General features: G+C 41.3%; 2 protein-coding genes and 1 pseudogene across 2 annotated transcripts; 2 read left to right on the top strand and 1 right to left on the bottom strand.

Moving 5' to 3' along the window:
• Nucleotides 1-1,616: 1,616 nt before the first annotated feature.
• LOC100728657 (probable G-protein coupled receptor 148) lies at nucleotides 1,617-3,628 on the bottom strand. Its single transcript, XM_003478636.2, has one exon. The coding sequence runs from the start codon at nucleotides 3,626-3,628 to the stop codon at nucleotides 2,381-2,383; it is 1,248 nt and encodes a 415-aa protein (XP_003478684.2). The 3' UTR covers nucleotides 1,617-2,380.
• Nucleotides 3,629-23,771: 20,143 nt separating this feature from the next.
• On the top strand, nucleotides 23,772-44,537 carry LOC100728931 (serine protease 40-like). The gene is made up of 5 exons (XM_063258724.1): nucleotides 23,772-23,895; nucleotides 24,485-24,647; nucleotides 25,388-25,662; nucleotides 27,457-27,629; nucleotides 44,086-44,537. Exons 1-5 carry the CDS (start codon nucleotides 23,772-23,774, stop codon nucleotides 44,371-44,373), a joined length of 1,023 nt encoding a protein of 340 aa, XP_063114794.1. The 3' UTR covers nucleotides 44,374-44,537.
• A 41-nt stretch (nucleotides 44,538-44,578) lies between these two features.
• LOC111754116 (receptor-binding cancer antigen expressed on SiSo cells-like) lies at nucleotides 44,579-56,771 on the top strand (annotated as a pseudogene).
• The last annotated feature ends 15,318 nt before the right edge of the window (nucleotides 56,772-72,089 follow it).

The raw sequence follows: 72,089 nt of genomic DNA, 5'->3' as shown, positions 1-72,089 counted from the left end.
GAAAGTATTCAAAGGGAAAGAACAACTGGGATAGGAAAAGAAGAGCAGCGAGAAGGAAGAAGAAAATATATATTATATATATGATAGATTTGGTAATTACACTACTGATCTCTATTGGTTCAACAGAAAGAATGGTTTGTGCTTATATTGTTTGATCATTTTTGCCTACCTGTATTTTATAATCTGAGCAACTATTTTGAAGATAAAATTATACAATATACTAAACTATTATTTTGAAATTCTGTATCATTGTTTTTATTGTTTTCTTTTTGAAATAAAAAAGATGTGTATTTTTAGGACATTTTATTTCATTTTTATGTTACATTGTAGCCTACCTTCTGAAAAGATAATTTCTTATACATAGAATTCTAGGTTGATGGCCATTTTTCTCTCAGCACATTGACACCATTATTACCACTGCTTTTGGTTGTCACAGATCTTGGGGAATTCAGCTACCTGTTAGGTGATGTCTCCTTGTCTTTGTCTCTGCCTACTTTAAATATATGCTGCTTGTGCCTGGCCTCTCAGGTGAATTCTTTGTTATCTTACTTGTAACTAGTTGGATTTGTAGATCTGATACGTTTTGCCAATTCTGAAAAAATTATCAACTGTAATCTCTTCCAGATAGTTGTCCTTCTGCATTTTCTCTGTTGAATTCTCAAATGAGAAGTCGTGTTAAGCCTTTCCCGCTTTTACTTCAGTGTCTCTGAATCCCTCTTTTGTATTGCTCATCTCTGGGCTGCATTGTCATAATTTATCTGGACTCGTTTCCCACTTTGTAAGTTCTCCCTCTTGTTTCTCATATGCTGTCGAATGTATATTAAGTGCAATTCACATTTTCCAATTCTAATTATTATGCATTTTATTCCTAGAAGTCCTATTTAATTCTTTTCCAAATCTGATTAGTTATTTAAAATCAGTTCTATTTATTTCTCAGATCTGCATATTTAAAATACACGTTGCTGTTTTGCTTTTCCTGATATTTTAGTGTAATTTTCATGTCTTATAACATATGAGCATTGGTGGAGGTGTGTTGATTGAGCCTTCACCTTTAGCACTGAGCTACATTCAGCCCTTTTTATTCTTTATTTTGAAACCTAGTCTCACTAAGTTGCCCAGGCTAGGCTTGAAGTTGCAGTCCTCCTATTTCAGCCAGCCAGAGTGCTGGGGTGACAGCTGGGCCACCACCCTGGCTTAGGTTCTGAAAATTCAAGGAGATATGGTGCAATGCTATAGTCTTAGTGCTTCTTCTTGCTGTTATTCACAGAAAATTATTTTCTTGAATGGTTTTGTGAGTTTTGACTATGTGCTATTGTTTGAAGGTTCTTTTATGGTGCAAATTCTCTGGGTTCTGAGTTGAAGCTCAGATCCTCTGGGAGACACATGCCAACCACAGAGAACAGTTTTTTGATCCCTGAAGTACACTAAGACCTTCCCTGACCTTGCTTGCAAGGTAGTTCTTATTTAAGAATTCTCAAAGATCTTCCTTCCTCTGCACAGAACCACTTATGCAGTCAAGCTCCCTTGCCGCTGCTCTCTATCAGGCTTGATGTCTGATAGAACTGGGGGGGGCGGGCAGCTGAAAAGATAAGAAGTATGAAATATAAATAACCTTTATTCTGGGAATGTGGGGAGAGATACCCCCAACACCCTGGGGCATGACATTTCCACCCGGAGCCTGCAATCTTTCCGTGGAACACGTGGAGTGAGGCACATAAGTAGCCTTGGCTTGGGTGGAACCTAAGGGGGCCATTAGGGATGCACAGGTAGCCCATTGGTCTTTGGCGCCAGGAGCAGATTCCTAAGGGAGGGGGAGAGAGGAGCTCTTTGGCTTTACAGGCTACAGTATCCTGCCTCGGCAAAAACCCTTTCAATGTCTTGTATCTTTGCTTGTGCTGAGGATAATACTTTGCAATTTCAGTTCTATAGTGGTGTCTCTGTGACACTTCCCACTTAAACAAGTCCTGCGCAGGTCCTCTTGGCACTCCCTTACCCTGAGCAGCTGTCTGAGCAGAGGCCTAAATCTCAGGAATCTACAGATCTACCTGAGACCTCTCCAGGTTTAGCTCACAGAATGTTCTGGCTTCTGTGTTTGTTAGCAGTGAAGCTCGTGAAGAAGCCACGCAGGGTCACCAGTCAAGGCCTTGCCCTCTTAGAACTGATCTTGCTGCTGCCCTCTATAAGGGATGATATCTATATCTTTATTTATATCTTCACTATCCAACGTACCTGGTTGGATAACCTTTACTTGCTTTTATTCTAAAGCTGAGTTTTTATTACAAGATAGCTTTCTCTGACTAACAACTACTGACATGTTAAAAATCATCCCTTGAGCTCCCCATAAAGAGTGGAATGTGCCTTTGACATATAATTTTTGACATCATCCTGCCAAACTGTAGGCTTGGTAGCCCTGGGAAATGGTGCAGATGTTCCCCTGCCTCCTGGATGAGAAGTGCCTCCGGATCACCCCTAGCAGTTGACTGTATCGGAGCATATACAGGTATGGGAGCATGGCACGGGGCAGCATCATGAATATCTCACTGTTGGCTGCCAGGAGCCATGTGTGAGTGCTGGCACTGAGGTGGTGGTACTTGGTCAGTATGACGTCCAGGGCGAACACCACACCTGCACCCACATAGAGTGTGATCAGCACCATGTGGATGAACAGGGTGCCCCTGGCTCGGGAGTAGCCTTGAGTGCAGACGCCTGAAGGCCTGGCCTCTACATAAATCCTCCAGAAGCAGTAGGTAATGACAGCTGCACAAAGAAAGAGGACACACAGGGTGCAGGTGTGGGTGACTGTGACCAGGGAGCCATGATTCTGCTTGATGTCCAGGTTCAGAGGCAGGGTGCACATGGACCCTTGTACCTCCAGATTGGCATCCTGCCGCTTGGCAAACCAAAGGAGAAATGTGGGGAAGAAACAGGCCACCAGCCAGATAAGGGCCACTGTCTTCCTTGTGACCCTTCCAGACAAAAAGGAGAGGTACTGCAGAGGATGAGTGACCGCCAGGTAGGCATGCAGCACAGTGGCTGTGAAGGACAGGATGGTGCTGAGATAGACGACGAAGACGCCATCCCTGAGAATGCCGCAGAGGATGCGGCCCAGCTCCCAGCCACCCAGCTTGCTGGAGGAGATGAGTGTGTGGAAGACAATGTAGGCGAGATCTGAAAGCAGGATATTGGCTAGCAGCAGGTAGTGGGGCTGATGCCGCAGCTGCTGGCTCCGCAGGATGGTCACTAGCAGCAGGGGACTCAGGGCCAGCGTGGCTGCAGCCAGGAGGCTTGAGGGAAGCAAGAGCCAGCGGAGCATCGAGATGGGTGCCCTCGTGTCCCTGAGGCCCTGGGATGTGTTGCTGGTTTCCTGGGACAGGAAAGATGTCTTGTTGAGAGACTGGAACGGAGTCAGCCAGGCTGTGGTACACTGGGAACACGTTACCAGCTTGCTCCCCATGATTCCAGCAGGGGTGCCAGGCTGCAGGTGGTCGGTTTTGTGCCTGTCTGGTGTGCTGACTTGTCCCTCAGGGGTCCTGGTGGTGCTCCTTTTCTGCAGAGATGCCAGGCTGGGCCTTAGGAAGGACTGCTTCAACAAAAATAAAAATAACAGTGTGAAATTGAGTTCCGACATGGCTGCTGTGTTCATACTTCTCTGCACCTGTGGCTGTGCACATACGAGCCGCATTACTCCTCAGGGACACTGAGCCCTGAGCTACCCACAGTGGTGAGACTGGCTTGCAGGCAGTGCACAATGAAGGCTCGTTCCATTAGTCTGGGTTCCAGGCTGCCGGCCAGATGGAAGCAGCAGCCACCAGTGAGCAAGGTTTGCTGGACCATGGACCCGCCAGGCTGCAGGCCTGCTGGGGTCTCAGAAAATGAGGCTGTTCTGAAAGAGCCTGGGCACATTCATTCCTCCTCACAGGCCCAAACCTGGCCACCCCTACTCTGTGTGTGTGTGTGTGTGTGCGCAGATGCTCACATGCCTGCATGTGTATATTCACATGTGTGTCCCACTCAGGGCTCCATGTGGGAGCTCTCTGCAGCCACAAACCATCAGCTGCCTTGTATGGGTTTCCTGTGTGGTGGGAATCACTCTGCCCCTGAGGAAGAGGAGGCATGGCAGGGGGATGCATAGGACCTGGTGGAGAGGAATGCAAGGGAAGAGGTAAGTGCACAACAGATTCCTAGGCACATGGGACAAGTTGATTGTGGGGTGATGTACTCTGGTGAGGCCCCCACCCCCACCCAGGTGGCTGATACCACCTTGGGTTTTGGCTCAATGGAGCACTCACCCTCTGTGGGAGACAACTCCAGTGACTCCCTCTGAATGCAAAACAATTACTGTGACTTTGATTATTTGGAGACTCATTTCCTTATACTGATATGTAAATAGCTGGCTAGGATATTTCCCCTCTCTCAGTTGGCATTAAGCATTGCAAATAAGGCTAGCCAAGGTGTAATATGTAATCTCTAAAGCCAACAGTCAGTCCTGTTTCCTCACATAATGTTCTCCATACAATACAGAATACGTACAGGATATGAGCACAGGGGAAGTTAGAGCCAATAGCTAGGGGAATGTCAGCTGGGTGGGAGCCTCAAGGTAAGAGGCTATGATTCCCCAGGACACAAGAGTTTGCATATTAGAAACCAAAGCAACAGTCTCCCAAAACAAGTCCACTGTTACCTTAATTGGATTATGTAAATTGACTCATCTGCATATCTTTATCTCTGCAATTTACAGAGAAGCCATTCTTGCACCTGGCCAGCCAGCTCAACTACTCCTATTATTCCCACCATCCTCACTGTCACTCATCCCTTAGCCACCCCCCTTCTTCACAAGATAATAAATTTTGGGAGAGGCCTAGGGTCCAGGCCTTTGTCTGCATATCCTCTTTGGGATTGGATTTGGGACCCCTTGGCTTCCCTTAACTTGAAACACATCTTAGTGTGTTTACTCTCACCTTGGGTTGCATTGGTGGTGGTAGATTGGAATTAACTTGTTAGGATTCCAATAACGTCTCAATGGGATTACAAATATAACTTTTTGGATTGTGAGGAAAACTAGAAAGAGGATTACAATACTTGGGTGCCTGAACTCGATATTTGGGTTTACAATAGCCCTCCACACCCCGCACTGTGCTGGCTTGGGGCCTTGGAAAGGCTTGTTCATTTCTCTGTGTTAGTTTCCTGATCTGGGAAAGATGATACTGTCCAAACTGACAGCAATGGAGACATGGCAAAAATTCAGGGATTTTTTATTAATCGAGTTTTAAAAATTGACATTAGTAGTTGAACAGATTTACAGGGTAAACTGTGACATTTCATGGATGCTGAGTAATCATCAGAGCAGAATACTTGGCATATGGATCACCTCATACATTTACCATTTCTTTGTGTTGGGAGCATTAGAAATCTTTTCAGTTAGCTAATTTGAAATATTCAATTAAATGCTGTCAACCATATTTACCTGATGGTACTACAGAACACTGGAAGCTATCCCTCCTGTCACAGTATTCCTCTATTTATTAACCATCCTCTCTCATTCTCCCCACTTCTAAGGCTCTGAGAATCCCTATTCTATTCTCTATTTTGTTTGGATCAACTTTAATGTGCACGTAACAAACTTAGTGGCACTGTAGAGCCCGAGGTACATGCCTAACAAATATTGTCCCTCTCCACATTTAGTCCCTCTGGGCCTCAGGTTCACCTGCTAACAGACCTCCTTGCCATCACTTTGAAACTGGCTGTGCCCACAAAGAATACTTCGGCCCATCAGCCACCTTCAGCCCTGATAGACTGACCACTCTATGGGGTAGTGATTTCAGGGTAAGCTTTCCGAGAATGAGCAGAAAATGCTTAGGGTCAGAAGGAGACAGGGATTTGAAACCCTAGGCCTTGACACATGAATGGATACTGCCTGGATCTTGTCAGGATATGAAATTCAGCACCAACCTGGTCCATTGGCAATGGGCTTCTGGACCACTTCCTGCCCACCTCCTTTGTCTCAATGCATGGTGGCATCGTCCTCCCTGGTCTTCAGAGGAAATATGGCTCTACCTCCTGTGTGTGGTCTTGACCAATTACTTAGCTCCTCTGGACCTCTGTGTCCCCTCCAAGGGCCTGTGGTGACCATAAACCTATCTGAGGAGGTAGAGTGGTCCCCCATGGTGACGGGAGCTCACCACAAGAAAGTCTTTTTCCTATGTGCTGCCTAGGCTGGCTCTGCCCTCAGAGCTCTGGAACACAGTAGGATGGATAAGGCATGAAAAAGTGGAGCCACCCTGAGCTCACTCACAGGGAAAATTAGCGGGGAGTTTGCCTGAGATGCCTTCTTCCCATCCATAAGCCCCTCCTGGAATGAGCTCTACCTTCTTTTCAGAGTTGTGGAAATAGCCCTGCTCTTCCAAGGATCCCCACACTCCTTGCCTTCTGATGTATGCTTCTGCCCTGTCCAGAGCTACCTAGCCTCATCTGGCGATGCATTACAGTGAAGTCCTGAAGAGTGGTTCTGAGGATGCTCATCTCCCTCTGGGCGAACCACTATGTCAGGCCACAGAATCTGCCTCCTGCTTTTGCTGCTCCACCCACACTCCTCAAGTATTCCCTAGTGCTTCTGTAAACTCCGATGCAAGTCTAACTGGCCCCAGGCCCACAAGAGGGCAGAGGCCTCCGCACAGACATGTTGGGTGGGGTCCTGGTGCCCTCCAGTGTCTAGCTCTGCAGAACAGTCCTGCAGACCCTTGTCTTTGAATGCAGACTCCCTGAGAAAAGGAAACCTGTTAATGAGAATCCATGAGTAAAATTGTGGCCAAGAGCTGAATCCTTCTGATAGTCTGCAACAGCAGTGACGAGCACAAGCTCCATGCGAAGTGGAGAGGCTTAACTCTGGGATGAATGACCTAAGTGCAATAAACAGCTTGCCTTCTGCTGAGAACCAGTTTATGACTGAAAAGTACATAAAGCAATCTCGGAGGGAACAGACCACTCTTTCCTGCCTGCCCTTCCTCACCTGCCCCAGATTGGCCTCCCTCCAGAATGAGCATGTGGTGTGCCCAGGGCCAGCCCAGAGTGGATAGGTTGCATTTGCAGGACATGGAGCAGCAGGGACACTGACTCTCCCCAGGGGGTCACGCTCAGCTGCTGATGACTGCTCATCCCCACTCTCACCCCCTCCCCCGAGTCCAGACAGCCATGTACTGTGTAGGTTCCAGCTTGACAGTGTACGGACTGACACAGGAGCCACACAGGGCGAATGCCCCTTTTGGAAATCTAATTTTGTTTTTCATGGCACCTTCACAGTCTCAAGATGCTGGAGCCTTCTAGGAAGCTGGATATAAACTGAAACTCTGTGTGTGTGTGTGTGTGTGTGTGTGTGTGTGTGTGTGTGTGTGTGTGTTATAAACGGGTTTAAACTGCAGAAGAACAAGCTCTCAGCCCTCCCCTGTCCCAGGGTAACAGCGACTATGATGTACTCATTGTGAAGGCACCAGGCTCAGTATCTCACAAAGCCCACACTGCTCTGCAGAGAGGGGACGAGGGAAGGAAGGTGGGAAACGGAGGCTGAAAGAGGTCAGGTGCCTTGACTAAGATGGCATTTCAAGGGGGCTTAGGGTCACTAAGAACCAGCTGTACCGTACATACAGTCCCTGTTGCTGTTCCTCCCAGATCAGTATTAGGACAAGATTTACTCACTGTGGCACCAGAAGGAGGCTCAGGGCTCAAAGAGTGGGCAGCAGGTGGTTGCGAGGTCACACATTCCCCCAGCAGGAGCTCCAATCACTCAGCTTCTCCCTCCAGCAGCCAACAGACATGACTACCAAGTCATCCAGGATGATAGAAGCAGCTCTGGGGATTCTGGCAGTGATACAGTGTCTCTCAGCAACTGGTCACATCACCTGACCAGGGCCAGGAGCGGAGCAGCAGGAGAAATCTCCACCCACAGCACACTCATCATTCACACCTGGATGCGTGCATACTTGGCAAGGATGAAGTGCGGAGAATGGACATAGTCACTCATTGGTGCAGAAACTTTTATGCACATTATTTGTTCTCAGAAACACTACAGAAGATGAAGAAATTGAAGTGAACATGAGATTAATTAATTTCCCCAGGCTACATAGCAAGAAATAGTAACACACAGCTATGTCACACTCCAAATCCTGTATTGCTTTCAGCCTCACACCTTTAGTTTCCTGGGTGGTCTTCCTCTTTCTGCCTCCACGAAGGCACTGCTAAGAGCCTCCTCCTCAAGACTATTCTCATCAGCATCTCAAGGAGCACATCATCCTTGCCATCATGATTACTGTGTTTTCATCCCCCCTTATCACTCTCATTCTTGTCTTATCGGTACCACCACCATCACCATCATCACTGTCACATCACTGTTGTAACCTATATATTAAAGAAAAACTCCCTCATAAGTCTCCCTGGAGGCTAGAGAAAAATCAAAGGTAACTCTAAGAGTAGAACAGGATGTCTTCCTAATCTAAACTTGCTTGTTTGCAGGATAACTTGCTTGTTTGCAGGATGTGCCTTCCCCAGAGGATGTTTGCCTAATCTAAACTTGCTTGTTAGCCCAACCCTTACTTGAACCTTGCTCTTCCCAAGAAATGTAGCCGCCATGTTCCTGTTCTGTAGTGCGCCACGAAAACACCCCCTGCATTTTGAGACCAGCAGATGTTTGCGGTTTTACAGGATAAAAACCCTGTCCTTTAGCTGTTAGGCGCGCAGCATTCCATATTGGCTACTGGAGGCTGCGTCGCCAGGCCTGTGCTTTAATAAATAATTTTTTTCCAAATTATTTTCTCTGGCTCCTTCATACCTCGGGAAGCGGACCGCCACAATCACCAGCATCACCATCATTACCATTGCATCGACAACATGTCGCTTCTATAAGAAACACTCTCCTTGGTCTCTCATTGCTTGAGATTGCTATGACTTGGGTCTGAAATGTCCCTTAAAGTCTCATGTGTTAAAGGCTTGGTCCTCAGCCCATGGCACAATCGAAGGGTGGTGGGACTTCTAAGAAGTGGGGTTGAGCTGTGTGAAGTTAGGTTGTGTGGAGCATACCAGCCCCTTTCTGTTTCTTTGCTCCCCAGCCACCATGTCGTGAGCAGACCTCCACCACACTTTTCTGTCATGGTGCACTGGGCCACCTCAGGCCCAAAACAACGGGGCCCAGTGACTATGGACTCAGCCTCTGAAACCATGATACAGTGAACCTTTTGCCTTAGTATGTCGATTATCTGAGGCAGTTTGTAACAATGATGGAAAGTTAACACAGTCTTTGTTCTAATGCACAAGACCTAGCACAGCCTATTGTCATCCATCCCTCCCTCTTTATTCCTCTGTGTCTATCCTCTTTTCCATTCCTTAAACTATGCATGAACTTGGTCACCTGGGGAGATTACATATGGTACTTCTGCTCAGTGCAATCTCAGTTCCCATGATAATGTTTCAGAAAATATCCCCCAACTCTTATGATGGACCTCAGCTCCCTTCTTTGGATTCATATACTGCCCATTGTTTCTTGAATGCCATTTTCCACAACTTGTCTTAGTGTCTGCTTGTGTGATCCATGCCTACTTCTGCTATCACAACCCACTTTGTGAAGCAAGCCTGAGTCAGTCCTGCCCACCAGCACAGCTCTCTCCCCCGTGGCTGACACAGAATGGCAGATGATCATTAGGATGGCTCCTTTTTAAGACCAGTGAATTTAGGCAAGAGCCAAAGATGACAGACAGTAAATCCCAAATATGAGGCTCAGAGCCTAGCCAGAGCTGTGCAGTCCTGGTTCTGCCTTGGTGTTCCACGTGGATTCCACAGGCTGTGACAAGGAGACCAGTAACCTAAACTGCAGAGTGACAGGACCAAACTGAGCACCAAAGGGACAAAGGGGCCCCTGTGGGGCCAAAAGGCTGGAAGTGGCCTAAACTCCTAAGGTGGTGCTTTATGATGGGCCAGAGGTAGGTGGTGAAGGTGGGTCCTGAACTAGTACCAGAGCTGTGACAAGATGCTTTTCTGGAGCTAATTCTGAGGTCCTAGAGAGTTTGGGCATCTTGAGACTTTTATAGTTAGCAGATTTTCAAGATAGGTGTGGTGGCAACACCTGTCATCCCAGCATGCTGTGAATCTGAAGCTGGAAGATCACAAATTCAAGCTCTTCCTGGAAAAATTAGTAGCTTAGTAAGACAATCTCAAGAAAAAATGTTTAAAAGTTTAAAAAAGGAATTCACAAATTTTAGTTCACATCGAAGAATGTTGTAACATTGACTACATCGTCTGTGATACTCAGATTTATTTTAAATTGAGTAATATTTATCGCTAAAGATAAAGTAATTCTGACAACTCTTATGGTCCTCATCAATCCTCTTTTCCTTTTTCTTCCTCTCTCCTTTGTCCATCACCCCTTTTTATTCAATCTGTGGCTGGTTCCTGACTCCAGAGACTGGTTTACTTGAGTGCAGGGCTGGGTCCTGTTGGTATTCATTCCCCATCCCCACTTCACAGAATTCTGTTAACTGAGCCTGGTGCTTGGGCAGCCCTGGGATGCCAAGTAAGTAACCCACTGGGTGTGGAGATTGTTGGTACCTAGCGGAGCAGACCACGTGTTCTCATTCTTTACACATACTCGCCATGTCCTTCTCTGAAGTGGCTAGCTTGTCTCCACTGCCAGCCCCTGGTGCTGTCACTGTCACCCTTTATCCATTCAGCAGCCAGGAAGACTGTTTATTCACTTACTTTTGGGTGAGGATGCAAGCTAGTGCCTCTGTGAAGCCTTTGGAGTTCCTGACCACATTTCTCTTCTGAGAGCAGTGTCTGTGCCCTCTGGAAGCCTCCCTGAAGTCCTCATGAACTGGAAATGGAAAAGTTTCCATCTGCTGCTGTAGTCTTCAGAGCCCCACAGCCAACCTCCCTGCAAGGCAGGGGCTCCTCCATCCACCCTAACATGTTCTGCCCAGGCCTAGGCCCCCTGGTGCTGGAGTGTGTGTGGTGCCCTCTGCCTGGAGTGCTCTCTTGTGGCGGAATCTTTCCCTTGCTCCTGCCCCAGCTTCAGAGGCCTCCACTTTCTCACCTTCCTGCCTCCCCCAAAGTCCTGGTTCTCTCTGCAGTTTGCAATAGTGCCATCCTGCTGCGTCCCTTGTTGGCTGGTCACCCAAGAATTTATTTTTTATTGATGTGATTTGGAAGGGCTGCTTATATATTTTACATAGCTAAATATATCACATACAGTTCATTTTTTGTTACTATCCTTCGGCCAATTCCAGTGATGGCAAACCTTTCAGAGCTTTCAATGACACAAATAGCCTGCTGTGGTGCAGAGCATGCACACCACAGCAGGCTATTTGTATCATGTAACACTGGGCTGTTCCTGTCTCTACTTCCCCAGAAGATTCTAACCTGATTTACTTCTATACCTCTTCCACTTATATTATGGAACGTCCACTGCAAATGTATGGCTCTCTACTACCTATATCACTGCTTTCTACATATGATGATGTTCCCAAATTAGGGAAAGACGGGTTTATTTAGCTTATAGTTTTTGGAGGTTTCAGCCCAAAGTCAGCTGGCTCCAAGGCAAGGTGGCATGACTGAGGGGTAGCTGTTCATGAGAGCTGCAAATGACAAGAGCAAAAAGACCAAAGAGGGAAAGTTCACCTCCCTCTCTCCCTTACATGGGATTCCAGTTATCTGCTTCTTGGCAGGCACATCACTCACACTGCCAATCCCAGTGCTGGACAATGAACCAATCACAATTTTTAGATTCAGCTACCTCTATCTATGGTTGCATGAGTCTTGGGGGGGAGAGGGGCTATCTGAACAAACCATAACAGAGCTGTGCTATCATTTCATTATGCTGCTTGCAATTTTTGTTCAGTATTCCACCTTCCAGGCCCATAGTTTTGTCAAACACAGGTCTATTTGATTGTATGAAAGTGCTCCACATTGTGCCCACCACCTTATCTTCCCTATGCTTCCTGAGAGCACTAGTTCATTGCGAGTAACACAAGCAGGGGAGTGATAAAGATGCTACTTGGGGTTTAGATCTGCATGCATGTGATGATTCTGCAGAAATCAATCAGCTCATCACTGGGAATCACATTGTCAGCTATGCAAAATGCACTGAGTGGCCCCACAAAGTATTCACCCTATGCTTGCCACGATGTGGCATGCCCAAGTGACCAGGGAATCATCAGGGGAAACCTGGTGCCAAGGAATGGGCTGGTCTACCACCTGCCTATGTAAGATTCACTCCATTCATTCAGGTACCAGTTTGGAGGTGGACTATACCTCAGAGAAGACTCCTCTGTGAGAAGATGCACCAAATGATGGGGTCAACAAGCAACTTCCTTCACCTGGATGAGCAGGGCATCTCAGTTGCCCTTCCCCACCAGGAGCAGTGGAGCCCTGTGTCACCAGTGTCTGGTGATACCAGTAGCAATGGCCCTCTTCTCTAGCCATACCTCCTATGTTGCTTGCTGTTCCACTAAGGCAAACATGGAAGGGCTTCCTCAAGTACAGCCAAGACAGGGGAGGAATCCTTTGTGTTCAGCCTCAGTGATCTGATCACCCTGGAGCTTTCCAGAGAACAAAGAGCATTTTCCTCTCAACACACCCTGCCCTTCCTATGCACACTGTCACATCTGATGGCTGCACAACTGCTGAATGCCCAGGACCAGAGAGAAGTTCCCTCACAAGGCCATGGACAGAGTGAGGTCCTCAGGCCTGCACTTTTCTTCTCCCATTGCTGCAGCTATGTGGCTTGGGGAGCTGCAGCAATCACAGAGTTCTCCAAACCAGCACTCCAGCTAGATGAGCCATCACTGGTGTAGTCCATTTCATAGCAGATCTGCAATGCAAGCCGGGTCCAACATAGGCTCTGCCTTGAGGAAGCTTGAAACTGGGAGAGGGAATGGTGTTTATAGTAAGCTTATAGTGCAAGAGGCTAAGTCTTCCTTCCTAAGTTCCTCAAAGCACCAAGTGGACTCCCAGAGAAAGTGAGCCTTTGCTTCCTTGTTAGAGGAGGATAAAGGAGGGTCCCGGGGTGATCTGGGAGAGTGCAGTTTGTGGGGAGAATGTAGAAGCCACAAGTAAGTAGAAACTGAAGATGAGGGGAAGAATAGTACTGGCCCAGGCTTTGGATTTGATGTTAGGTCCTCAGCATGGGGATGCAAGGTGGTCAAAGCAGGATCCATGGTTTGTGCTGCCCCCTTGTGACAAAGCTGAGGGCAATGCATTCTTGTCCTTGGCAGAAAAATGCAAGGAAAATGGAAGGTCTGGTCCTAGCAGTGGTTGGACTGTGAGCTCTCAGCCTGTGGGTCTTAGGCAGAGAGCCAAGAGGGCATCGGTTGCTGGCTTGGTTTAGGTGCCAGCTGGAATCAGTCTGGTCACATTGCTGGTCCTACAGTTGTCCTGCTTGTAGGCCACACTGCCTCTGGTGGTCCGATTCTTCATTTGTGAGGCCAGCCTGTCCCTGAGGCAACTGTGCATCTGGAGTATGCTGGCCACACTCTACACACACAGCCTGCCCAGTGCTCGGCTTCTGCCTGCAGTCCCATTCTCTCCTCTGTGTATTCCCCAGTCCCAAATCCAGGCCCAGCCCTCTGCTGGAAACAGCTTGGAGCCAGAGGGAGGTACAGAATGATGAGGGCTGTGACCCAGTGGAAGCAGGACATGATGGGTAAGCAGAAGACAGACCTGGGCCCATCCCTGTGCTGCTGTGCCAGGTTGGAGTCTCCTTGTTCAGGTTGCTCATCTCTGTGTGCTGACATGTGGAACAGCAGTGCTGGATTACCGTGTCGACCTGGGCATCCTCGGGAGCTGCCCAATAGGAGGGAAATGATCCCCACAGCCCAGCCTCTTGAAGTCCCCCCCTACAATTCCCCTTTAAGGTAATTTTCCTAAAGCACTGCCTAGGTCCTCGTGCCAGCTCTCAGCTTTGCCCTGGCCCTGTTCCGTGGTCACGTCCCATAGTCACATCTGTTTCTGTGCCTTTCATGCCCCAGCATTCAGTTCGTTGTCCTCCCCACCCTTTTTATTTCTTCCAGCCTTCCTACAGTACTCTCAGTCTTGTCATTTACATCTTGCATCATATGGGGGTGAGCATATCATTTCTTGCAGTTTTTAAGAATTGGGGTACAGTAGGCAGAACCTGAGTAAACACTTTGGCCATATTAAGCATACCCTCCAGGGGCTGGTGTTTGCTGACACTGCTGTGCAGTCCATACTACTGACCACCCAGAACTCCCTCTGTCTTTAGAACGAGGTCTTGCTGTGTTGTTCCAGCTGCTCGCCAGCTCCTGGGCTCAAGCATAGTGGCTCACCCATAGCTGGAACCCCTGCAGGTACCACCATGTTTCTCTGATGCCAGAACACTTTCTTCTTGGACTGAAATTCTATACCCTCTGCACCCGAACCCCCTTCTCTCTGCATCTGGCAACCAACATTCCACTTCCTGTCTCTAAAAGTCTGACTTCTTTAGGTGCAGTGCACTGTTTTGTCCTTTTGTGTCTGATTTATTTCAGTTTGCATAGTAGCATAGTGTCTTTAAAGTTCATCTTAATTCTCCTATCAGAATTCCACTCCTTTTCAAGGGTGAAAAATATTTCATTGTATGCAAATACCACATTTTTAAAAGTCATTTATCCATGGATATACACATGCATTCCTTCTACCTCTTTGGCTTTTGTGAATAATAGTGCTATGAATATAGGTGTACAAATATCTCTTCAAGACTCTGCTTGCAGTTCTAGGTACATATCCAGAAATAGATCTGCTGCATCACAAGGTCATTTTTATGTGTAGTATTTTGAGAAATGTTCTTTTTATGAATGCTATAACTCTACTTAATTTTTCTTTCTTCCTCCTCCCTCTCCCCCCTGACTTTTGTCTCCTCTTCCTCTTTGCTTCTCCCTCCTTCTCCTTCTCCTGTTTTTCTTCTCCATATTTTGCCTTTGTCCCCACTTTCTTCTTCCCCTCCTCTTTTCCCTCCCCTTTCCTCTTCTTCCTCTTAAGAAAAGCAACCACTTTCAGAAGCTGAACACAGAGGTTCCCCTCTCTGTGCATAATCACCAACACTTATTGCTGTCTGTTATGTATACCTCAAATAGCCCCATGGAAATTAAGGGGCATCATCTTACAGTTTTGATTTGGATTTCCTTTGATTAGTGATACTGAACATGTCTTCATGTGTTTGTTGGCCATTTGTATATTTTTCTTAGAGAAATGTTGATTCAATTCCTTTGCCCATGTTTAATTTGGGTTGTTTGATTTTTGTTGTCTAGTTGTAAAAATATTTTTAAAATTTATTCTATTTTTACCAGCTGTATGATTTACAAATATATTTTCCCTTTCAGTAGGTTTCCTTTGTACTCTGTTGATAGTATCCTTGATAGAGAAAATGTTAAAATTTGATAAATTTCAGTTTATTTACTTTCTTACCTATGCTTTTGGGGTCAAATGAGGGAAATCATGGTTAAAGTCAATGCCTTCTCCTTACTTCATTCTGAGTTTTAGTTCTAACTTAAGTGTCTTACATTTAATTACTTAAACCACTTTGAATTAATTTTGAATATGATATATGGTAAGATATATGTCTGTCTTAATTATTGTTCTTACTGCTGAGACAAAATATGCAACACCCAAAGTTAAAGGGGGAAAGATTTACTTAGCTCACAGTTTGTGCATATTTCAGTCCATAATCGGCTGGCTCCAAGGCAGGGTAACACCTGGCAGAGGGAAACAGTTCTTGGTAACAAAAGCCAACAAAAGCTATAAGGAGGAGGAGACAACAGCCTGTTTGTTGTATATGCAGGCTCCCTGCAGTAGGGTTCGTGTAGCACTCACACCCTTAATTCTAGCATAGCCCAAATTCTGCCAAAGGAATCAGTAGACTGATTTATCAAACACACATTCTTGGTTTTTTTTACTACATGTGTAAATATATTTTATTTCTACTGAATTTTCTCTTAAATTTGGTTGGTAGTAAATCAAAAATAAAAATATTGGCTTTCTCTTTGATGAAAACAGATTTTCTTCAAGGCCTGATGTGAATATAAAATTTGATAAATATATCTTGAAAATAGGAAGGTGACTATTTTTCATTCATGTTTTCTTTTTATTCAAAATATAAATTCCTGGGGCTGGGGATTTAGCTTAGCGGCATAAGCGCCTGCCTTGCAAGCAGGCAGTTGCGAGTTCGATCCCTGGTACCGATAAAAAAGAAAAAGACAAATAAATAAATAAATAAAATTTAAAAAACAAAATATAAATTCCTATATTCTTCACAGCTAGCTGTTTTCTAGCTCATCATTGGTAGGTAAAGGTTACATGTGCTACGAAATATTCTATAAGGTCAAACAAATGAAAACTTTGTGTATGGCACTGTTTCACTTACTCCTTTGAGCTCTGAGGTGCTCTGAATCTGTTTCTCAAGCATCAATTAAAAACAGAAAAATGTAGTGCCTTTTTGTAACTCAGGAGAAAAAAGTGGCTTCAACATTAGTTCTGAAATGCAGTTATTTTATTAACACTAGATTAAAACAATGAGAACTATCCATTTGTCTCCTTCTAGTCAACTTTTATTGTGCTCTTTTTTGGCCTTTGCCTCATTCAAAAGAGAGCCACTATATAGTAATGAAGCTTTTGTGTAATTTATTTCACTTAGCATTAAATTTTACAGATGCGTTTCAAATTTTTCTATAAATATCTCAAATTTGTCAGTCTTTATAGCTGAGTATTATATCATCATGTATAGATATCACATTGCATTTATCATTTGTCTGTTGATGGATATACAGACTGCTTCCAGGATTTACCTATTACAAATTGTGGTGCTAAACACATTGGTATGCATGTATCAGTGTGGTATGATGTCTTGAACTCTTTGTGGAATATACCCAGAAGAGTCAGGCCATATAGGATTTCTAATGTTAGTTCTTTAAAGAATCTCCATACTGGTTTTCATAATGACTGTACTAGTTTACATTCCTACCAACAATAAAGGAGAGTTCCTTTTTCACCTCAGCCATGCCAATATTTGTTATTTCTTCATTTCTTTTCTTTTTTTTTAATTTTATTTTGAAGGTAGTAAAAATGCAACAGCACAAGACAGAACAAAGCCAATCGAGACAATGCAGTGAAATTGGTACAGGATTTCACAGTAGGATGCTGGGATAGTAGTAATATGTCCTATGGTATATCTCTTTAACTTCACAATAGTTGTCCAGTCAGTTAGGTATAGCAAAATCAAACCAAAGCTAGAATATTATAAAACCAGTTGAGAATACTGAATAGAGCAAAAGTAACATAACAAAACAGTGAAAACAACCTATGCCTTCAAACAGAAGATAGAAGGAAATCTCCCGTATTTGCTATACTGCATATGGTCATCCTCCCAAGAGACGCTGAGACATCTATCCCCAGTAGCTATGGGGGGGGGGCTGGGGGGGCTGGGGGGGAAGGGTGCTTGATTTTCAGCCTGCCTGGCAGTAGGCTCACAGGTAATGGTTCTTCTCCTGGCCCATGCTGCAGGCACTTACCAAGAGGGCAGGTGAATAAGCTGCCTGAGTCCCACCATGGTCTTATCTCGGGAGTTCTGGTTCTCCTCCTGGCCCTCGCGTAGGCACTTACCAAACACACACTCTTAATCCCAGCACCACACACTGGAGATTCAGCCACTTCTGAAATAAGGTTTTAGGGGACATCCAGACACAAACTCTCACAGTTCAACTCCATTCTTTTGCACATGCATGTTTCAGTACTATTTGTTGAAAACTTACCGTTTTCCCATTTAATACTGTCCTAACACCCTTGTAGAAAATCATTGAACAGGAACTGATGGGGTAGCTCAGTGGTAGAATGTATGCTTAGCAAGTGGTGGGCCCTGTGTCCCTCCACAGTACCATCAAAAAAAATAAATTTAAAAAATAAATCCACTGGACATATATGTAAAGGTTCACTTCTAGGCTCTCACTGTGTTGTATTGGTCCATCTGTATCTTTATTTCAGTATTTTTCTTGGTTATTATAGCTTTGTGATACATGTTTAACCAAGAAAATGTGAGTCCTCCAAATTTGTTCTTTCTCAAGATTGTTTGACTCTGCTGGGTCCCTGATACCATATAAACTTTAGGTCTGAGTTTTCTGCTTTTTCAAGAAAAACTAGGAGAATTCAGATGAAGACGATATTGAATCTGTGGAATTGTTTTTGGAAGTATGGATATCTTAGCAATATTGTCTTAAAATCCATGAACATGAAATGTGTTTCTATTTAAGTCTGTCTTGTTTGATTTCTTTCAGCTGGGCTTTACAGTTTCAGTGTATACCTCTTTGGCTTCCTTTTGTATCAGTGGAGAGTTGGAGTTCTCTAGTGTATCATTTTTTGTTTATGTTTTGTTGTTGACTTTGTTCATACGTTCTTTTGTCATTTGCTGATTGTTGCTACTTAGTTGTCACAGTTAATAACTTCAAATTTGTCTTCTGGCATTTCTGTTGGTTATTTGAAAGACAGTTCTCCACTAAAATGAAAACTGGGAAATATTCTACTTAAATTGTTTATGAATTATTTAATTACATTTAACTCTATTTCTTCCTCTTCTCCTTTGTGTGTATATTCATGTGTTTGTGAGGCAAATGGGATTGAATTCAGGTATCTTGCATGCTACACACTGCTTCATGGAGATACCTTCCAATCCAACTCTGCTTCTCCTTAACAGGTGTGCTGTGTAAGATGAGGATTCCATGTAGATACACCTGCCTGTCCTCACTCATTCCAAATAAATTCCGTTGCACAACTAAAAGTGTCAGTTGGAGAGGATTATTTACCATGATAAAAATGTTAACAGTCTACGATATATAAAGAATTTGCACAAATCTATTTCATAGGGAAAGGGACATGAAACTACAAAGGAAAATGGACAAATTAGTCTTGTTGATTTGAAGAAGGGATTAACCAAATGATGAATTTATATCAGAAATATCAGAAATAGGGGCTGGGGATTTAGCTCAGAGGCATAAGCGCCTGCCTTGCAAGCAGGCAGTCGTGAGTTTGATCCCCGGTACCGATAAAAAGGAAAAAGACAGAAAAAAAGAAAGAAAGAAAGAAAGACCAGAAATAACCTTTAAGGATCATATGTCCAAGTCTAGACTGGGCAACACAGAAACTTAGCAACACCCTACATCAAAATAAAAAGGGACTGGTACTGTAGCTCAGTGTGAAGGCCCCAGGTCCAATCCCCACTACCCTAATCAATCAATCAATTAATAGATATTGCATATAAAAATTACAGTAGGAGTCTATCTTACTGTTATAATTCTGGTGGGCAAAAAATAGTATCACAACACTGAACAGCAGTGGTGGTGAGACTATAAGTGAGAACACTAGTCAGGAAAACAAGTTAAAACATGTGGAGACATGGTGATGTCAAGTGCACTATGGCAGTGTACTCCAAAGAGCAGCACAGAGCGAAACCTGTGAATACATTAAATGCGGGGATACAGGCAACAAGCTGGGATACTTGCATTATTGGAAGTACACATCTAAGTATTGCAATATTTATAGCCTTCCCAAAACAGGGTTGGTTGTAAAAAGAACCAGGGAATTTATACAAAAACAAGTTATATCAATGAAATTCTAATTTGTGGCTGTTTAGGCAATGGATTAATGAGATAAGAGATAAACCTGGTAAGTTTTGAAAATTTTCTGCTAAGGTAAAGAAAACATTAAAGGGCAAGAAAGAAGAAACAAGCAAAGATGGAAAGAAAACCAAAACAAAAAAATACTGCAGAGAATTATAATAGCCAAATATTTTTAAAGAGTAGTTAAGAGTAGTTAACCTATAACTATACAATACTCGTTGCCATTTGTATAACTTCAAGACTCCTGTACATATATTTATTACTTTTATTCATATTACCTTAAAACTGGTGAGCTATTTTCCTGTTTTGGGTTTTTTTGTTTGTTTTGTTTTGTTTTTGCTGGAAAGTGAACTTTTTGAATGAAAATCCTCTTTCTGATTTGCAATATTTGCCTGAAAGGAAACAGTGGTAGGCAGAATTCTAAGAAAAAGTGCTCTCAGGGAAAAAAAGTCAAAATGGAGTGGTATTGACTGAAGGCATTTAAAACAGAGTTGGAGGCTATTGTTAATCAGATTTCAGGCATATTCTCAACTAAATTTATCACACATAACTCCTTTGCCCGCCCCCTGTCGGGTTCTATTTCTTTTTGTCTCTTTGAGACAAAGTTTCACTATGAGTTCAGACTGGTCTTCAACTCAATTTGTAGCCCAGGATGGACTCAAACTCCCAGAGATCCTGTGTCTCAGCCTCAGAGGCTGAGATGTGCCACCACATCTGGCCATTTAACTCTTTTCTGGCAAGACAGTTTAATCTTCAACAGCACCAGTCAGAGTACAAGCATAGTGATGATGGTAATTGGGCTCTGACAAAGGGAAATTGTAAGATGTTTCTTTTAAGTAAAAAGGTGAAAGTATAAGATATTTTGGGAGAGAAAACATTTACAAATGTTTATTACAGGTGTGATTAAGACTGCTCCAGTTGGTGTCTTCCCAGATTGTAATCCTGTTTAGCTCCAAATACATACAAGTTTCCTCATTCTTGATTAGGTTGACATCTAAGGAAACAGCTCAGTGATCCTTGTAATTGTGCAGTTCTTGCCCATCAGGGTTTGAGGGACTGTGAATCTGATGAGCTATTTTTCCATGATTATACATCTAACACCACTTTAAGGAATGGAGACTACTGTTTAAAGAAGGGTGACTATCTTTGGTTGTCTTGACCTAATTGTGGGTGAATCTTTCAATCCATGGTTAGTTGACCCTGTCACTGTTGGGCCTATGGCAAGACAGCACAGCAAGGCGGCAGCACTTACCAAACCCTTAACCTCAGGGCTGGGAATTGAAAAGCAGAGAAAGAAGAGGTGGAGTCCCACTGTCCCCTCAAGGGCACACTTCCATTGGGCTCCACCTCTTAAAGTTCCACACCTCCCAGAAGCACAGAGCTGGTGAATGAGTCTTTCACACATGAGGCTGAAAGGGATTCCAGACCTAAATGATAGAGCTCACCCCTAAGATGCTCACTGCCACACTTTGAATCTGGAACTTCCCCCCAAAGGCCACTGCACTGCAGGTTTGGTCCCAGCTTGTGGTGCTGGAAGGAGATGGTGGAACATTTAGGAAGTAGGGCTACAGGACAGAAATTCAGATACTGTGAGTGTGGGACCCTGGCCTTTCTACTTTTTGTTCCTGACTGCTTTGAAGAGAGCAGCCAGCTTTTTCTGCCACACACTCCTGCCACGGTTCCCAAAAGCAACAGGATCAAGCAATCATGGTCTGAAACTGTGAGCCTAAATTAAAGTTTTCTTATAGTTTTATTATCTCATGAATTTTGTCACATCACTAGGTTTGTGATAATTAGTAACACAGTGCATTAGCTAGCTTTCCGTTGCCATACAGATCTGTAGTCACAGGAGTGATAGCTCATCATGTTCATAGTCTGTCAAACCCTGAAAGGGAAGAACTACAGAAGGATGTGGATCACTGAGAGGTTGCTTAGAATGAACTCAACCTAGTCAAGAACAAGGAAAATTGATATATTTAGAGCTCACCAGGATTAAAAACCAGGAAAACACCAGGTAACAAAAAGATAACAAAGTAATTAATAGAAATTTTCGTTAGATAAATGGCATGCTGCCATAACATATATAGGAGGCTCTTTGTTTCCACAGGTGTGTTCCAAGACTCCCAAGGAATGCCTAACACCGCAGACAGTACCAAATGTCACAGGTACTATTTTAGTCTATACATGCACATCTACAGTAAAGTTTAATGCATAAACTAGGCATGGAAGAGATTAGCAGCAACAGTAATAAAATAGAACAATCATACTACATCTGTAATAAACATCTGTAAATGTTTTCTCTCCCAAAATATCTTATACTTTCACCTTTTTACTTAAAAGAAACATCTTACAATTTCCCTTTGTCAGAGCCCAATTACCATCATCACTATGCTTGTACTTACGAGCCCTGGTTAAGTAAAGGTTTCTTGAACATACAACTCAGAATGTTTAGTGATTTAACATTTATGGATTGTTTCTTTCTAGAATTCTTCATGTAACTTGAATGCCTCCCAAAATCTTAAAAATACCTTACTTACGCCTGAGTTTTCAGCCTTAAAGATCACTATGATAGGCTGAGTAAATTTAGGGTTAATAAACCGTATATTACCCGTTTTCAGACAGACATTGCTTAAGTGATGAGCACACCTATCTGCAGAGCTGAGCAGGACTGGGACTCAGAGAAGTTTCAAGGCCACACACAAAAAAAGACAATCATAAAATGAAGGTAGAGATGTCAAGCTTTGTCCTACTTTTAATAACTCACTGGGGTTCTGCAGGTCCAGCATTGAGCTCCCTGTTATAGCACTAACATTCCACCTGTGTCTCTCTTCTTTCATAGGAGCTTGTCGAGACACCAATCATTGCATTTACAGCCAACCCTGACCCAGGGAGGCATCATCTTAACTTGATCCACAAAGATTCCATCTCCAAATCAAGTGATATTCACAGGTTCCTGGGATGAGGGCTTCAGCATATCTTCTGAATAATTCAGCATACCTTCTGGATAATTCAATTGACATCTCAGCCTTCTTCAAATAAGCCTGTGCTTTTCTTTCTTCTCTTTCTTTCTTTCTTTCTTTCTTTCTTTCTTTCTTTCTTTCTTTCTTTCATCTTCCTCTCTTTCTTTCTTTCTGTCTGTCTGCCTCTTTCTTTCTTTCTTATTTCTTCCTTTCAACTTTTACGGTGTGACTCTATACCAGGTTTCCTTCTATGACACCTACACCTCTGCCTTTTGTTTTTGTGGGCTTCTGATCTTATCTGCCTTTATTTCAAACGTACTGACTATACACTGGTGCAAATATCTAGCTACCTAGTTTCATTTTGCTGCTTAAAGCACAATGTGAGAGGAGAGTGATACACGGAGAGGAGACCTGTCTAGCTGTAAGATGCGGGAACCAGGTGATTTTGAATATTCTCAGCTTCTTCAGATGTCAAAAGACAGTTTCTGGCGGAGGGCTCAGAAAGAGATCCAGATATTCAAGTGCCGGACCCGTCAGGCCAGCAAGTGCTCCTCACAGGTCTCTATGGCAACCGAGGGCCTGCAGGACACAGAAGGGCACTATTGCTCTGGCATCTCTTTCCTCTTTTTTTATTTCAAAAGATCTGTGGTTGTGGCTTTGTTTGATTAAGAGAAATCTCAGGACTGCAAAGATCCTGAGACAGTTAAAGTAAACAGAAATAGTCACAGCAAGTAACCCCCACGCCACATACACACGCACACGCACGCACGCACATGCGCATGCACGCCTGCCTTAATTCTCACAAGAAGCAAGTTGATAAGCCTGCACAGATAAAAATGTGTGTTACCTTCCTTGAAAAAGGAAGGACAACCAGGGCTCCAAAGTGGAGCACTAAGGGTGTTCCTAGTTTTCTCCCATGCCTTGACACCTGGTGGAGCTCTGGGATGTGGTGAGAGCATTTTGCATAGTAAAGGACCATGAATCACTGGAGGCTTATGGTGAGGTGCTATGACACACCGCCTCTCCCGCCATCCCAGGGCTTCCTGGGGATGATGGACCCCTCAGAGCTGGGCATCTGCACAGTGCGGGCTGGGGGGGGGCATAGCCCCTGGACACGCCAGGATGACTCGCCGTTGGCAGCGCGTGCTCTGGCTGGGTCACAGATGCCGGTGGCGGGATGGGGAGCACCAGGGGTCAGCAGTCGGGGGTGGGTGGGTGTAGGCCCTGGAGCTCTGCAGTGCTTCTTCTCTGGCTGCACCTCCTGCCACCTGTGGCCAGTAACTCTACACCCTTGTCAGAGAGTAAGTCGGGCAAGGGGAGCCCCAGACAGGAAGCAGCCACCTGCCAGCCTCTCCTGTCCCCTCACTTCTCCGATCCCCGACATCAGTCAAGAGGAGCCCAGAGAAGCCAGTGTGGCTCTGAGGGCCTGGGAAGTGGGTTTCAGTTGGAGTGGGGAGGTAGGGGCTCGTGAAACAGTCCCCTCCCCTCCTGGCGCTTCCCGCTGGTTCTGAAGCCTCCATACAAGGACAGAAGAATCTGTCTGGATCAGCACCACATACTCTTCTCCAAGCTGAGGTGGGAGGGCACACCTACTCAGTCCACCTGGGCCTTCACCTCTGTGCTGTCACCTCTGTCTGCCTTCCTTTCTGCACTTTGAGCTGGGGCTCTAGTGAGCTGGGGTCCAGAGGAGCCAGGCCCAAGGCCCACCTCCTTCCCACACCACTGCAGCTGTCTGCTCACCCTGGCCCCTTGCCCTGCGATTTCATCCTGGGCCTGAGAAGGGAGAGGAGCGATTGTAATGTACCCTGAGTCCTGCAGATGCCTCTAGCTTAAGGGCACCAAGGGATGGAGTCCCAAATGCAGGTGCCTCTGGCTGTGATTGTTTCACAGTATGTGGCAGGCCTCAGTTTACAGGGAAGATCTTTGGAGGTAATGCAGCAAAACCTGGAAGGTGGCCGTGGCAGGCCAGTCTGCTCCTGGGTAACCAACACATCTGTGGAGCTACCCTCATCGACAAGAACTGGCTGATCTCTGCAGCCCACTGCTTCCAGAGGTGCGAATTCCCTGCTAGGAAGGGCAGCAGGAGGGAGGTACAGGGTGAGTGAGGGAGGAGCCAGGAGTGCCCAGTATTTGTCTGCCAGGCTTTGGTCTGAGGTGCCTTGAGCGAAGGCCTGAGATGATTTGTTGTGTCAGGTGCCCTGTGTAGCTGCCCCACCTTTGACTCAGTGGTGCCTTCTACCTGGAATGCCATCCTGCTCTTCAATTGACCTCCCTCTCATGTCCACCTGAGCCCCATCTTCAGGCAGGGCCCATCCTTCACTTCTCACGCTGGGATACCTTGCTTGTGCCTAAGGTATGGCAGCCTTTACAGAAGACACTTATGTGAGAATTAGGTCTGGGTCATGCCAACTAGGGAAGTACAGTGACAAGGCCCTGGGGCCATGAGAGGGGCTGGTCAAGCTGGAAATAAGCCACGTCTCTTCTCCAGCAAAGAGGGATACAGTTTGATGTACCCCAAATGTGTCTTTTCAGAATTGGAGCTCTGCTCTTTGGAGCTCTGCTCTTTGAATTCTGAGACATATTAGATAAGCCATCAAGAACCATCAAAGGAGAAATGTCCTGATTATGAGTGGCAGTCAAGCCCACTTTAAGACATGGGTTATCTCAGTATTAGAAAGGGGGCTTAGATAACCCCTTACGATGACAGGGTGGAGCATCTGGTTGCCTGCAAAGTGGGAGAGCTATTAGGGTGAGGGGGGCAGCCCAACACTCAGAGGAACTACCCTCCAATAGGTCCCACAACCCATCCAGCTACCGAATCCTGCTGGGCTACAACCAGCTGAGCAAGCCCACAAACTACAGCCTGATGATGACCGTGCATAAGCTCATTGTCCACGAAGACTATAACAAATATCACCGCATGTCAAATGACATCGTCCTGATGCAACTGCACCGGCCTGTGGAGTTCAGTTCCCAAGTCCTCCCTGCTTGTCTCCCAGATGCAGACTTGCAGCTGGATCCCTTTACTTCCTGCTGGATAACTGGCTGGGGGATGCTTACTGAAAACAGTGAGTGCACAGGATAAGCCAAGAGGGTGTGGGGCTGGGAGACCTGTGTCTTCAGTTTTTAAAAAGCCTCATGGTTCCCTCAGTCCTGCCCCTCCACCCCTCAAAAATCTCTAAATTTCAGGATCAGAAGTTAGGCTCTGTCACTCTGAGCCATTTAGGATTAACAGGGCTCACCATATTTGGCCACCCTCATTCAATGTTCTTGTGCAGTTTGGCCACTTCAGGGTCTCATCAAACACCGTTCAGTCCTCCATGGCCCCAGAAGGTGCTGTGTGTAAAGAGATGAGAGCAGCTCACCCTTTGACCTGAGGCAAGCTGGGGTGTCCATAGCTGAAGAACATTTACCTGTGTGGAACTCACTGCTCATACATTAATGCAAGTAACACCTGTTTGTTCACTTGACTTGCACAGGCAGCCCTCTTTATCTGTGATTGTACACTCAAAACATTCAGAGCAGGAGGATTGTGCATTGTTTTTTGATTTTTCTCTGAATGATACAGTACCTCTATTTACATAGCATTTACACTGCATCAGGTATTCTAGACCTGTACATACGTTCTCTGTAAGTATCTTGATGCCATTTTATATAAGACATTTCAGCATCTGTGAGTTTTGGTATCCTTGGAGGATGCCTATGGATACTGAAGGGTAGAAAAATATCTTGAGATGGAGGGAGATGTTGAGCAGAGATTTTTGTACAAATGTGAGTGCTTTTGATCCAAAAGACATAATGGTGAATGGCAAAAAATGTAGAATATAAAATTGGATGACTCATAGGGTCACAATCCGGTAGAGCATCTCCACAGTGGCATTTGATGCAGGACTTTCCTTGAGATTTGGCATGGTGCCGCCCCGCTTCTGGCCTCTAAATGTCAGTCATATGGCTTAGTCAGCTCACTGTCTCTTAGCCAGCTCACTGACACTTTCAGATCCCTTCCTGGGGTGAGCTGTCAGTCTCAGAACCACTGGAAGAGGCAGGGAATATCCAAGCCAGGTCAAAGGAGAGGAGTGAGAGCATGAAGAGAACTCATGAGCTGGAGAGCCACCAGGGGATGGAGCAGCTGACACCAGTGAGAGCCTGGACCTTCACTCCTTGTCTCTCAGCATTCTCCCCCGATGGCTGTGCTGACCCAGACGTAGGGTTTGCCACATACCAGCAGCTGATGATGATCCAGAAAAGACGTAGCCAGAGAGCACTGCACCAGAGTGAGCTGTCATCCTAACAACATGCTAGCACACAGAGACTGCAGGTCAGACCTGTGAGTGACACCTAGAAAGAGAACTCAAGTAGCTAAGGTCAATTGCTCCTTGAGGTGAGGCTTTTTTTTTTTTTTTTTACTGTTATACACTGATAAACTTGTTGGTACCTGTGACATACACTAGTGCTATATTCCACCTAGGCCAGGACTCACACTCCCACCCTCCATATTGCTATCTCTTATTCACAAAGCAGCCAGAAGAACTGGTCTTGGAATGTAAGTGGACCTTTCCAATAGTGCCAGTGCACTTAGAATGAACTTGCAATTCTACAGCCTGGCAAGGAGGCAGTGCCTGATCTTGGCCCTGCTATAACTACAACTCATCTTTTCTGCCCCACTCTTTGCAGCTACACTGACCTCCTTCCTGGTTCTTTCCGCCAGTGGCCTTTCTTCTTGGCTCTCTTGAATGCCTTTCCTCCTCATCATTTTATGTTCACTGCTGGCAGCCAGAGTGGGTAAACCCTGCAGGAAGCAGACTTGAGAGGAATTGGGTTTTTCTCCAGGCTGAGTCTCACATGTAAATTCTATCCCACAGCATTCCTGCCTCAACCCTTACAACTGCAGGAGGGGGAAATGAGTCTCATAGAGCAAAATCTGTGTGCAGGCCATTATGCACTTCCACCTGGTGTCACGGACCCCAATGCCTACACAGTGCAGGAAGACATGCTGTGTGCTGCAGAATTTTCAACACAGAGATCTATCTGCAAAGTAAGTGAGGCCTCTCAGATTCCACACTAAGCCTGGTCATCCCTCTGCTCCTACAGTGACCACGTCCCCTCCTTCTAGGTCTTCTCTGTACACCGCCACAGCCCATTTTCTAAAACCTTCCCAAGCTCAACCCAAACTAAGATGTCAGACCCTTAGAGAGCATCCCTATTTTTCTCATCCATTTTCTTTTTTTTAATTTAAAAAAAAGATTGAAATAAAAGGGGACATAACAACAGCAGTCAGAATAGAACAATTTAAGCAACATAGTTTTTCACCAGAAAACAACATGACATAACAGTAGTTACCATAATTTCTCTTTTCTTGAAATATTTGAGTATACCTTCATATACTATAGCATCAAACATAACAAGACAGTGTAAAACCATTCAAGAGAATGAAAGTATTACAGGGTATTCAGAAACAACTAAGAGAAAATGAACAATGGTTACTATATTATCTCCTTGTCTATAAAAATTTTTGTTTATACTATCACATATAATAAAATCCAATAAGATACAACATAATAAAACCGATGGAGTCAGGAGAACAAAAGCTTGGTGGTACTTCAAAATAGGATGATATTAACTCATCACTAGCTATTTATAGTGTCTTGTTTTCTTCAAAATAGCTGTTTATACCATCACAGACAATAAAATCAAATACCCCAGAATAAAACCATTCCAAGTAATGAATGGAAACTTTATAAGGCTTCAAAACAATATAATGGGGAGTCATGATTACCACACACTTTTATGTACTCTTACTATTTCTTACACTAGGGAAAGTATTTGGTATTTATACATGAGAGTTTCATTTATTTTGCTTATGAGTATGGTCTCAAGCTGTGTCCATTTATTTATAAATATCTCAATGTGATCATTCTTTATAGCTCAGTAGTACTCCATTGTATAAAATACTACAACCCTTTTATCCATGCCTCAGTTGATGGACACTTAGGTTGTTTCCAAGATCTGGCTATTACAAATTGTGCTGCTATAAACATGGGTGCACGTATATCACTGTGGTATGATGTTTTCAATTCTTCTGGGAATATGCCTAGAAGTGGAATAGCTGGAAAAAAATGGACTTCCAATCCCAGCTTTTTGAGAAATCTCCAAATTGACCTCCACAATGGTTGCACCAGTTTACACTCCCACCAACAGCACAGGAGAGTTCTTTTTTCCCCACAGCCTCTCCAGCATTTGTTGTTGGTAGTTTTCTTGATCCTGGCCATTCTTTCAAGAGTTAGATGGAATCTCAGTGTTGTTTTAATTTGCATTTCTCTAATGAGTAATGATGATGAAGATTTTTTCATGTATTTATTTACAATTTGTATTTCTTCATCTGAGAATTGTGTATTCTTCTCAGATGCCCATTTTTGGATTGGATATTTGAATTTTGGGGGTCTGATTGTTTAAAATTCTTTATATGTTTTAGACAGAAACCTTTGCCTGAGGTACAGTTAACTAAGATTTTTTTTCCCAGTTTGTGAGTTTTCTTTTCACTATGCTGGAGATTTCTTTTGACATGCAGAAACTTTTCAATAAGAGGTGATCCCAGGTATTGATTCTGGAAAGTATTTCCTGTGCAGTTTGATTTCTTTTCATAAATTCTCTACCTACCCCTATGTCTTCAAAGTTTTTACCCAATTTGTCTTCCAATAGATTTAGTGTTTCTGTTTTCATATTCAGATCTTTGATCCATTTAGATTTTAATTTAGTACATGGTGATAGACATGGGTCTAGCTTTAGTTTTTGGCAAATGGAGAGCCAGTTTTTCCAGCACCATTTATTAAAGAGACTGTCGTTCTTCCAGTGAACCTGCTTGGCTCCTTTATCAAAGATAAGGTGGTTGAGTGTGTTTGTAGTTGTGGCTGTATCTTCTAATTTATTCCATTGATCTTTGGCTCTGTTTTTATTCCAGTGCCATGTTGATTTTACTACTGTTGCTTTGTAGAATAACTTCAAGTCAGGGATTGTGAATCCTCTTGCCTTGCCTTTGCTGCTTAGAATTGTCTTTGCTATTCTAGGTCTCTTCTGGTTCCAGATGAATTTTAGGAGTGACTTCTCTAGATCAATGAGGTATGTTGATGTTATTTTTCTTGAGATTGCATTGAATCTGTATAACAGTTTTGGGAGAATGGCCATTTTCACAATATTTATTCTTCCTATTCATAAGCAAGGGATGTCTTTCCACTTTCTGAGATCCTATTCAGTTTCCTTTTTCAGTGTATTATAATTTTCCATAAATACATGTTTCACTTCTTTCGTGAGAATAACTCCTGAATATTTCAGTTTTTTGGTTGCTATTGTGAATGGTGTGGCTTCTCTTTTTTCTCTCTCTGTGATTTTGTTGTTAGTGTATAGGAATGCTATTGATTTTTGAGTAATAATTTTGTATCCAGCTACATTGCTAAATTTATTTATTATATCTAGGAGTCTTTTAATGGAGTTTTGAGAGTCTTCTATGTAGAGTATCATGTTATCCGCAAATAAGGGTAATTTAACTTCTTCTTTTCCAATGTTTAACTCTTTTATTTCTCTCTGTCTAACTGCTCTCGCTAGTATTTCCAGTACTATATTAAATAGGAGTGGTGATACGGGACATCCTTGTGTTGTCCCTGATTTTAAGGTAAAGGCCTTCAGTTTTGGGCCATTTAGTATGATACTGGCTGTTGGTAAATATCAACCATTCCAATTTTCTGTAAGGTTCTTATCATGAATGAATGTTGGACCTTATCAAATGCCTTTTCTGCATCTATAGAAATGATCATGTGGTTCTTACTTTTGGCTTTATTGACATAGTGGATTATATTTATTGATTTACATATGTTGAACCATCCTTGCATACCTGGGATGAATCCCACTTGGTCATACTGTATAATCTTCTTAGTGTTTTGCTGCATATTGCCAATATTTTATTGAGGATTTTTGCATCTGTGTTTATTAGGAAGATTGGCCTATAGTTCTCTTTTTCAGTTGAGTCTTCCTCAGGGTTTTGATACTAGAGTAATATTTGCTTCCAGGAATGACTTAGGAGGGATTGCTTCCCTTTCAATTTCATCGAAGAGTCTGAGGAGTGTTGGCATTAAGTCTTCTTTATATTTCTTGTAGAATTCTGCAGTGAATCCATCTGGGCCTGGGCTCTGCTTTGTAAGTAAGGACTTAATTACATTTTCAACTTCATTAATAGAAATTGCGTTACTCAGCAGTTTTACATCTTCTTGACCTAGCATTGGTACTCCATATGTTTCTAGGAATCTGTTTATTTCTTCTGTGCTATCAAATCTCTGAGAGTAGAAGATTTCAAAATAGGTGTTGATGAGCTTCTGTATTTCTACAGAATCTGTAGTGATTTTGCCTTTTTCATTTCTTATTGCATGAATTTGAGCTTTTTTCCCCCTTTTTAAAATAAGGTTGGCTAGAGCCTTATCAATTTCATTTATTCTTTCAAAGAACCATCTCTTTAATTAATTGTTCTTTGGATTGTTTTCTTAGTCTCTATTGCATTAATTTCTGCTCTGATTTTTATAATTTCCTTCCTTCTTTTGGCCTTGGGCTTGACTTGCTCTTCTTTTTCTAAATGATTGAGGGGTAGCATCATGTTGTTTATTTGTATTCATTCTGTTTTCCTGATGTGGGAACTCAGTGCAATAAATTTCCCTCTGAGGACATCTTTCATTACATCCCACAGATTCCCATAAGTTGTATTTGTATTTTTGTTTGCTTGTAAGTATTGTTTAATTTGTTCTTTAATTTTCCCTGTGACCCACTGATTACTCAAGAGTGTGTTGTTCAGTTTCCATGTGTTTGTGGGATTTTTGCAGTTATCTTTTATCATTAATTTCTAATTTCAAAGTGCTATGATCTGATAACATGCAAGGGATAATTTCAACTCTTTTGCATTTATTTAAATATGTTCTGTGAGCTATTTTATTTTATATGGTCTATTTTAGAGAATGTCCCATGTACTGCTGAGAAGAATGTGTTTTCTGATGTTGTTGGATGGAACACTCTGTATATGTCTATCAAGTCCACTTATTCACAGGTGTGCTTCAGTTCTGTTATTTCTTTGCTGATTTTCTGTCTGGTTGATCTGTCCCTTAGTGTCAATGGTGTGTTAAAGTGTCCTGTTATAATTGTGTTATTGCTAATTTGGTTTTTCATTTCTACTAATACTTGCTTTATATAACTGGGTGCTCTGGAATTTAGTGTATATATATTTAAGATTGTTATCACTTCCTCTTGAAGTTTTCCCCTAACCAGTATGTAAACCTTCTTTATGTCTTTTGATCATTCTTGGTTTGAAGTTCAGATTGTCTGCAAACAGAATAGTGACCCCCACTTTTTTTGGGTTCCTGTTGCATGAAGTAATGTTTTCCTTCCTTTGACTTTCAGTCAGTGAGTATCATTTTCAGTTAGATGAGTTTCTTGTAAACAGCATATAGTTGGATGTTATTTCTTGATCCATTCTGCCTGTTTCTTTTAATTTGTGAATTGAGACCTTTTAAATTAATGGCTATAACTGTTATATATTGGAGTATTGTTGACATGTTATCTTTTTGCTGTTGCATCTTTATCTTTCCCTTCTGTTTAATTGTCTGTTTTGCTTAGTAGTTTTTTCTTAAGTGTATCTAAACTGTCTTTCGGTATTCTTTTCAGGGTTGGCTTGGTGATCATGAAGTTCTTCAGCTGTTTTCTGCATTAAAATATCTTATTTCTCCATCAATTTTGAAGGACAGTTTTGCAGGGTGCATCAGTCTAGGTTGGAACTCATTTTCTTTTAGGATCTAAAATACCTCACTCCATGCTCTTCTTGACTTTATTGTTTGTGCTGAGATGTCTGCTATGATTCTGATAGGTTTTCCTTTATAGGTGATCTTTCTTTTTTGTGTGACAGCTTTTAATATTCTATTCTTGTGTTGGATTTCTGGGATGGCAATTATTATAGGTCTGGATGTAGTTTTATTTTGATTATGGCTTTTTGGAGTTTTTAAAAAATTTTATTTAAAGAAAGACTAGACAAAACAAAAAATGGGTAGAAATAATACATATATTCAGAGAAAATATAAACAATAAGAAATCACTAGGTAACGTTTACATACTCTCCTTTTACAAATAGTTGTTCAAGATACAAAAGTGGAACATATAAAGTGAGAATTCAAACAGTGAGACTGCACAGTTCTGTTCAACTATCCAGCAAACCTTAGTAATGTGGATGTCAATCCTATACACTTAAACATACATGCAGTTATCCATATCTTCATTTATGTTAGAATTAAATAAAGTAAAGCAAGATAAAGTCATTCTGAACAAAGAATGATAGTATTGCTGGATTTCACATCATGACACTCCGGGATCAGCACTGGATACTGAAGTGTCTTTTTTAAAAATTTATTGTAAAGAAAGACTAAACAAAACAGAAAATGTGTAGAAATAATACATACTTTCAAAGAAAAAAATAAACAGTAAGAAATCACTAGTTGAGGATTATAGATTATCTTCTTGCAAATAGTTATTCAAGATACTAAAGTGGATCATGTAAAGTGGGGATTCAGAGGCTTGGAGAAAAAATGGCAGTTTGCTAGGAAGCTGGATAGAGAACCTCTGCAGAGAAATCAGCTCAGATGCTAGAATTTGACAACATGGAGAGGGCCAGATGATTGGATAACAATTCTTATTAACCAAGGCAGTAACTGAAGGGAAAAATAAAACTAGGAAGAGGAAGGAAAAGTGCAGGTGGAGAACTGAAACCCAACATGCTCATTGAGACCCGTTCCATGCTGTACTAGGCACACCTGGACAATCCAAAGTTGCACTGAGACCACAGCTGCTGATAACAGGATGCTGAATCTGGGCACCAGGCAGTTTTCTGACCAATACACACTGTGCTGGGAGTGCAGTGAATACACGTGTTGCAGGGTGGAGTGGACCCAAGAGGAAGAACTGCATTGATTCCTGGTGAGTGCTATGTATTGGGTGCCATGGCTGCTGTCACTGGCTGAAGGACATCTTGGAGTTGGGCACAGCCTGGTGCCATGGCAGCATCAGTTGGCTGTCCCGGACACAGAGAGGACTGGTGAAGGACATCTTGTAGTTGGGCAAAGCCCGATGGTGTGGTGACATCAGTCAGCTGCCCCTGGCACAGAGAGAACTGGCAGAATCTCCTGGGGCTGAGATACACCTCTGGTTGGGACCCAATAAGCAGGTACAAAGTTGTCACAGCTCTGTGATGTCCACAAGGCACAGCCTAACTTGTGGATTGACTGGCTCAGAGACACGAGGTTAGCCTGCACCATCCCTGCATCTCTGCATGTACGTCAGATAACAGCAAATTGGGGAGGGCAGCAAAACCCCATCCAGCACACTTCAGAAGGAGCCTAAGCAATATGCAGAGGGCCAAAGGCCCCCAGGACACACCAGTCAGAAAGAAACCAGAAAACATGACAACAGATAGAAAAAAAAAAAAAACCTCTAGCTGCTGAGCCTGGGAAAACAAGCCCAGGAGAAGTAAATACAGAAGGGAAGCAGGGCAGTAACCATCCAATACTAGACACAGCATCAGCGGACATAAAGAAATACCTTCATGACCTCATAGATGAATTTAAAACTGTACTTCTGATCCAAGTGAGGCAAGATATAAAAAGATTAATTAAAGAAATGATAAGCCCTTCCCAAGAGAACACAGATGGAAGAATGGAGGAACTCAGAAAAGAAAGAAAAACCTTTCATGAAGAATTTAAACATAACCTAGAATACACGAAACAGATTCAAAGAGATTACCAGGAAACTAAAAACTCCATTGAAAAATGCACAATGCCTTGACAGAAACTAAAGTGGGACTTTTGAAAGTTGAAGAGAGATTTATGATATATGATCACAAAAGAAAAGACTTCTTAAAAATAATGAGGAACCAAGGAGAAACAATTCAAAGGCTAGAAGATGACAAAAGGATCTATAATTTAAGAATAAAACATGTGAGCGAAGAAGCAGGAGTAACCACAAATGAACTACAAAGACTATTTACAGATATAATTAAGGAAAAGTTCCTAAGCATAGGAAAAAGAAATGATATCCAGATAAATGAGGCATACAGAACTCCAGCCACAAACAACCAAAACAGATCTACACCCAGACATATAATAATCAAGATTCCAGAAATCCACCAAGAGAACAGAATATTAAAAACAGCCAGGGAAAAGAATCAGATTACCTACAATGGAAAAATTATCAAAATAACAACAGACTTATCAACACAAACTTTCAAGTCAAGAAGAGCCTGGGGGGAAATAGTTCAAGCCCTGAAACAAGATAATCTGCAACCAAGACTGATGTACCCAGAAAACTCTCTCTCTCAAAATTAATGGAGAAATCAGATGTTTCCAAGACAAGGAGGAACTGTGGGAGCTCATGGCCAGCAACCCAACCATACAAAAAATACTGAAGGACATTCCAGAGAGAGAGAGAGGAAACAATACCAGGATTTCAGCAACAGTGGCAGAGAGGCCTCAATGAATGGGGCACACAGTGGAATGAAGGAATAAAGTGGATGAAGTATAGCAGGAAAATAGAATAGCAAACATGAGGCAGAGACAGTAAGCTATAATCTTTAATATAGATAGCCTTGATACACTAACAAAAAAAGAAACAGGCAGAGTAGATTAGGAGTCAGGTTCCATCAAGATGCTCTGAATAGAAAATACACTCAACCCAAAAGAGGGTTAATAAACTGAAAGGCAAAGATGAGAAAACGATGCTATATGTGACAGGAAACCAGAGAGAAATAAGGACAATTCATTCAGCAACCACAGGTAGATTGGAAAGCTATGACACTTTTGGGCAGTGTAGAGCTATACAGCTGGAAGGAAGGAAAACCTTGTGACTTTAGTAAGTAAAGGAGTACAGCTCAAGATCAAGCTCAGGGGTAAAAAGGTTCAGCAACACTCAGATAGATAACAGGCTGACCCCCTAATATAAAAACTAAAGGAGCTAATGGGACCCAAAACATAGAAAACATCCTGAGAAGAGGAAAGGTGAAAAATAGCCTAAAAAAAGGAAGGCAGAGGACATTGTTAATAGTGTATCAGGATTTAAAAGTCACAGTAGCCTTACACTCCGTTTAGTTTCATTTTATTTTGTTCCAGTCTGTCCACTCATATCAGATTTCAGAGCACAGACATCTAACCCAAAAATAGCAGGTTATACCATGGTAACTATCCTTAAATTTCTACTAATTAAACTGAAACCCTGTATTAATTACTTTGTCTTACTATGACTGATCTTATTTGAAGCTGGTTTGTTAGACTGCGGTTTTGCCTTGGCTGATTTTATTCGAATTTGATATGCTTGATAGTATGAAGTCTAAGGGTAGAGGCAACTACTCTGAAGATGACAAGATGTAAAAGAGATATCCATATCAGTTTTGATTATTAACTGCTTTCAAGTCCTACAATGTCTTCAAAGTTGTATTTTTACAAAAATAGCTATGTCATACTATGCTTAACTATATGAAGCTTGATGATGTGGATAAATCTATTGAAAATCACAAGAGAAAGCATAGTAACTATGGTAGATCACCTAATATTGTGGTCTTATGTGTCTTTTTCATTGCATGTTTTTCCAGGAATTTGTTTTGTTGTCTTGTTATGATCTGTTTTTCCCTATAATACAGAGAGGATAGATATACATATAGAAACTCACACATGGGAAGAATTTTTTAAACTATTTACAGGAACAAAATATATAATGCACGATGTAATGAACAGATACTCTGAAGAAGAAGAGACACTAAGAAACCCAATGCTAATTCTGTAGCATTATGATATCAAATCTAGCAATACTATTATACACTAATATCAGAGTGATATTAGTCTAGTCTCTTAAGTTCAATTTCAGCATACATAAAGGTAAGGACAGCTACTACAAAGAGAATGAGAGACATTGTGGTAGTCATTATTGACTTTCCCAATGTCAAGTCTTGAGGACCTAAAAATCCTTCATCATCCTATAATGATTTGATTAGTTCTATAATATGCAGTATATATTTAATGTGTGTGAAGATGGGGACAACTATTTGGAAGAAAACTAGAGACAGTAAGATAGAGAGTGAAGATCTCCAGTGGACTTGCTTTGAAATCTGTGTTTTTAAAAATTATTTCTTATGAACTGTATTGTTCTATTTTGACATGTTTAATCTTACATTCTTTAAGATAAAAAACAAATGGGTAGGACTGATAACCATATTACTGTTTTCATTGGATCATTGAGCAGAAATGTTGGCAATGTCACTATTTGAATGTCACGTTGTACTCTTTAATTTTGTAGCCTTAACAACAATTTCTAAGATGGCAATATGTAGCTTATCAACTAGTGATTATTTATTGTTTATTTATCTGTAATTCTGTATTATTTCTACCCTTTTTAAACTGGGTTTTTTTTGTTTTTTGTTTTCTCTTTAAATAAAAGTGTGGATTCAAACAGTGAGACTGAAACCAGTTCTGCTCAACTATACAACAAAAACTTAGAAATAAAGTTATCAATCTTATACACTTAAACGTACATGCAGTTATCCATATCTTCAATTATATTGAGATTGAACAAACCCAAGCAGCCTAATATCACTCTGAACAAAGAATAATACCATTGCTGGGTTTCACATTATGACACTCCAGGATCAGCAATGAGTACTTTAGTCTCTCTTCTTCTTCAAAGTATCTGTTCATTTCATCATGTGTCGTAAGATCAGTTCTCATAAACTGCTTATAGATTCTACACATGCATGAGTCTTAACATGTATTTCTGTCTTTTCTATATTAGAGGAAGAAACAAAACAAAGCAAGACAAAACAAAGCATATTCCTATAAACATATGAAATGAAAAACACATACAAGACACATTGTACAAGGAGTTCTACCATAGTTCCTGTGTTGTCTCTTGTCATCTTCAATAGAATTGGCTATATCATCAGACATAGTATAATTGAATATATCAGTATGTAACAGTATTAATAACAGAACTTTGTATATAGTGTAACAGAAACAGAACTTTGTATATAGTGTAAAACTTCAAAAGCAGGCAGTTATCAAACCAGAATGTGTATCGTAGAGTCTTGTCATCTTCAGTGTAGTTGCCTATACTCTCAGACTTGATAGTATCAATTATATCAGTTTTGAATAAAATCTGTTGATACCAAACAGCAATCAAACAAACCAGATTTAACTAAGATCAGTCATGATAAAACAGTATAAGTCATACAGGACTCTAGATTAAGATAATAGGAAATTAAAGATGATTACTGTGCTATATCCTGATGTTTTTGGGATAGCTGTCTGTGCCCTCAAATATAATGCAAGTAGACAAACTGGGACAGAATAAAATCTATCAAAAAAAAGAATAAAATCTGTCTAAGAAGACTGTGTGAGTAATGTGGGTTTTAAATCCTGATACACTATTAAAAATATCTTTTGCCATCTTCTTTAAGACTCTCCCTCCACTTTCACTTCTCCAAGGTACACTGCATTTTTGGGTCAGACCAACACCTTTGGTTTTAAATGGGGGGGGGAATCTGCTATTTACCTAAGTGGTTCTGAACCTTCTCTCTCCTGGACTGATCTCTAATTGTATTTGTTTACCTATTAAAGCCTGTCTTTCCAACCTATCCACAAATACTTACCTAGTTGCCCCTATTACTCTCTGGTTCTCTATCACATAGAGCATTGTTTTCTCATATTTGATTTTCAGTCTATGTACTCTTTTACATGTTAATTATATTTCCCATAAATAGCATCTCAGTGGACCCTGCCTCCTGATTTACTCTATGTATGGTTCTTTTTTTTAATTTAGTGTATCAAGGCCATCTATATTAGCGATTGTAACCAACCTTCTCTGCCTCATTTCTGTTATACTCTTTTTTTGCCACCAGTTGTCTGCTTATCTTCTTCATTCTGTTTTCTGCTCCATTCATTGAGGCTTCTCTGCCACTGTTCCTGGAATTCTACACTTTTCTGTTTCTCTAGAATGCCCTGAAGTATTCTCCATAGAGTTGGATTGGTGATTGTGAATTTCCCAAGTTCCTCTTTGTCTTGGAAGCATCTTGTTTCTCCATTAATTTCTAGAGCAGTTTAGCAGGGTATATCAATCTGGGTTGGAGGTTATTTGCTTTCAGTGCTTTGAATATTTTGCTCCAGGCTCTTTTTGAATTGATGGTTTGTGTCAAGAAGTCTGACATTATTCTGATGGGCCTTCCTATCTGTTTCCTGTCTTTAACAGCTTTTAATATTCTGTTCTTATATTGAATTTCTGGGATCTTGATTATTATATGCCTGGGTGTAGCTCTGTTTTGGTTGTAGTTGGTTGGAGTTCTGTATGCCTCATACATCAGAATATCATTTCCTTTTTCTATGTTTGTGAAGTTTCCTTATTTATTTTTGTGAATAGCCTTTGTGTTCCTTTGTTTGTACCCCTGTTTCTTCATTCACATTCTTTATTCTCAAATTATAGATCCTCTTGTCATCTTCTACCCTTTGTATTGTTACTGCTTGTTTCCTTGTTATTTTTAAAAAGTTTTTCCTTTCATAATCCCACATTGCAAAACTGTCCTCCAGTTTGGATAATCTATCCTTAGTTTCTTTCAAGTAGATTTACAATCTTTCCATAGAGTTTTTAATTTCCTAGTAATCTCTTTGACTCTGCTTCATGTATTCTATTTCTTTATATTCTTCATCAACTGGCTCTCTCCTTTGCTTGAGTTCCTCCCTTCTTCCACATGTGTCTGCTTAAGGGGTGCTTAGCATTTCTTTTATTAATTTTCTTATATCTTGCTTTACTTGGCTAAATGTTTCACTTTTGAACTTGTCTATGAGGTCCTGAAGATATCGCTTTATGTACACTGGTGCTGTGTCTTGTATTGCATGTTTGCTGTTCTCATTCTCCTTTGTATTTACCTGTCCTGGGTCAGTGTTCTCAGGATTGGGACCTGTGGACTTTTTGTTGTTGCTTCCTCTTCCCATCTTTTTTGTTTTTTCCAGGAGGCCACAGTTTCTTTCTTTGTTGGTTCCAATTCTTCTGAAGCACGCTAGCTAGGTGACCCTTCCCACTGCAGTGTGCTAGTGAATTGCAGACAGGGGCAGCATATGCTGGCCCCTCCCCTTGGGATCATTCAAGCTGCTGAAGCCTGCACAGGATTACTATGTACTGCCCTCCCTCCGGGTCAGTCCAACTGGTGAGGTTTCACTGCGTTAGTGTGCACCACTGACATAGAGAATTGATTTCAGATAACCTATTGGGTCTCAGCCAGGTCGCATGACCCAGGTGTAGCTCACTCCACCAATCCCGTTTGGGAAGAGAACAACTGAATGAAGTCACTGCTGTCCCTTGTACTTGTCAGTCCTGCCCAGTCCCAGAATGTTGTCCGTCAGAGCCCCCTTTCTGTGGAATGGCTCCACTGCCACCACTTACCACAGGTCAATGCAGGCTCCTCACCAGCTCAGCTCTCTCCGTTCAGCTGGCCAACCCCCAACCTCAGTGTGACTGTGCCTCCAAAGAGTCAAAGCGGTGGGACCTTGCATGGCTTGGCAAGTCACCTGCTGTGTTGGGAGCACTCAACCTTTAACTGTTCCAATAATAGGACTAGGACTGTATGTTTGATTGGTTCTTCTCACCTTAGTTTCTTTTGGGATGACAGAATTCATTTCCCTCTGTTCAGGGCTCTCCGTGCTGTATTATGTTGAATTCTAAGTTGACTATCTCAGGGAACCTCTGTAGCCAGCTGTTATCTATCCATCTTTGCTCCTGCCTATTTGGAGTTCTATATGCTTCACTGATCCTGATGTCAGTTTCCATTCTCATGTTTGGGAACTTTTCAGCTATTACTTCTCTAAATATCCTCTTGACATCCTTTATGTTGTCTCCTTCTTTTTCATTTATCCCTTCAATGTTATAATGTTTTTCTTTGCATCATCTTGCAGCTGTTGAATTGTTATTTCCTGATTCCTTGTTATTTTTAAAAGATCTTTCCTTTCCTGTTCACTAGCTGCAATCTTGTCTTTGAGGTCTGAAATTCTATCTTCACTTTCATTGAGGTGGCTTTTACAACTTTCAGTGGAATTTTTGATTTCCTGTATATCTCTTTGCATCTGCATTATATATTCTTTTTGTTTCTTATATTATTCATCCAGGAATTCTACCTTTTTGTTTAGTTCCTCCAATTTTTTAACTGTGTTTTTTTTTTAGATATGTTCAGCATCGCTTTCATTTCTTCTTTTACCTGGGAGATTATTTCTAGTTTGAATTCCTTTAAAGATTCCTGGAGTTGCTTCTTTATTTCAGTTGCTATTATTTCAGGTATTTCAGGTGTATGGCATATATTTTCTTCTATGTACATAGCTCCTAAGGTTTCTTGCAATGGGCTGGAGGTTTGAGATTGTATTTTGCTTTTTCATTTTGTCATTTTCCTATAATTCTGTGTTTCAAGTATTATTCCAAGGTTTCCCCAGGGTCTGTTGGAAATCCTCTTCGATGCTCTCAGCTCCTGGGACTCTGGCCGCCCAGATCCTAGGATTGAGAGAGGGTCACTGGGGGTGGGGAGGCAGGCCCAAGCCCTGTGGGGCAGGTTCAGTGTGGTAGGGAGGTATGAAGTTCCTTGGCTGGTGGGAGCAGTGATCCCCAACTCCCAGGCTTGGTATGTTGCAGAGACACTCACCTCAGGCCACCCAGTTTCCAGAATTGAGGGTGCAGGCAGGCCCAAATTCCCAGAGTCCGCTAAGCATGGCAGGAAGCTGGGAAGTTGGAGGACGCAGGCCCAAGACCTGTGCAGTGCAGCAGGAAGCCTTAAATTTTGCTTGCTGGAGCAGAAGCAAGAATCATAAACTCCTGGGGCTCGGGGGAGGATGCAGGGACACTCACCCTAGGCCACCCATTCTCTGGAATTGAGGGTGCTGGCAGGCCCAAATCCCCAGAGTCTGCTGAGCAGGGCAGGAAGCCTTCTCATCCATCTTCTTTGTATCATTTAAAAAGGGTTAAAATGTAGCATACAAGGAAAAGGCTTACTTTGTACTATTTGTTGAAGTTTTACAGTTCAATAGGTTTATGCAATCAACACCCAATGGGCCATACTTATTGCAATCTGAAATATTGAGTATGGTAACCCAAGTATGATAATTCTTTTTCCTATCTTCTTCACAACCCAGAAAGCTACATTTTTAATCCCATTGAGATGGTGTTGAAACCCTAGCAAGTAAATTCCAATCTACCACCTCCAATGCAACTCATAGCAAGAGTAAAGACACCCACATGTATTCAAAATTAAGGGCAGCCAAGGGGTCCTAACTCCAATCACCTTGAGGATATGCAGACAAAGGTCCTGATCCAAGGCCTGTCCCCAAATTTATATTGTGAAGAAGGGGGCAGGGGTTGAGAATCCATAGTGATGATGGCAAGGAACTTTGTAAGTAATGAGCTGGCAAGCCAGGTAGGGAGAAATGCATCTTTGCAAAATGCAGGGAGAATGACCAATCTGTAAAATTAAATTAAGGTAACAACTGAATTGTTTTTGGAAGCTGAAGCTTCAGTTTCTGATATGTAAACTTTTGGGCCCAGGGGAATCATAGCCTCTTTACATAGAGGTTCATAACCAGCATACATGCCTGGGGCTGACTGATTCTGTCATTCCACTGTGTCAGATCTTTTACAGAGAGCACTATGCAAGGAAACAGGAGACTGACTGTCTGATGGCTTTAGAGATCACAAACCAGTACCTGGCTAGCCTTATCTGCAATGCTTAGAGTCAACTGAAGTCAGAAGGAAATATAATCAATGTTGCAGCAATAGTTCTGCATTGGAGGGAAGTCACTCAAATTGTCTCCTACAATACTTACGCCTGTGTCTTGTCACTATTCTCCCCTACTATCCTATATTAGCTACTAAAGCACAGTGCATTTGTACTGGGACTTAATACAAATCATGTCTCTTTTCAGTCAGCACTGTTTGAGGCATTTGGCTACTCACTATGTGAGTATAGCATAATTGTACCTATCTGTTCTTGCATTGGTAGCATTTTGGGCAGCATTCCTGTGTCTGCACATACCCTTTCTTGCTTCATTGCTTCTCACCCTTCCTCAGCTCACCCTACCTGTTTTGGTGCACATCCTACATTAGGCTCTGCTCCCTTTGCTTTTGTTTTTTTGACCACCAAAGCCTTCTCCACACTCAGCCTACTGCTTTTCCCTTATGTTTTTCTTTTTCTACCAGGGATCAAACTCATGACATCACGATTGCCAGGTAGTCACTTACACAACTGAGCTAAACCCCTGGTCCTTACATTACATTTGAAACACAGATACAAAGAAGGGATCAGTCAGTGAAAATCCTGCATGCTGAGCATTTCCTGTCAAAGGGATAGTCATTGCTATGCCTTCGACAGGGTGATCTGAACAGCCTGGCGTCTGCAGCTGGCCATACCCCAGCAGCCCTAGAACAGCCTTGCTAAATGTGTTCCAGACCCTCTTGCCTCCTGCTGAGGGTCTCACTGTCCAGCCCATGATTGCCACATCCAGGCCTCACTCCTTCCAGTCTTGCCCCAGAGAAGCTCTCTGATGGCCCAATTGGTGCTGTCCCTCTGGAGCTCTTCTTGTCCTCTCTGTTGCCTGCTTTGCACATATCCTGTATGCAGGTAGGCGCAATGCTCTTGAATACCACCTGTGAACAGAGCTAGCTGTTAGTTATCTGTTATCTACCATGGTATCTAACAAGTGGCTGGAGGGTACTAGGCTCCCCTGAGTGTGATTTCTTGGCCTGTGAGTTGAGGGCATTCTCCCCATGAAGGCTGGGCTCTTTCTGCCTGTGGGACTCTGCTGCACAGGCAATTGCCACAGTATTTCCAGAGCCCTCCATGACCCAGGCAGCAGCTCTTTTCCCCTCAGCCCATTGGATAGCTTTGCCTGTTCTCCCCCACTCCCCTGCCCCTGTCAGATTTGCATTTTCTAATTAAAATCAGCCAAGGAACTCAGAACACTGGAGAACTTATTAAGTCACGTACAAAGACACATGCAGGATGCTGCAGTGGGCTCAGGGTAAAGCCAAAGGCCACAGGCTAGCCACTTTGCTGCCTTGTAGGACTTCAGAGGCCCCTTCTCTCATGTGAGTGGGAGGGCAGAGTGCAGATGTCAGACTCCCAGAGTCCCTTTGTTTATTGTCATACACCTGTGACTACCAACTCAGGTGGTACTCAGGATCCCCTTGGGAGGTTTGTAGGATGAGGGTCTGGGTCCTTGCTCTGAAGATACTCATCCAGGAGTTGTCATCCCCCTGGAGTCTGAACTTCTAAATCATCCAGGTTACCCTGATGAGCACCACGCATGTTGACAGTGGCAAACCCTGGGGCCCAGTTTGTCTGCTCCACTCTGGGCAATGTGTGCTCCTCCCTATCTCGGTTCCAACATCCATGTCCTCTCTCTCCTCAGGGAGACTCCGGGGGTCCCCTTGTCTGCCCAGTACAAGGAGTCTGGTATCTGGTAGGAGTGACCAGTTGGAGCTCAGAATGTTTGAAGCCTGTGGGCCCAAGCGTCTTTGCCAAGGTCTCCTACTTTTCCCCGTGGATTCAAGAGAAGAAGAGTGCCAATCCTGATCCTGACATCGCCTTGGCCCCTCCTATAGAAAAGCCCCCAGCCCTGACTACCTTTAATTCTCAGGACACTATCAAGCCCCAGGTTTTCATGGTCCTGCTGTCTTTTCATATCTTCCTGTTGTAGCTCATTTTGCTCAGGAATAGGTGACGGACCCACAGCATCCCGATGTCCAGGCTTCACCACAAGTCCCCTGGCTGAGCTCTGCACTACCCTTCTGTGCTTCTCCCTTTGGGCTTGCCTGTCCATCTGAGGCCAACTATGTTCCAGGACTGACAAAATAAAAGCAAGTGAAGGAGGATCTGGCTCTTGTTTCTCACACATCATTACTATGCCTCATGCCCTGCTGGGCACTGAGCTGGCTGGTATGAACCAGTGTCCTCCTTCCTTCCCTGGGCAGAGACACTCAGGGGACCACAAGGGCCATGTGAGAGCTTTGTTGCTCACCTTGGGCAGTTGAATCCCACAAATTGAGTCTCTACTCAGGCCCTAAAGTGTGGGAGACAATTCCAGTGACTCCCCTTGAATGCAAAACAGTTCCTGCAACTTTGATTATATGGAGACTGATTTCCTTATACTGATATGTAGAGAGCTGGCTATAGTATTTCTTTCTCTCTTCAACTGGCTCTAAGCATTGCAAATAAGGTTAACCAAGGTATTGATATGTAATTATATGTAAAGCTGTCAGATGTTTTCCTGTTTCCTCCCATAGTGCTTTCTGTAAAAGATACGACCAGGTGGAGATAATATCCCTCAGTTCCAGGAATGTCAACTGGGTATGAGTCTCAAGGTAAAGAGGCTATGACTCCCCAGGGCACAAAAGTTTACATATCAGAAACCAAAACAACAGCCTCCTACAATAATTCAGTTGCTACCTTAATTGAATTATGCAAATTGATCCTTCTGCATATCCTTATGGCTGCATTTTGCAGAGATTCTTTTCTCCCTACCTGACTGGCCAGCTCAAGTTACTCAGGTAATTCCCCTGCCATCCTCACTGTCACTCATCCCTGAGCCACCCCCCTTCTTCAAAGACAGTAAATTCTGGGAGGGCCTAGAATCAGGGCCTTTATCCTCACATCCTCACAAGGATTCGATTTAGGACCTCTTGGCTGCACTTCACTTGAAGTGTGTCTTGGGGTCTTTACTCTTACAGTGGGTTGAATTGGAGATGGTAGATCGTAATTAACTTGCTGGGATTCCAATAACATTTCAATGAGATTATAAATACAACTTTTTAGATTGTGAGAAAAACTGGAAAAGGGACTACGATATTTGGATAACTACTCAGTATTTGGGATTACAATACTAAACAGGCATGTGTTCTTCCAGAAAAACAAGTCAAAATACCGGGTGAACTCACCCTGTGGAGGAGCAGCTTGTGCTTCCATAGTGGGCATGAAGAAGCCTGGGGCTCACAGAAGCTCTTGTGGAAAGGCTGCAGTGATAGACAGCAAAGGAGCCTGAGGCTCAAGGGCTTTCTTTTAATATGTAGACTAGCTTGAATAATTTGACAAAGTAATGGAAATCTGACAAACACAGCCAGGTTCCTGTACTGGGTGTAAGAAGGACGGAATTTGGACTTGAAAAGTAATCAGTTAGTAAGAGAATCCTGGAGAAACTGGAGGCAGTCTTGCAGTGGTTATAAATGGGGTGAAAGGTAGAACAGAAAGGACAGTTTTGAAAAGACCATTGATCTACCGAGTCTTTTCTCTTGGTCCCTCATGGTTTTAATTAAGGTCCCTCACCATTGCTCAGGTGCCAGGGCTGTGGAGCGGGGGTCATGAGTGCTCCTCCAGCCACCCATAAGCCATTGCCTCCCCAAACCTCATTATGGCTTAGAATCAGGATGTCCACAAATGGCTCAGGTGTTCAGAGGTGGGGCTTTCAGAAAGTGACTGGGTAATGGGGCTGGTGTGAGTGACTTGCTAGTAGGCAGTGGGCCTGATTGGTGGGCGTGTGACCTGGGGAATACATTCCCATCCCCTGCTCCCCCTTTTACTCCCCACTCCCCAGCAGTCATGGGATGAGCAGCTCTGTGCCCTGGAGCACCTGACCAGAACCAAGGTAACCCTCTCTCCCTTTGAACTGTGGGTGTTGGGTGATAAAGTGCGTAGGTCACCGCTCCTGCAAGCCCAAGAAAGGAGTATGCTCTCTGGGATGACAGACACCTCCCCCTGTGATTTTTTTAAAAAATATTTTATTTAAAAGGAAAAAGAGAAAAAAAAGCAGAACAAAACAAAACAGTGTAAGGATACAAGTCAAACATATCAAGACTGTGTAACACCATTCAAGTGGATGAAAACATTATAGAGTATTTAGAACCAGCTAACAGGAAAAATGATCAATGGTTTCTATATTATCTCTTTGCCTATAACAATTTTTGTTTATACTACCACATACGATAAAATCCAGCAAATTACAACATGATAAAATCAATGGAGACATAAGAGCCATAGTTTGGTGCAGCTTTAAGACAAGATGGTATTAAATCAGCACTAGCTATTATTATGTCTTATTTTCTTCAAAGTAGCTGTTCATTGCATCACAGGCCATAATATCAAACAGCCCAGAATAGTCACTCTAATTAATGAGTGAAAATTTTATAAGGCTTCAAGGCCACATAATGGGGAATCATGGTTATCACATACTTTTATATATTTGAATCATTTCCTACACTAGGGAAACTATTCAGTGTTCACAGATGCGAGTTTGATTTAGTGCACTTATGAGTATGGTTTCAAGCTGTGCCCATTTATTGATAAATACCTCAATGTGATCCTTCTTTATAGCTGAGTAGTACTCCATTCTATAGAAGTACCACAGCTTTTTTATCCATTCCTCAGTTGATGGACATTTGGGTTGTTTCCAAGATCTGGCAATTACAAATTGTGCTGCTATAAACATAGGTGTGCATCTATCACTTTGGTATGATGCTTTCAGTTCTTCTGGGAATATGCCTAGAAGTGGAATAGCTGTAATAAATGGGACTTCCAATCCCAGCTTTTTGAGAAATCTCCAGACTGACCTCCACAAAGGTTGGACCAGTCTACACTCCCACCAACAGTGTATGAGAGTTCCTTTTTCCCCCACAGCCTCTCCAGCACTTGTTGTTCTCGGTTTTCTTGATCCTGGCCATCCTTTCAGGAGTGAGATGGAATCTCAGTGTGGTTTTAATTTGCATTTCCCTAATAACCAATGACGATGAACATTTTTTCATGTATTTATTTGCCATTTGTATTTCTTCCTCTGATAGGCATGTATCATCTCAGATGCCCATTTTTGGATTGGGTCTTTGAATTTTGGGGGTCTGATTTTTTTAAATTCTTTATATGTTTTAGACAAGAGTCCTTGGTCTGAGGGGGAGTTCACTAAGATCTTTTCCCAATTTGTTGGTTTTCCTTTCACTATGCTGGAGATTTTTTTTGACTTACAGAAACTTTTTAGTAAGAGGTGGTCCCAGTTATTGATTCTGGGAAGCATTTCCCGTGCGGTTTGAGTCCTGTTCATGAATTCTCTACCAGCCCCTATGTCTTCAGGGGTTCTACCTAATTTATCTTCCAATAGATTTAGTGTTTCTGTTTTAATATTCAGATCTTTGATCCATTTAGATTTTAATTTAGTACATGGTGATAGGCTTGGGTAGAATTTTAGTTTTCGGCAAATGTAGAGCCAGTTTTTCCAACACCATTTATTAAAAAGACTGTCGTTTTTACAGTGAAACTGCTTGGCTCCTTTATCGAAGATAAGGTGGTTGAGTGTGTTTGTAGTTGTGGTTGTATCTTCTGATCTATTCCATTGATCCTCTGCTCTGTTTTGATTCCAGGACCATGTTGATTCTACTACTGTTGCTTTGTAGTATAACTTCAAGTCAGGGATTGTGATGCCTCCTGCCTTGCCTTTGTTGCTTAGAATTGCCTTTGCTATTCTAGGTCTCTTCTGGTTCCAGATGAACCTTAGGAGTGATTTCTCTAGATCTATAAGGTATGTTGATGGTATTTTTATTGGGATTGTATTGAATCTGTATGACAGTTTTGGGAGAATGGCCATTTTCACAATGTTTATTCTTCCTATCCATGAACATGGGATGTCTCCATTTTCTGAGCTCATCTTCAATTTCTTCCTTCAGTGTATTATAATTTTCCCTGTATAGGTCTTTCACTTCTTTCAAAAGAGTAATTCCTAAATATTTCATTTTTGGTTTGCTAGTGTAAAGAGTGTGGCTTCTCTTATTTCTCTATCTGTGATTTTGTTATTAGTATATAAGAATGCTATTGATTTCTGAGTATTGATTTTGTACCCAGCTACATTACTGAATTTATTTATTATATCTAAGAGTCTTTCAATGAACTTTAGGGGGTCTTCTATGTAGAGTATCATGTCATCTGCAAAAAATGACAATTTAACTTCTTCTTTTCCTATCTTTTACCCTTTTATTTTTCTCTCTTGTCTAATTGCTCTGGCTAGTACTTCCAGTACTATATTAAATAGGAGAGGTGGTAAGGACATCCTTGTCTTGTGCCTGATTTTAAAGTAAAGGCTTTCAATTTTTGGCCATTTAGTATGATACTGGCTGTTGGTTTGTCATAGACAGCCTTTATTATATTGAGGTAAAGACCACCTATTCCAATTTTCTGTAAAGTTCTTATCATGAATGAATGTTGGACCTTATTGAAGGCTTTCTGCATCTATGGAAATGATCATGTGATTCTTACTATTGTCTTTATTGATATGGTGGATTACATTTATTGATTTACGTATGTTGAACCATCCCTGCATGCCTGGGATGAATCCCACTTGGTCATGGTGTGTAATCTTCTTGATGATTTGCTGCATCCTATTTGCCAATATTTTATTGAGGATTTTTGCATCTGTGTTCATTAGGGAAATTGGTATGTAGTTCTCTTTTAAGGTTGGGTCTTTTTCTGGTTTTGGTACTAGAGTAATATTTACTTCCAGGAATGACTTAGGAAGGATTGCTTTCCTTTCAATTTCATTGAATAGTTTGAGGAGTGTCAACATTAGGTCTTCTTTGTATTTCTTGTAGAATTCTGCAGTGAATCCATCTGGGCCTGAGCGCTACTTTGTAGGTAAGGAATTAATTTCATATTCAATTTCATTGATAGAGATTGGGTTATTCAGCAGTTTTACATCCTCTTGATCTAGCTTTGGTACTTCATATGTTTCTAAGAATCTGTCTATTTCTTCTGTGTTATCAAACCTTTGAGAGTAGAGGTTTTCAAAATAGGTGTTGATGATCTTCTTTATTTCTATTGGGTCTGTAGTGATTTCACCTTTTTCATTTCTTATTGCATGAATTTGAGCTCTTTCTTCCCTTTTTTAAATAAGGTTGGCTAGGGGCTTATCGATTTTATTTATTCTTTGAAAGAACCAACTCTTTATTCGTTGATTCTTTGGATTGTTTTCTTAGTCTCTATTGCGTTGATTTCTGCTCTGATTTTTATAATTTCCTCTCTTCTTTTGGCTTTGTGCTTGACTTGCTCTTCTTTTTCTAGATGTTTGATATGTATCAGCATGTTGTTTATTTGTATTCATTCTGTTTTCCTGATGTGGGAGCTCAGTGCAATAAATTTTCCTCTGAGGACTCCTTTCATTGCATCCCATAGATTCTGGTAAGTTGTATCTCTATTTTCATTTGTTTGTAGGTATTGCTTAATTTCTTTTTTTAATTTCCTATGTGACCCACTGATTACTCAGGAGTGTGTTATTCAGTTTCCATGTGTTTGTCGGATTTTTGCAGTATCTTTTATCATTAATCACTAATTTCATGGCGCTATGGTCTGACAGCATGCAAGGGATAATTTCAACACTTTTGCATTTATTTAAATATGTTCTGTGAGTTAATATATGGTCTATTTTAGAGAATGACCCATACTGCTGAGAAGAATGTGTATTCTGTTGTTCTTGGGTGGAATACTCTGTATATGTCTATTAAGTCCATTTGTTCACAGGTGCAATTCAGTTCTGTTATTTCTTTGCTCATATTCTGTCTGGTTGATCTGTCCCTTGGTGTTAATGGCATATTAAGGTCTCCTGTTATAATTGTATTACTGATAATTTGAGTTTTCATTTCTGTTAATAGTTGTTTTATATAACTGGGTGCTCTGAGTTTGGTGCATATAGATTTAAGATAGTTATCTCTTCCTCTTGGAGTTTTCTCCTAACCAGTATGTAGTGACCTTCTTTCTCCTTTCTAATCATTATTGGCTTGAAGTTGACTTTGTCTGCAAACAGAATAGCTACCCCCACTTTTTTTTGGGGGGGGGTGTTCCTGTTGCATGGAGTGTTGTTTTCCATCCTTTGACTTTGAGTCTGTGAGTATCCTTTTGAGTTGGGTGGGTTTCTTGTAGACAACATATGGTTGGATTTGTTTCTTGATCCATTCTGCCAGTCTGTTTCTTTTAATTGGTGTACTGAGACCATTTACATTAATAGTAAGAACTGTTATAACTTGGTTTATTGTTGACATATTATCTTTCTGCTGTTGCAGGTTTATCTTTCTGCTCTATTCAACTGTCTGCTTTGTTTAGTGGTTTTTTCCTAAATATATCTAGGCTGTCTTTCTTTTTTTTTTTTATCTTTTTAAAAAAATTTTTTATTTAAGGAGAAAAAAAAAAGCAGAGAAAGGGTACAAGTTATACAGATATACAGAAAAAAATAAACAGTAGGAAATCACTAGTTAATGGATTACAGATTGTCATCTTAGAGATAATTGTTCAAGTCACAAAATTAAAGCTTGTAAAGTGGACATTCCAACAATGATACTGCAAACAGTTCTGTTCAATGATCCAATAAAACTCAGTGATATCACTATCTTATACACTTAAATATACATGCAGTTATATCATTTAGAGCATTTTCTTTTCCTCTCTCTTGTACAATGACTATTACACATTTTGGGTTTTATTGCTCCCACGGTTCTTATTACTTTTTTGGAAGAGAGTAAAACCAAATGTAACATAACAGAGCAAAGTCGGTCAAATCAAAAGGGTGGACATAATAGATAATGTAAAAACATAATACAAGGTGATCAACAATGGTTACCATAATGCCTCCCGCTATCTCTAATAGAATTGCCTATATCATCAGTTATAATAAAATTGAACAAAACAGTAAAGAACAAAACCGACAAAACCAAAACATTGGAGACATTGTAGGTCTTCAAAAGTAGATAAAAGTCATCGAGAATGGGCGCCATGATGAATCTCACTATCTTCACAGCTGTTGCCTAAACTTTTAAACCTGGTACTATCCAGCAAAACAGAATAGAGGGACATCAGTCAAAAACAAGATGGTGAGAGTAATACAGGGCTTTAAATCAAGATAATGGAAAGTCAAAGTGGGTTACTATAATATACCCTGCTATTTTTATTTATTTTTCCCTTAATTAAAAGGATAAAAATAAAAAAGTAAATAATGGAGTGGAGATTGAGATAAAAGAGGGCATAACAGCAAAACAGCGCAAATCAAAACATAACCATTTAAGCAGAATAGTGTTTCACCACAAGATAATCCTGACATAAAAGTAGTTACCATATTGTCTCTTTCCTTGAAATCTTTGAGTACAACTTTGTATACTGTAGCATTAAATATATCAAGACAATGTAAAACCATTTAAGAGAATGACAGCATTACAGGATATTTAGAATCAACTAACAGAAAATGAACAATGGTTTCTGTATAATCTCCTTGTCTTTAAAAGTTTTTGCTTATATTATCGTACATAATAAAATCCAATAAGATACAACCTGTTTAGACCAATGGAGACAGAAGAACAAAAGCTTGATGAGACTTCAAAACAAGATGATACTAAATCAGTATTACCTATTAAGACGTCATTTTCTCCAAAATAGCTGTTCCTATCATCCAATCTTCTCTTCCTCATTTCTGTTGAGCTCTTTTTCTGTCATTAGTTGTCAGTTTGTCTTCTTCATTTTGTTCTCTGCTCCATTCATTGTGGCCTCCCCACCACTATTTCTGGATTCTTTGTATTTTTCTTTTTTTAGAATATCCTGCAATACTCTCTGTAGAGTTGAATTGGTGGTTGCAAATTCCCCCAGTTCCTCTTTATCCTGGAAGCACCTTGTTTTTCCATCAATTTCCAGGGACAGTTGTGCAGGATATCTCAATCTTGGCTGGAGATTATTATCTTTCCAAGCTTGAATTATTTCCCCCCACGCTCTTCGTGATTTGATGGTTTGTGCAGAGAAATCTGCTGTAATTCTGATGGGTTTTCCCTTGTAAGTGGTCTGTTTCTTGTCTCTGGTAGCTTTTAATATTCTGTTCTTGTATTGAATTTCTGGAATTTTTTTATTATATGCCTGGGTGTTGCTCTGTTTGGGTTGTAGGTGGCTGGGGTCCTGTATGCCTCAGACATCTGAGTATCTTTACCTTTTGCTAAATTAGGAAAATTCTCTTGGATTATTTCTGTGAGTAGCTTTTGTAGTTCATTTGTTTGTGTCCCTACTTCTTCTTTTATGTTCTTAATTCTTAAGTTATGGATCCTCTTATCATCTTCTTGTCTTTGTATTATTGCTGTTTGTTTCTTTGTTATTTTTAAGAAGTTTTTCATTTCATTCTCCCATATTACAAGTCTGCCCTCCTGTTCAGATAGTGTGTCCTTAGTTTCTTTCAAGCTGTTATGCCAGTTTTCGATAGACTTTTTAGTTTCCTGGTAGTCCCTTTGATCCTGCTTCACGTATTCTATGCTTTCTCTATTTTCTCCATCAAACAATTCTCCCCTCTTTTTCTGTTCTTCCATTCCACCATCCATTTTTTCTTGGGTGGTGCTTAGCATTTCTCTAACTATTCTGCTTACTTCTAGCTTCAGGTCATTAATAACTTCATTCCTGAACTGATCTATGAGGCTCTCTAGATGGCGCTTTATGTCTATTGGTGCGGTGTCCGCTATTACCTGTTTCTCAGGATTAGGGGCCAAGGAGCCTTTCTTGTTGCTGCCTCTTCCCATATTCTTTGTTCCTTATATATGCAAGCTTACATAGGAGGCCCAGCTTTCCTCCCTGTCAGCCACAGCCTGTTCGAATTGCGCCGGCTAGGTGTTCCCGCCCACCACAGCACACCAGGAAGTTCCAGACCAGGCAGCCTATGCGCGGCCCGCCCCTCCAGGCCGCCCTCAGGCTCTGGGATCTGGGTTGGGCTAGCCTACTGGGTCCGCCAGCAGTGTCACCATAGGCTAGGCACTGCTCACCAATCCCACTTGAGAGGGGGATATGTGGCTGAAGTCGCCACAGCGCCCTGCTCCCCGCAAGTCTGCCCAGTCCCAGAATGTCCTCTGCTGGAGTCAAACTGTGGTAGAGTGTCAGTTTCTCTCACTCACCTCACCACAAGTCAGTGCACACTCCCGCCCGTCCTGTTTTCGACTCCGTTCACCAATTCCCGTTCTCAGAACTTCTGCGCATCTCTCTCCCTGCTGAGCCGATGTAGACGCAGCCACCGAGCAGCAGGAAACCCAAATCGCGGCTTCCAATGGTGCGGGCTCCAGCTTCCACACTGAGGCTTTATCTGTTCCTGTTCTAGCACCAGGACTGCATTCCAAGTTGGTTTCTCTCAGCCCAGTTCGTTCCTGGGTCAGCAGAGCATATCTCCACCGGCTATGTCTCCTTACTCTGCACCATTCCTTACTTCTGAGCCTAGTCTTTCAGAGAGCCTCCGTAGATGCTGTTATCTGTCCGCCATGTTCTCCCGGAAGTCCTAGGCTGTCTTTCAGTATTCTTTGCAGGGTTGGCTTAGTGATCATGAAGTTTTTCAGCTGATCTTTGTCAAGGAAGTATCTTATTTCTCCATCAAATTTGAAGGACAGTTTTTCAGGGTACATCAGCCTAGGTTGGAAATCATTTTCCTTTAGGATCTGAAATACATCACTCCATGTTCTTCTTGACTTTATTGTTTGTGCTGAGAAGTCTGCCGTAATTCTGATAGGTTTTCCTTTATAGGTAATCTGTCTTTTTTCTCTGACAGCCTTTAATATTCTATTCTTTTGTTCAAGTTCTGAGATGGTCATTATTATATGTCTGGGTGTAGATTTATTTTGGTTGTGACTATTTGGAGATCTATATGCTTCATTGATCTTGATATCAGTTTCCAATCTCATGTTTGGGAAATTTTCAGCTATTACTTCTCTAAATATCCTCTTGACATCCTTTACATTGTCCCCTTCTTTTTCATTTATCCCTATCAATCTTATGTTGTTTCTCTTTGCGTCATCCTGTAGGTGTTGAATTGTTATTTCCTGATTTCTTGTTATTTTTAAAAGATCTTTTCTTTCCTGTTCACTTGTTGCAATCTTGTCTTCGAGGTCTGAGATTCTGTCTTCACATTCATTGAGGTGGTTTTTACAACTTTCAATGGAGTTTTTGATTTCCTGTATATCTCTTTGCATCTGTTTTATGTATTCTGTTTGTTTCTTATATTGTTCATCCAGGGATTCTATCTTTTTGTTTAGTTCCTCTAATTTTTAAACTGCCTCTTCTTTAGCTATGTTTAGCATCTGCTTCATTTCTTTTATCAATTCTTCTTTCATCTGAGAGAATATTTCTAGTTTGAATTTCTTTAAGGCTTCCCATACTTGCTTCTTTATTTCAGTTACCATTATTTCAGGTATTTCAGTTATGTGGCATGTGTTTTCTTCTATGTACATGGCTCCTAGGCTTTCTTGGGATGGGCTGGATGCTTGAGATTGCATTTTGGACTTTCATTTTGTCATTTTCCTGTATTTGGGAGCTTCAAGTGTTCTTCCAGGTGTCGGAGAGAGATCCACCAGCCTGGGATGAGGTACCCTTCGATGGGCCCACTCACTGGACCCAGCAGGGAACTATGGCCTGTTCCTCAGGCCAGGAAGAGTGTCTCCTCAGGCTGGGTGGAGCTCCCAGCCGGTGCTGCCACAGTCTCTGATCTGGACTGGTACCCAGGTCCAGTGGGGAACCGGCCTGGGTCCCCAGGTCAGGGCGGAGGTTCCCACAGGCTCTCCCCCTGTGATTTTATGCCTGTTTCAAACATTTGCAAGTTTTGGCATAAATAAACTCAACAAGCTTTTGCATGAACCCCAGGATTCATGGATGCTGGGCACTCTAACCACTGAATGGACTTCAGCCCCTCTTCCAAGGCTTTAAGTTGAACTCCTGGATGTGGAAGCTGCCTTAGAGCTAGGGTGCAAAGTAGAGGAAGAGAAGTGCTGTGTGCTGCAGGCCCCACAGAGCTCCTCAGAATTTCAATCTTCCACACACGTTTCCTCACTGGGTGAGAGCCAGGCTACCCGTCCTGGGGAAGGCACATATGTACCAGGCCATGACCCACCTCAGAAAGGGACCTGCACTTGAAAAATACCACAGACACTGTATGCTACCTGAGCAACTGTTACTGGAGGAGATGGGTCATATAATTTTAATAATCACAATAAATTACTGATATAGAAAAACACTACTAGCACTAAGACAGAGACCAAAAAAAAAAAAAAAAATCCAAAAGAAAATATATGTGAAAAATATAGGGCATGGCAGGCTCAACAACAATGAAGGAGTGCCCTGGCTGGGCATATGTGGCCTGGGGCTGCACACGTGTGATGGAGCTCCAGTAAGAGGTGGCAGTGAGTTGGCACCGCATGTGGGCATGGCCTCAGCCATTAGGGGCCTGCAGGCCAGCAGGGCAGTGAAGAGGAGGCAGGGGGATGGGAAGGGGAGGGGGATAGGGATGGGGACGGGATTAGAGGCTTCCATTCCCATCAAGGCCACTGTTTCAGTGACTTAAAGTTTGTACCTGCCTCGCCACATTATTCTCATTTGTAGAGATGAATACACAGATCCGGCAGAGGAAGGAAATTAAGCAGAGACAAAACTACACTGCCAAGTACCGTAGATTGCTCGTCAGTTCCTAAGCAGGCAGCTGTGAGAGTGAAGTCCTGGGAAAAAGCCGCCCCACAGGTGTACAGATTGAAGCAGGAAATGGAAATGCTGCCACACATCAGAGTGCTCTGCACTCCTACCACAGACACTTAGAAAACTGTTACTGTTCTTAAAACCATCAGATTTTGGCATTCCAGGTGGTAGCACAGGTTGCTGCAGGAGATTACCAGCTATACATGATACGTCTTTTATTCATCAGTCTTCTTAATTTAGGTGACTTGAATTCCTGGCAAGAAAATAATGCATGGGAAGAGAAGATGCAGCCTGGCACTCAGGAAGTTCTGAGGCAATAGAAAACAGCAGGCAGAGAGAAGAGAGCAGCAGACCACAAAGGAAGGAAATGGAAAATGAAGAAGGAGCAAAACGAAACAAGAGTGAAACTTTCATAACAAATGTACTTCAGATGTCACAGTGCCACGAGGAGAAAGCTGAGCACCACAATCCACACAACATTTGCTGGATTTAAGACTTTTTTTAGGATATGAACATGTTGCTTGATTTGAATGCATTCATCAGGCTATCCTGAAAACAAGGCATCTCTCAGAGTACCTTGATCTTTTAGTGACTGAGACTCAATGCAACAGAAAAGGCTTATGAGGCATTATTTTCCTCAGTATGCTCCAAATATTAGACAATTGTTTGCCGTCAAGATATTATTACCAATGGAATATACTGGTACCTCTCAAGCTATTGTTTCTAGCTAAGTAAATGGGTAAAATGTGATGGTGGAAAAGAAGTCTGCTATCACGTTTTTCTTCAATGTACGTAATTATGAAAGAAATAATTTAAATATACTTCACATCACCTGAGCTAACTTAGACAAATTGGAGGTGGGGCTTTCCCTTCCTGGTGTTAGCATGTGTTTTCTATAATCTGAACTGGCCTTTTTGTTTGATATGTTAAAGAATTTGATTTTGATTTTCAAGATAATGACATTAAATGCAATAATATGATTTATTATTAGTATTTTTGCATCACTTTCTTTGGGGTGGTGTTGCACTTGTACACATATTTGTAATTTATTAACATGTATAAACATTGAAAATCAGCTAAAATGACAAATTTGTTTTACATTATTATAACTTGTGAGTTTTAAGAACTAATATGAGTGGGTTTTCCCTTTCATTATAGATTTTAAGATGTTATGGTACTTTTAAGTACCTGAGATCTTCCCCCTCAAAAGGTATTAATTCACAAATTAATGCAGAAAGACTCCCGTTCTGATATTTCAAACTTTTGGATGATTTCTCTATCAGACATAATGCAGGTCAGCTGTGCTATTGGCTAAACTAATATTGTTGATTCACTGAATTATGAAGAAAGTGAGGGAAAAATATAATACTCGACCTAAGAGCATAATAGATTGGGAGAATACTAGAATTAAAGAGAAAACCTGTTATGGTAACTAGAAAGCATGGACTTTGAAGCTGGTACATTTCATTTAGGATAATTTTCAGTGTTCATTTACAAAAGATCCAATTATCAGTGAATGATCACATAAGGGAATAAAAAAGTACAGAACTGGAGATGGAAACCTACAGCAGCAACAGAGTTTGCCAACCCTGGCTACTGAGGACAAGGAAGGGACAGCCTTAAAGAGAAGGCAGTCTGAGAGGAACAGAGAGATTAGGCTGAGGAGTGCAGCCATCTGACTCATTGACTTGGCAGAGGAAATTTAAAGGCAGTCCAATGCTCAGGCTGCACATTGATAATGCTCGCTGCTTTTATGCACATTTAGAGTGAGATTAAGGGCAAAAGCAGAGACAAACCATTTGAAAATCTTGCAGTTTGGTCAGAAAAGGGACGTGTACAGTCATTGTACTACAGTGACACACACATACCTGCTTATAGCAACACAATTCATAAAAGCTAAATCCTGGAAGCAGCCTGTTTTCCCATCAACAGATGATTGGTTAAAGAAAACATGGCATCTATATGTAATGAAATATTACTTCTCCATAAAGAATGGTGATTTCATTCGAAGTTTCAAGATACAAACAATATGTGGACAAACTCTTTGCTTAAATGTGACACTAATACTAATGGCTTCCCAGAGGAGGGATTTTTTGTTTTGTTTTTTTTTTTGTCCAGGGGATCAAACTCATGACTTAGTGCTTGCCAGTCTGGTGCTTACACCACTGAGCTAAATCCCTGGGATCCCAGGGCAGGTTTTAATCCTACCTCGAGCACAGTCTACTGTCCACACCTCTAACAGCATCTGATCTTCTGAGCTCCCAACAGAATGGGCCATCATGCTTTGTTTATAGTACTGCGAGGCTTCTCTATTTCCCATCTCCAAATCTTTCCAAACTTCTCCCAGAAACCAGCTTCAAGGGCTTCTAAACCATATGGTCAGGTACAGTCCGAGCAATGGGCAACACTCCTGGGATTGATTTTTCTGTATTATTCTGCTTTTTGCGGCTGGAAGAATATATGCAATATGTAAAACTAAAAGGAAGACAAGTCTATTTTGGTTCACATCATAGTGGAAGGATATAGTAGAAGAAAGCTACTCATCTCAGCTGTCAAGAGGCAGAGAGTAAGGGAAGAACCTGACAAGAAGAAACAAGATACCATGCATAATTCAAAAAGCCATGCCTTCATGACCAATTGAGAAACACCACAAGTGTATTTCTAACCTCACTAGCACCTATCAAGCCAATCACAATACAAACAAGACTTAGTAACACTAGCCCTCCACCCCAGAGCACAGGGGACTAACTCATCATCCAGTGAGAAGCTGTTGAGCTTGTCCTGATTTGCCTGTCATACAGAACTCACAAGAAAGGCACTGGCCCATGGTTTCTCTGTGCTCCTCCTCCTGCCTCCTGACCAAATATATGGTACTTGTGTATGTTGCCTTGCCTGGCATGATATGGTCCCCTCCTATTGAAAACAGAGAAGTAAGAAATTTCAGTGGCATTAGCTTTTCTGTTTTATCTCAACACTCAGTCAACTCAATAAATGAAAATCCAGCAGGTACATTTGAACACAGTCTAAATATCATCAGGGTGGTGACCCAGGAAGAGCTGATGGTATCATTCAAATCCAAAGATCAATTGCTGCAGAATTTTAGTCAAAGGTCATCACCTTACATGGTAATTTCATCTGGAAGCACTCTCACATAAACATCCAAAATAGTTTCAGCCGAATACTAGGGAACTCTGTCTTCTAGGCAAGTTAACATGTACAATTTACCATCTCATGAGTTTTATAAAGAACCATACCAACAAGGCATTAAGAGCTAAGGAGGCTCCAACCTCAGCATAACAGAGTAAGATACACCTTTTGCTCTCTACTTCATGGGCCTCAGTAAAGTCTGCAGTGACCCTAGGCATAAAATGAGAAGACAGGGGAAGAAATAGAACTGTACTTGCAGTGGGACTCACTGGGTTTCCACCAGGCAGCCTCAAGCTGTGAGCATGGTTTCAAGTGGTCTGAGACTGCTGAGTGGCCTAGCTCCTAGCAGAAACAACTGCAAAGTTACTCTGTAGGGTGATACACTCATTTTGGATGAAAAGAAATCCCTCTTGTAGTAGTCTTTTCAAGAACAAGCGGAAGAGTGCACTCAAGGATAATAAACCACTATTAGTCTGTATTTTGTTGCTATTGTTGCGTCCTTGTCCAGTTTCGCTATCAGAGTGATGCTGGCTTTGTAGAAAGCACTTGAAAGCTTTTCTGTCATGTTGGTTTCACAGAAAATTAGCAAGAGTACGGGCATTAGCTCTCAAAAAGCCTGGTTGGCCACATTGGGTGCCAAATATCGTAATCTCAAATACTGAGTACAGTCATCCAAGTATTGTAATTGAGATAGCTCGGACCCCGGAATAAAATCCATGGAAGCAAGGAATTAAGAAATTTGGAGCAAAGGCTTTTATTTCAGGCCTGGCAACACAGCCCCCTTAGTGTCGACCCAGAGACTGTGACCTCACAGACTAAAGAAAGGGATTTTAAAGCAAGAGAAAAAAAAAAAACTCCGCAGAGCTGTTAAGCTGTTGACTTAGTCCTGACAGCATCTGGAAACTGTAAAGCTGTCAACAATAGTTCTGATAACATCTGGAGCTTTTGGTGTATTTCCTTACTCCCATCCTGCGGATAAACATTATCTCAGAATAGCACATCTGCAATAACATGTGGAGAAGAAAGTAGAAAGTTGATTATCTCAGGACAGCTCGTTAGCATTAACATGTGGAAAGAGGAGAAAGTTACAAGAAGCCGAAACTTAAGTTTTTACAAGGATTAGAAACTTAACCCTATGGGCACATACAGAACGAGAGGAGGCGCATTGGTTAGAGTTAAGCCATAACAGTAATTCGTTTTTAAAGTCTTCCCCACAATCCAAAAACATTATATTTGTAATCCCATTTATATATTATTGGAATCTCAGCAAGTTAATACTAATCTATCATGTCGAATGCCACAAAAGGCCAGAGTAAAGACACTAAGACATATTCAAAGTTAAGGGCAGCCAAGGGGTCCTAAGCCCAATTTTTGTGAGGATGTATGGGCAAAAGCCTTGATGTTAGGCCTCTCCCAGTGTTTGTTATCTTGTGAGGAGGGCGTGGTTCAAGGATGAATTACAGTGAGGAGGGAGGGAACTATGTGACTAACTTGAACTGGCTAGTCAGGTAGTGAGATATAAGGATATGCAGAAGGATCAATTTACATAATTCAACTAAGGTAGCAGCTGAATTGTATTGAGAAGCTGTTGCTTCAGTTTCTGATATGTAAACATTTGTGCCCTGGAGAGTAATAGCCTTTTTCTGTCAAGGCTCATACCCAGTTGACATTCCTGAACCTGACTGGCTCTATCATCCTGTTGTGCTTACATATTTTAGAGAGAGCACTATGGGATGAAACAGGAGACTGTCTGGTGGTTTTAGATATTATGTAGCAGTATGTTGGCTAGCCTTATTTACAATGCTGAGCCAATTAAAGAGAAAAAAATGCCATAGTCAGCTGTGTACATATCAGTATAAGGAAATAAGTCGATATAATCAAAGTTGCAACAACTGTTCTGCATTCAAGCAGAGTCACTCAAATTGTCTCCCACAAAATTCAACAGCAGTAGGTCCTGGACTTTACTCCATTGGGATAATTTTCTTTTCTTTTCCTGCAGGTGGGAATAATTTTCATTACTATTTCAATCTCTGTACTTGTTATTGATTGGTTTTTATATTTTCGTTATTCAGTTTTTGTAGGTTATACTTAAGAATTCATTCATTTCTTTTAGATTCTCTGATTTATTGAAATGTAAGTTTTCAAATAGCCTAATAATCCTCTGTATTTCACTGGCATCTGTTGTAACTTCATATTTTCATCCCTAATTTTATTAATGTGTGCCTTCTCTCTCCTGATTTTGGTAGTTTTGGCTAAGAGTTTATCAACCATGTTTACCTTTTCAAAGACCAAGTCTTTGATTTATTAAATCTCTTTGTCAGCAGGAAGTCAGGTCATGATGCTTTGAGGAACAAGCCTTTGGGAATACCCTCCATCCTTTGGTATGCTTGATGAAAGAATTCATGCAAGAAACATAGACAGCCACGCAGATGTATAGGTAGAATTTACACTAAGGTAGATATAAAGAGAATTGCACCATCAAGAGAGAATGCAGACAGTGCCATAGAGACCTCTGCATCCAGGAGAAGTCTGGATATATTTTTACAAACACAGCAATTATTCCTGAGATTCAGAGAGCTAGGCTAACTATCACGCTCATTGTCATTTTACACAGAATTCATTTTGAAATTTAAAAGTGCCTTCTAGACTTTTTAGATGGCCAGTGTTCTCTCAGGGGACCATAATGTAAGAAACTGATGAAAGGGATTTACAAATGATTAATTTAAATCATTTCCTGGTCCTAGGTAGGAGGATCCTCAAAGATCATTTCCTTTAAAAACCTTTTCCATTTGCGCCATGTGCTATGACAGTGTTATGGTTTGTGTCTAGATGTTCTCCCAAAACCTCATGCAGGCATGGGGGTAGTGGATCTTTCAAAGAGCTGAGTCTAGCCTTTGTGATTGGTTCATTGTTTAGCACTGGGGTTGGCGGTGTGAGTACTACACCAGACCAGGGGCGGGAAGCTGACATACAATGTAAAGGAGGGAAAGAGGATGGTTTTTCATTTTTGTTCCTTTTGCCCTTTTGCTGTTGTGGTTTGTGATATCTGCCATAGCTGCCTTATTGCCCTTCAACCACAGCACTCTGACCTGGAACCAGCTGATTATGGACTGAAAACTCCATGAGCTGTGAGCTAGATTTCCTTCCTTCATTTTGGTTATTGGGTATTTTGCATTAGCCACAAGAAAAATGTAACCAAAACAGGCAACCTGGAATCCTCTATGCCTTGTCCTAGAAATAGAAATCTTGTATCTTTGGACCTGAAACCTAGTAAATGACTAGGAATGTACTGGACATTGAGGTTTTTGCTTCATTATTTAACTACAACAGGCAAAGCATGCTATTTGGACACCTCCTGTCGAAACGTCTTACTACCTGCTTTATACTTCCAAAGTTGTCATCAGGTAGTTTTAAGTACATTTGGAGCACTGTTTTCTATCGTAGTTTAATAACTATAGGAATAAGCAAGTGATACACTTTGCAAATTTATTTCAAGAACTGAATGAATGTCAGTTCTTTACCTTTAAAGTAGAAATTAAGGACCAAGATTGTGGATCTCTGTAACAGAATAATTTGAAAGTGATGGTGCTGGTATAGAACCCAGGGTCTTGTGCCTGCTAGGCAAGTGCTCTACTACTGAGCTATACCCTAGGTTCATACAAATCTCATCCAGGAGTTGTGAAAAATAAATTGCTGATTTTTCTGAAGTGCAAGAAATTTTGAGAATAGGGCATTTTTTCTGTAAGCTGCATCTTCCTGGAGACAAAGGAGCAACCCCTGGCTTTTGATTGGAATCTTCACAATTGATGTGTTCCAAATCTCACCTGTCTGTTCCCTGCCATTGAAAGCAGATAAAAATGACCCTCCTGGCTTACCATATGTGGGACCCTATGCCTGCAATGTGCCTTTTTACACCCCAGGGTTTGCTTCTTCCTACCATATCCCGTACAGCTCTCAGTGTTCCCAAGGTGAGGATGGTGAGTGGATGGAGAAATAAGAACAAGTGTTGAAATACGGAAAACTAAAGCCATATGGCACCCTCCCTTCTGATGGGAAGGAAGGAAGGACAAAGGATGATGAGAAGGAGAGAAGACGCAACGTCTGCAGAATGTTTATTTATACACTTGGGAGTTTGAGTATCACTTGAAACCCCTCTGCCTAATAGTTTATCCATGTGGTTTAACTCAAGCACCCAGTGCTTTGAGACTAGAGTAGCTTATTAAGATGACTTGCCTCAGGCGATCTGTTCTGGATGCTGGGCATTGCTCCAGATTTGCACAGTCTATAGCTTCTGATTTGGACATGGGCCAGGGTAAGAAGAAACAGTGGGTGAGAGGACACTTCTCATTTGCATGCAGCAGGGGAGAGAAGTGAATGAATAGTGAAAGACAGATAGGCTTGAAAGAAGCCAAAAAGAAACAGGCTTAAGAGAATTCAAAGGGAAAACTGTTTTATAAGAAACCAAAAAGGGGGGAAAAAGTATCAGTTTTAACCTTTGGTAGGTATAGGACAAATGCTTTCCAAAGAATCACAAATGTATATAAAACTTGTTGTTGTATCCATTTTCCAGTACTTATTCTGCTTTTTTGGATGGTGATTTAAAAGAATGTCTTGATGGTGGTGTGCTTGTTAGGATGGTCATGAGGAAACTGGCTTAGAGCAATATTTTAAAATCAAGTCCCAAGCAGGGGAGGGAACCACGCAGTTCCAGTGAGCCTGAAGTTTGGCCCAGACAAGAGAGGCAAAGAAACAATGTTGCTTGCTTTAGTTGCAAGAGGAAATCAAGGTCACAATTCAATCTACTCAAAATACTGTTCAAATCTCCCCAGATTCTTACAGTGCTCAAGTGGTTATTCTTCCCTTGACAAAAATTGGAACATCTATAAATAAGGAAAGGGGACCTAAGGATTTTGGATTTTCTGATACTTATTGGGCTCAAAAGATTAAGCAGGATGGCACCAAGATAAAATTTATAACTAAAGCATTTAAAGGGCTTTTAGACACAGGTACAAATTCTGCCAAGTTATTGCCCAATGCCATTGGCCTATGGCATAGCCTCTGGATGTGACAACTGCAGCTCTAAGGTGTGAATAATGTTTTTCACTCTAGTAAAAATGCTAAAGTGATTTAACCTAGAGGGATACAAAGAGTGCCTTTGCTGCTACATGCAGTTGACTTGCTTTTGAGTTACAAATTTATGATCTATTTAGAATAGTAGTCACAAGGGTATGTAGGAAAATTCCTTCAATAGGTGAGAGTACCATCCTTAGATTTGATTTCTAGCCACCAGCACCTAAAACCATTCCAGACTTTTGCCTTTAAAAATACATACAAATGGTGTAAGGAACATAGAACTTTCCCTGGGCTTGGCATGGCCTGGCTTGGTGAGGCAAAGCCTGTGCCACAGAGTTGGGGTTTGCAGCCCTGCCTCCTGCATGCTGAGCAGCAAACTCCACCAGGGCCTGCCAAGTACTGCAGCATAGGCCTAGGGCCCAAACGTTGGGACGTATTTTTGGAGAGGTGGGACGGGGCTCTCCCACCCAAGCCACCTTGGTTTTCCTACTTTGCTTGTGCACACACTTTATGCCTCAAAAGTTTACCCTGCACAGGTGCTGGGATCCCCAACAACAGCAGTGCCTCCAGGCCAGAGCAGGAGCACAATCTCTGTGTAGTGACATAAAGAGACAGCCCAAGATGCCTAAATACAAAACGCAGTTCTTTTCTCTATACTTTACTACAAAAATCCCTTATAATCTGCAGCTCTAAAAATAGTTAAATGTGCTCACAATTTAAATTTCAAAAAACAAAAAGGGAGAGTTCACCTCATAATAGATTTTACTTAGCAGTAGATACTATTTAAAAATTTTTTAAAGGATGTAACTACCGCAGCAGAAAGATCATGCAATCAAATGAAGGCTAAAAAGAGTCTGTTGGAAAGATCTTCACACTCTACAACAAAAGCACTCCGTCCAGTGCTAATATGGGGTTGAGAGTATGCTTATGCTTTTCCAGGAAATTATGAACTGGCGTATCTGGGAGCCAGAGCACACTGTTATCGTGGATCCAAACTCCTCTCAAGAAGCTGATGCTCAGTCCTATGATAGTGATGCCTCAGAAACTACACAACTGACAGAAAAAGATGAAGCTAAATCAACTTTAGTTGAACTAGGATGCCCAGGAGATGGTAACCAAAATCAAAACCAGAGGTCTAAACAGGTGATGACCAAACTGAAAGTTTAATGGAAGAAATGGACACACAAGTTATTAGTTTTCTTAAGATAAAATATTAAAATATGTTATTTATAGATAAGATTTTGTATTTACTAAACCCTGTTATACAAGATCTCTGCAAATTGATCTATAAAAATATGACTAGTCAATTTATAGTTATAAATTATAAATTTGTGAAAAATTATTGTAATTTTTGGCTAAAAATGTCATTGAGTGCACTCTGATGTGTAATATGTTTGTCAGTCTGTCTTTTCTAGTTGTCTAGCCTGTTTGTAAGCAGTTCTTGGGAGTCAAAGAGCTAGTGATTATTCATATCATTCCGTGGGGGTGGAAAGCACAGGTGCAGTACAGGAGTGCCCAGGTGGCATGGAGCACCTGAGAAACAACCCAAGGGCAAAGGGTGCAGGAGATGAACAGGTGTTCCAGCCCCAAGAGTATGGGGTGTAAGGCACAAACTAGCTCAACAAAGGAGTGTAATATATAGCTCCCTGGAACTTAGAGAGCTCTCACAGACCCCAACAAGCTGTGTGCTTGTTTGTATGTCTTGTTTGAATCTGTACAGATCTTCTATTATATCGTCCATCCATGTTTGTCCATTTGTCTGCTCTGTATAAACAGCTGTTCCTTTTCTTTTATGATCTCAACAATTTTGTTTCTCATTTTTCCTTTTGCATTTTTGGATCATTTGATCAAAGGTTTGTTTGAATTATACATATAGGAGACTCCCACACCTAGCCATAGGTGTGCAGAGGAGGGGCTGGGCGGATCTGGGGCGCCTGCATCATCCTCCCCGTGTGTCTGGAGGACTGTGGATATCTCAGCAAGCAGGGAAGGATCGCAGGTTCCAGAGGCACCGCGGCCTGTGGTGAATGCTCAGCGCACTCTGCCCAAATCCCAGACTGTTCGGGACCCTCCAGGCTTCCGGGTGCAGTGAAGTGGAGAGGTGGGTTTGAGGCATCTACATCCAGCTCCACATCCCGGCTGCAATTGGAGAGCTGTGGCGCTTCCAACGGGGAGGTGGGTGCACAGTGTCCCTGAGGCCCAGCTTATCTGGAACAGCAGAGTTCTGAACAGGCAGAGGAGGGCCATTGCTTCTGCAGGCCCAGTAGCTGCAAACATAGAAGGGGATTTTCAACAGATCCTGAGGAAGCTTTCAAATAACACTTGAAACACAGAAATATAGGAAAATGACAAAACAAAACACCAAATTACAACCTCAAACCTCCAGCCCATCTCAAGAAACCCTAGGAGCAATGTATATAGAAGAAAATATATGCCATTCACCTCAAATATCGGACACAATAGCTACTGAAATTAACAAGCAACTCCAGGAAGCTTTAAAGAAATTCAAACTCGAAATAATCTCCCAGGTAAAAGAAGAAATGATAAAAGAAATGAAACAGATTCTGTATATATATAAAGAAAACACAGATAAAAAATTGGAGGAACTAAACAAAAAGATAGAATCTCTAGACGAGCAATATAAGAAACAAACAGAATACATAATGCAGATGCACAGAGATATACAGGAAATAAAAAACTCCACTGAAAGTTGTAAAAACCTCCATAAAGAAAGAGAAGATAGAATTTCAGACCTTGAAGACAGGATGGCAGCTAGTGAATAGGAAAGGAAAGATCTTTTAAAAATAACAAGGAATCAGGAAACAACAATTCAAAACTGCAAGAGGATGCAAAGAAAAATAACATAAGAATGATAGGGATTAATGAAAAAAAAAGGAGACAACATAAAGGATGTCAAGAGGATATTTAGAGAAGTAATAGCTGAAAATTTCCCAATCATGCGATCAGAAACCGACATCAGGATCAGTGAAGCATATAGAACTCCAAATAGTCATAACCAAAATAAAACTACACCCAGACATATAATAATCACCATCCCAGAAATCCAACACAAGAATAGATTATTAAAAGCTGTCAGAGAGAAAAGACAGATCACTTATAAAGGAAAACCTATCAGAATCACAGCAGACTTCTCAGCACAAACAATAAAGTCAAGAAGAGCATGGAGTGAAGTATTCCAGATCCTAAAGCAAAATGATTTCCAACCTAGACTGATGTATCCTGAAAAACTATCATTCAAAACTGATGGTAAAATACGATACTTCCATGACAAAGAACAGCTGAAGAACTTCATGAACACCAAACCAACCCTGCAAAAAATATTGAAACACAGTTTAGATACACAAAGGAAAAAACCACTAAGCAAAACAGATAATTAAACAGAACAGAAAGATAAAGATGCAATAGCAGAGAGATAACATGTCAACAATAAACCAGCATTTAATAGTAATAACAATTAATGTAAATGGTCTCAATGCACCAATCAAAAGAAACAGACTAGCAGAATGGATCAAGAAACAAAATCCAACCATATGCTGTTTACAGGAAACCCATCTAACCCAGAAGGATACTCACAGACTGAAAGTCAAAGGATGGAAAACAATACTTCATGCAGCAGGAATCCAAAAAAAGGCAGGAGTAGCCATTCTGTTTGCAGACAACGTGAACTTTAAACCAACAATGACCGTAAAGGACAAAGAAGGTCATTACATACTCGTAAGGGGAAAACTCCAAGAGGAAGAGATAACTATCTTAAATATATATGCACCAAACTCCAGAGCACCCAGTTATATAAAACAACTATTAACAGAAATGAAAACTCAAATTATCAGTAACACAATTGTAACAGGAGACCTTAATAGGTCATTGACACCAAGGGACAGATGAATCAGACAGAAAATGAGCAAAGAAATAACAGAACTGAATCACACCTGTGAACAAATGGATTTGATAGACATATACAGAATGTTCCACCCAACAACATCAGAATACACATTCTTCTCAGAAGTACATGGATCATTCTCTAAAATAGACCATATATCAGCTCACAGAACATATTTAAATAAATGCAAAAGAGTTGAAATCATCCCTTGCATGCTATCGGACCATAGCGCTCTGAAATTAGAAATTAATGATAAAAGATACTGCAAAAATCCCACAAACACATGGAAACTGAATAACACAATCTTGAGTAATCAGTGGGTCACAGAAGAAATTAGAGAAGAAATTAAACAATACCTAAAAGAAAATGAAAATGCAGATACAACTTACCGGAATTTGTGGGATGCAATGAAAGCTGTCCTCAGAAGAAAATTTATTGCACTGAGTTCCCACATCAGGAAAACAGAATGAATACAAATAAATAACTTGATGCTACACCTCAAACAGCTAGAGAAACAAGAGCAAGTCAAGCCCAAAGCCAAAAGAAGGAAGGAAGTTATAAAAATCAGAGCAGAAATTAATGCAATAGAGACTAAGAAAACAATCCAAAGAATCAACAAATCAAAGAGTTGGTTCTTTGAAAGAATAAATAAAATCGATAAGCCCCTAGCCAACCTTATTTAAAAAAAGGAAGAAAAAGCTCAAATTCATGCAATAAGAAATGAAAAAGGTGAAATCACTACAGACCCAATAGAAATACAGAAGATCATCAACACCTATTTTGAAAACCTCTACTCTCAAAAGTTTGATAACACAGAAGAAATAGACAGATTCTTAGAAACATATGAAGTACCAAAGCTAGATCAAGATGATGTAAAACTGTTGAATAACCCAATCTCTGTTAATGAAATTGAAAATGTAATTAAGTCCTTACCTACAAAGCAGATCCCAGGCCCACATGGATTCACTGCAGAATTCTACAAGAAATACAAAGAAGACCTAATGCCGATCCTCCTCAAACTATTCAATGAAATTGAAAGGGAAGCAATCCTTCCTAAGTCATTCCTGGAAGCAAATATTACTCTAGTACCAAAACCTGAGAAAGACCCCACTAAAAAAGACAACTATAGACCGATCTCCCTAATGAACACAGATGCAAAAATCCTCAATAAAATATTGGCAAATAGGATGCAGCAAATCATCAAGAAGATTATACACCATGACCAAGTGGGATTCATCCCAGGAATACAAGGATGGTTCAACATATGTCAATCAATAAATGTAATCCACCATATCAATAAAGCCAAAAATAAGAATCACATGATCATTTCTATAGATGCAGAAAAAGCCTTCAATAAGGTCCAACATTTATTCATGATAAGAACTTTACAGAAAATTGGAATAGATGGTCTTTACCTCAATATAACAAAGGCCATTTATGACAAACCAACAGCCAGCATCATACTAAATGGCCAAAAATTGAAAGCCTTTACTTTAAAATCAGGCACAAGACCAGGATATCCTTTATCACCACTTCTATTTAATATAGTACTGGAAGTACTAGCCAGAGCAATTAGGCAAGAGAGAGAAATTAAAGGGGTAAAAAATAGGAAAAGAAGAAGTTAAATTATCATTGTTTGCAGATGACATGATACTCTACATAGAAGACCCCCTAAACTCCATTGAAAGACTCTTAGATACAATAAATAAATTCAGTAATGTGGCTGGATACAAAATCAATACTCAGAAATCAATAGCATTCCTATACACAAACAACAAAATCACAGAGAGGGAAATAAGAGAAACTACACTCTTCATATTAGCAAGCAAAAAAATGAAATATTTAGGAATTACTCTTACAAAAGAAGTGAAGGACTTATACAGTGAAAATTATAATACACTGAAAAAAGAAATTGAAGATGATCTCAGAAAATGGAAAGACATCCCTTGCTCATGGACAGGAAGAACAAACATTGTGAAAATGGCCAATCTCCCAAAACTGTTATACAGATTCAATGCAATCCCAATAAAAATACCGTCAATATACCTTATAGATCGAGAGAAATCACTCCTAAATTTCATCTGGAACCAGAAGAGACCTAGAATAGCAAAGGCAATTCTAAGCAGCAAAGACAAAGCAGGAGGCATCACAATCCCTGACTTGAAGTTATACTACAAAGCAACAGTAGTAAAATCAACATGGTACTGGAATCAAAACAGAGCCGAAGATCAGTGGAATAGATTAGAAGATACAACCACAACTACAAACACACTCAACCACCTTATCTTTGATAAAGGAGCCAAGCAGGTTCACTGGAAGAACGACAGTCTCTTTAATAAATGGTGCTGGAAAAACTGGCTCTCCATTTGCCAAAAACTAAAGCTAGACCCATATCTATCACCATGTACTAAATTAAAATCTAAATGGGTCAAAGATCTGAATATTAAAACAGAAACACTAAATCTATTGGAAGACAAATTGGGTAGAAACCTTGAAGACATAGGAGTAGGTAGAGAATTCATGAACAGGACTCAAACCGCATGAGAAATACTTCCCAGCATCAATAACTGGGACTACTTCTTATTAAAAAGTTTCTGCATGTCAAAAGAAATCTCCAGCATAGTGAAAAGAAAACACACAAACTGGGAAAAGATTTTAGTGAACTCTCTCTCGGACAAGGGACTCTTGTCTAAAACATATAAAGAATTAAAAAAATTCACACCTCCAAAATTCAAAGATCCAATCCAAAAACGGGCATGTGAGATGAATACGCACTTCTCAGATGAAGAAATGCAAATGGAAAATAAATACATGAAAAAATGTTCATCATCATTGGTCATGAGAGAAATGCAAATTAAAACCACACTAAGATACCATCTCACTCCTGAAAGGATGGCCAGGATCAAGAAAACCAACAACAACAAATGCTGGAGAGGCTGTGGGGAAAAAGGAACTCTCCTACACTGTTGGTGGGAGTGTAGATTGGTGCAGCCTTTGTGGAGGTCAGTCTGGAGATTTCTCAAGAAGCTGGGATTGGAAGTCCCGTTTATTCCAGCTATTCCACTTCTAGGCATATTCCCAGAAGAACTGAAAGAATCATACCACAGTGATATATGTGCACTTATGTTTATAGCAGCACAATTTGTAATCACCAGATCTTGGAAACAACCCAAGTGTCCATCAACTGAGGAATGGATAAAAAAGTGGTGGTATTTCTATACAATGGAGTATTATTCAGCTATAAAGAAGGATCACATTGAGATATTTATCAATAAATGGGCGCAGCTTGAGACCATACTCACAAGTGAAATAAATCAATCTCGCATGTGTGAATACTGAATAGTTTCCCTAATGTAAGTAATGATTCAAATATATAAAAATATGTGGTAATCATGATTCCCCATTATGTGGCTTTGAAGCCTTATAAAGTTTTCACTTATTAATTGGAAAGGCTTTATTCTGGGCTTCTTGATATGGAAATATTTGAAGCTATAGTATATGAAGTTTTATTCAAATATTTCAAGGAAAAAGACAGACACTATGGTAACTACTAGTAAGTCGGGTTATTTGGTGGTAAAGCACTAGGTTGCTGAAACAGTCATGCTTTGACCTGTATTGTTATATTGTTATGTCCTCTTTTATCTCAATCTCTCCCTTATTCATTAAAAAAATTATTTAGTTATTTTTTATGTTTTTTTTTAATTAAGGGGAAAAGTTTTAAAAAATTAGCAGGATATATAATTGTAACTTTTTTTGATTTCCTATTAACTTGTTTTGAAGTCCTGTAATACTCCCACTATCTTGTTTTG

Source organism: Cavia porcellus, unplaced genomic scaffold (genome assembly GCF_034190915.1).
Source record: "Cavia porcellus strain 051 isolate PalLab524CR breed Dunkin Hartley unplaced genomic scaffold, mCavPor4.1 scaffold_12, whole genome shotgun sequence".
Classification (NCBI taxonomy): Eukaryota; Metazoa; Chordata; class Mammalia; order Rodentia; family Caviidae; genus Cavia; species Cavia porcellus.
The sequence above is the reverse complement of the archived record's forward strand: the minus strand, read 5'-3'. Positions and strand labels throughout refer to the sequence as shown.

Coding starts and splice junctions, on each gene's coding strand:
- LOC100728657 (XM_003478636.2), bottom strand. CDS start 3,628: ATGTCGGAACTCAATTTCACACTGTTATTTTTATTTTTGTTGAAGCAG.
- LOC100728931 (XM_063258724.1), top strand. CDS start 23,772: ATGGGGAGCACCAGGGGTCAGCAGTCGGGGGTGGGTGGGTGTAGGCCC. Junction 25,663..27,456: donor GGGGATGCTTACTGAAAACA/GTGAGTGCACAG, acceptor TCTATCCCACAG/CATTCCTGCCTCAACCCTTA. Junction 27,630..44,085: donor CACAGAGATCTATCTGCAAA/GTAAGTGAGGCC, acceptor CTCTCTCCTCAG/GGAGACTCCGGGGGTCCCCT.